The sequence below is a fragment of the Callospermophilus lateralis genome, unplaced genomic scaffold (assembly GCF_048772815.1).
Source record: "Callospermophilus lateralis isolate mCalLat2 unplaced genomic scaffold, mCalLat2.hap1 Scaffold_103, whole genome shotgun sequence".
In the NCBI taxonomy this organism is placed as follows: domain Eukaryota; kingdom Metazoa; phylum Chordata; class Mammalia; order Rodentia; family Sciuridae; genus Callospermophilus; species Callospermophilus lateralis.
Window position 1 is genome coordinate 2,606,558 of NW_027510486.1, and position 72,089 is coordinate 2,678,646.

The window sequence follows — 72,089 nt, forward strand, 5'->3', positions numbered from 1 at the left end:
CCATAGCAGAGCTATTTTGAATTATGTTGCTATAAACTTTGATGTGGCAGTGTCCTGTAGAATGTTGATTTAAAATCCTTTGGATGTATGCACAGGAGTGGGAGAGTCAGGTCAAATGGTAATTTTTTTCCTAGTTTTTTTGAGGAATCTCCATACTGCTTTCCAGAATGGTTGCACCAATTTTCAATTCCACCAACAATATATGAGTATACCATTTTCTCCACATCCTTGCCAATATTTATTGTTATTTGTTTTGTTTATAGTTGCCATTCTAAATGAAGTGAGATGAAATCCCAGTGTAGTTTAATTTGAATTTCTGTAATTGCTAGAGATATTGTTGAATATATATATATATATTACCATCTGTATTTCTTCTTCTGAAAAGTAACTGTTTGGTTCCTTTGTCCATTTATTGATCAGGCTATTATTTTTATTTTCATTTTTTATAGTAAGTTTTATGAGTTCTTTTTTATTCTGGATATTATTGCCCTATCTAAGGAGTAAGTGGCACAGTTTTCTCCCATTATATAGGCTCTATCTTCATGCTCTTGATTGTTTCCTTTGCTGTGCAGAAGCTTTTTAATTTGATGTCATCACAATTATTGATTTTTTTTTAATTTTACTTCTTATACTTTAGGAGTCTTGTCAAAGAAGTCAATTCCTGAGCTCACCTGATGGAAAATTGAGTCTACATTTCCTTTAGCAGTTGCATGATTTCTGGTCCAATTCCTAAGTCTTTGATCCACTTCAAGTTGAGTTTTTTGCAAGGAGAGAGATGGGGTTAAATTTAATTCTACTACCTATGGATTTTCAGTTTTCATTACACGATTTGCTAAGAAGCCTATTTTCTACAATATATGTTTTTACCACCTTTATCAAGCATGAGATAACTCTGTTTATGTGGGTTTGCCTCTGTCTTCTGTTTCATTGGCCTTCATATCTTTTTGATGCCAGTATCATGCTGTGGTTTTTTTTTACTATAGCTCTGTAGTATAATTTGATGTTGTGATGTGTCCTGCTTCACTTTTCTCACCAAGGATTGCTTTGGCTATTTTTGCTATTTCATAATTGCTTTTTCTAGATCTGTGGATAACATTATTGAAAATAGGATAGAATCTGCACTGAATCTGTATGGAACTTTTGGTACTATGGTCTTTTTGATAATAGTAATTCTATTTATTCAAGAACATTGGGGTTCCTTCCATTTTCTAAGTCTTCATTTTTTTTCTTTAGTCATGTACACTTTTTATTTTACAGGTTGTACAGGGCCTTTCCTTCTTTTGTTAGATTTATTCCCAGGTGTTTCCAAGTGTTTTTTCTTCTTTCATTTAAAGCTATTGTGAAGAGGATACTTTTCCTAATTTGTTTTTCACTAGATTTATTATTTTTAGAATATAGAAATGAAATTAATTTATGGGTGTTGATTCTGTATCCTGCAACTTGGCTCAATTCATTTATGAGCTCTTAACATCTTCTGATGAAGTTTTTCTGCATCTTCTAAATGCAAAAATGTTGATCATGTCATCAACACAGATTATTTGAGCTCTTCTTCTCCTATTCATATCACTTTAATTTCCTTCTCTATCCTGATGGGTATGGATACATGAAAAGTTCTATGTTGAATAAAAATGGTGAAAAGTCAACATCACTGTATTGTTCTTGTTTTTAGAGGAAATGCTTTCAGGTTTTTTCCATTTAGAATAATATTGTCCTTGGATTTATCACATATATAACCTTTAAAATGTTGAGGTAGATTCCTTCTATTCCTAGTTTTTCTAGGGTTTTAAACATGAATGGATGCTGCACTTTGTCAAATGCTTTCTGCATCTTTTGAAATAATAATATTATTATTGTCATTAATTTTATTTATGTAGTGAATTACATTCCTTTATTTTCATAGGGTGAACCAAACTTGCATCCTGGGATGAAACCCACTAGATTATGATGCACTATCATTTTCATGTGCCTTCTGCCAATATTTTGATAAGAATTTTTGTATCTATGTTCATCAAGTATATTGTTCTGAAGTTTTCTTTCCTTGATGTGTTCTTTTTTTCTGTTTTTAGTATCAGGGTGATATTACCTTCATATACTGACTTTGGAAGTGGTCCCTTCTTCTCTATTTTATGGAATAAATTGATACAGATTGGTGCTAGCTCTTTTCTAAAAGTCTGGTAGAATTCAACTAAGACTCTGTCCATTCCTGGGCTTTTCTTTGTTAGAAGAAAGGTATTTGGTTGCTGCTGTTATTTTATTATTATAAATTGATCTCTTTAAGTTTTCTATGTCCTTCTCATTAAATTTGGGTAGGTCATATCTCTCTAGAAATTTGTCCATATATTTAAGATTATATAATATTTTAGAGTATAAATTTTCAAAATAGTTTCTTATTATGGTCTATATTTCAATATGTCCATGGGGGGTGATATTTCTTTTTCCATCTTGGATTTTGATAATTTGCATTCTTCCCCTCCTTTTTTCATTAGTGCCTAAGAATATATCCTTTTTTTGTTGTTGTTCTTTCAAAAAATCAACACATAGTTTCATTGATCTTTTTCGTTTTTTTTAAATCTCAAATTCATTGATTTTATCTACAATGTTAATTATTTCTTGTCTCCTCTGTACTGAATTGGGTGTTGATTTGTTCTTTTTTCCATGACCTTGAAATATAATGCTAAGTTATTTATTTGATATCTTTCTATTATTTTAATATGTGAGGTCAATGATAGGATTTTTCTCTTAGAACTCTCTTTATACACTTCTTGAGGTTTTAATGGTGTATCACTATTCTCATTTACTTCTAAGAATTCTTTTTATTTATCCCCTGATTTTTAGTGCTATCCATTCATCATTCGAAATTATATTATTTAATCTCCAAATGTTAGAGTGGTTTCTGCATTTTTATTATTGATTTCTGATTTCATTCACTTATGATCTGGTAGAATGCAATGTATTAACTTTATTAATTAATTTATTTATGTTTCTGTCTTTTATTTATTTATTTTAGGGGGTACTTATGAAGCTTTGCTTTGTAACCTAAAATATGGTCTAGTTTATAAAATGTTCCATGTGCTTTGAGAAGAAAGGGAAATCAGTCATTAATGGATCAAATATTCTATAGCTATCTATTAGGTCTATATTTTTAATTATATGTTTAAGTTTTGTAGAATCTTAAGTTTCAAATATTTTTTGAATGCATTTTGACACATAATACATAAAGTAAGTATAACTTCTCCTTCTTCTAGTTGTACATGATTTAGAATCACACCAGTCATTTAGTCATTTAGGCACATAGGTTAATAATGTCTGATTCATTCTACTAGCCTTCATACCTACTTCTCAATTTCCCTCCGTTTGCTCCCCTCTGCCCAGTTTCTATAGATATAACAGTAGAGAGAGAAGCATGCTAAGTCACCCAATATTATTTTATTGTGGCCTATTTGATTCTTAATATTGAGAAGGGTTTTTTTATGTATGTAGATACTCCATTGTTTGGGTTATGAAGATTTATGATCATTATATTTTGTTGATGTATGATTCCCTTAAACAGTACAAAGTGACCTTCTTTGTCTCTTCTGATAAATCTTGGCTTGAAGCCTGCTTTAATTGATATGAGAATAACATCCCCTATGTGTTTACGAATCGCATGTGAAAGGTGGTGTTTTCTTGGTTATTGTTTTTGTTATTGTTCTGCCTATTCATTGTGAGCCTATAGATTTCTTTGCCTTTAAGGTGAGTCTCTTGCCAAGAACATATAGTTGGGTCTTGTTTTATAATCCAATCTCCCAACCTTTTTATTAAAAAGATTAAATAACTTGCATGCAATGTCATTATTGACAGAAGAATTTATTTATAAATTTATTTCCTGCTATTTTAATTTGTATCTAATGTTTAAACTGAGCTAGATTCTCCTTTGACTATCATTATAGTATATAGTATATCATTCTTCCTATGCTGATTTTCATTTTTTTAAATTTTTTCTTCACAAAATATTTTATTGAGTATGTTTTGTAGTGCAAAGTTTTTAGTTATAAATTCTTTTAGCTTTTGTTTTTCATGGAAGGTTTATATTTCATCTTTAATACTGAAACTTACTTTTGCTGGATATAGTATTCTTGTTTGGCATCCATTTTCTTTCAGAGCTTGGTATATTATTACAAGCTTTTGGGCTTTTTAGGAATGGGTTGAGAAATCAATTGAAGTTCAGATTTGTTGATCTCCAAATGTGAGCAATTATTTTTCTCTTGAAGTTTTTAAAATTCTATTCTTATTCTGTATGTTTTTATTTTATTTTAATTATAATATGTCCTAGACTGGATCTATTGTGCTTTTGTATTTTTGAAATCCTATATGTCTCTTGGATTTAAATTTCTAACTCATTTTTAAAATTTGGAAAAATTTCTAATATTATTTCAATGAAGAGATTGTGTATTACTTCAGTTTTTGTTTAAGAGCCTTTTATTTATTCCAACAAATCTTAAATTTGGCCTATTAATATTATCCCAAATTTGTTGACTATTCTGTTCATGTTTTGTTAATATTTTTGCTTTATATACTACTTTTTTCAAGATTTATACTTTGTCATCAAGGCCTGAACATCTACCTTCAAAGTGGTCTAATATATTAGTGATGCTTTACATTTAATTTTTAATTTGGCTTATTGATTCTTTCATTTAGAGGATTTATATTTGGTTCTGTATAAAAATCTCTTCCTCTTTTTGAAAGTGATCTTTCAATTCCTGTATTTTCTCTATGATTGTGCCCTTTACATCATCTTTTAACTTATAGAACAGTTTGGCTGTGAACTTTCTAAATTCTTTCTCTGATATTTACTCTACTATTGTGTCAACAATGTCTGTTCTTTGACCATTATAGCTCTTTGGGATGGTTTGTTCTCTTGCTTTTTGACATTGTTTGTGTGTTTACCCATCTATTGGTATAGTTCTGCCTTTCTTTTAAGTGAGCTTACTACTTGAGTTCTGACTACTTTGTGAGATTTGTTTTCATAAGAGCTCTGGATTGCATATAGATCTAGAGAATTATATTTTAATTCAAAGTGTGATATCTATTGATCCCAACATCAGCAGGTCTTTAAGAGATGCCACTAAACCTTATTAATAATTACTTCAGAGACAACTGTTATTCTAGTCAAACTTATAAGAAATAAAAACTTGTTGCAATTGATTTCTATTCCTCAAAGTCAGGAATAAAACTATAATAAAGTTCTAGAAAAGGCTATAAATTTAGTTTTCAATATTTTTTCTCCATACATTACATGTACTTAGATAAAGATGTCCATCTCATTTTCCGTCTTTCCTACCCTCATGCTCCCTGCCTTCCCTTCCCTCCCCTTTTACCCTTTGCCCTATCTAGAGTTCATCTAATACTCCCATGCCCTCCACCACCACATAATGAATCAGCATCCTTAAATAAGAGAACTTATTTGGCATTTGGCTAACCTCACATAAGATGATCTTCTCCAGTGCCATCCATCTACCTGAAAATGCCCTGATTTTATTCTCTTTTACTGCTGAATAATATTTCATTGTATATATACATACTACATTTTCTTTACCTATTCATCTCCTGAAGGGCATCTAGTTTGGTTCCAAAGTTTAGCTATTGTGAATTCTTCTGCTATAAATGTTGATGTTGCTGGTCCCTGTAGTATGTTATTGTTAAGTCTTTTGGTATAGACCAAGGAGTGGGAGAGCTGGGTCAAATGGTGGTTACATTCCCAGTTTTCCAAGAATTCTTCATACTGCTTTCCATATTGGCTGGACTAATTTGCAATCCTACTAGCAATGTATAGTGTGCCTTTCTTCCTGCATTCTCTCCAACAGTTAAAATTGTTTGTATTCTTAATAGCTGCCATTCTGACTGGAGTGTGATGAAAGATTAGTTTTGATTTGCATTTCTCTAATTGCTAGAGATGTTGAACATATATTTTTCATATATTTGTTTATTGATTGTATATCTTTTCTGAGAAGTGTCTGTTCAGTTTCTTGATTGAGTTATTTGTTTTATTGGTGTTAAGATGCTGCAGTCTGGCTGGGCACAAATCACGAGCCACTGAATCAGGAACAAACTTTATTTCTGAACTCCACCAGCACACTCCACACACGCTCCCGGGAACGCTCCCGAACGCCACCCATGGTGCTCCTCCAGGAACCACCAACCAGAAATCCCTCCTCCGGCACTTCCCCAACCAATGAGAACTCTTCAGGAATCCCTGCGAGAGCTCAACCCGAACACAATGGGAACTCCGCGAGACCTCAAAAGTCATCATCTTAATGGCTTGCTGGCATCACCTCTCAACCACTACTTCTGGCAAAAATGCCATGCGTCATCCCAACTTGGCTGTGGCCCTCAACATTAAGATTTTTTTAGTTCTTTATACATCTTAGAGATTAATGCTCTATCTTACATGTGTGTGGTAAAATTTGTTTCCAAATAGTAGGCTCTCTATTCATCTCACTGATTGTTTCTTTTGCTGAGAAGAAACTTTTTAGTTTGAATCCATCTCAGCTATTGAACTTGATGTTAATTCTTTTTGTGCTACAGGAGTCTTATTAAGGAAGTTGGAGTCTAATTAAACACGATGGAGATTTGAACCTACTTTTTTTTTCCAATAGCTAGAGTGTGCCTTGTTTAATTTCTAGGTCCTTGATCCACTTTGAGTTGAGTTTTGTGCATGGCGAGAGATAGGGGTTTAATTTTATTTTTATTTTTATTTTTTGGACATTAATGAGCCTTTATTTTGTTCATTTATTTATATGTGGTGCTGAGAATCGAACACAGTGCCTTACACAAGCTAGGCAAGTGTTCTACTACTGAGCTACAACCCCAGCTCCAGGGGTTTAATTCCTTTTCTTTCTTTCTTTCTTTCTTTCTTTCTTTTCTTCTTTCTTTCTTTTTTTCTTTCTTTTGTTTTTCTTTCTTTCTTCTTTTCATATGGATTTCCAGTTTTCCCAGCACCATTTGTTGAAGATAATATTTTCTCCAACATATGTTTTTGGAGCCTTTGCATAATATAAGATAGCTGTAGTTATGTGGGTACTCTGTGTCCTCTATTCTGTACCATTGGTCTACAGGCCTATTCTGGTACCAATACTATGCTGTTTTTGTTACTATGCTCTGTAGTATAATTTAAGTTCTGGCATAGTGATACCACCTGCTTCACTCTTCTTGCTAAAGATTTCTTTAGCTATTCTGGGTCTCTTATTTTTCCAGATGAATTTCATGACTGATTTTTTCATTTCTATGAGGAATGTCATTGGGATTTTGATCAGAAATGCATTAAAGCCGTATAGTATTTTTGGTAGTATGGTCACTTTGATAACATTAATTCTGCCTATTCAAAAGCAAGGTAGATCTTTCTACCTTCTAAGGTCTGGTTTGCTTTCTTTCTTTAGCATTCTGTAGTTTTTGCTGTAGAAGTTGTCCACCTCTTGTTAGGTTCATTCCCAAGTTGCTTTTTTTTTCTTTTTCTTTTTTTCTTTCTTTCTTTTTTTTTTTGAGTCTATTGTAAAGAGTAGTTTTCTTCATTTCCTTTTCAGAAGATTTATCACTAAAATACAGAAATACATTTGACTTATGTGTGTTGATTTTATATCCTGCTACTTTGCTGAATTCATTTATTAGTTCTAGAAGTTTTCTGGTGGAAATTTTTGGGTCTTCTAGGTATTGAATCATATAGTTGGCAAATTGTGCTAATTTGAGTTCTTCTTTCCTATGTGTATTCCTTTAATTTCTTTCATCTGTCTAATTGCTCTGGATAGTGTTTCAAGCACTATGTTAAGTAGAAGTAGTGAAAGAGGACATCTCTATCTTGTTCCAGTTTTTGGAGGAAATGCTTTCAATTTTTCTTCATTTAGAATGACGTTAAGCTGAGGCTAAGAATAGATAGCTTTTACAATGTTGAGGTATGTTTCTGTTATCTCTAGTTTTTCTAGTGTTTTGAACATGAAGGATGCTGTATTATTGTCAAATGTTTTTTCTGCCTCCATTGAGAGGGTCATATGGTTCTTTTCTTTATGTCTATTAATGTGATGAATTAAATTTATTGATGTCTGTATGTTGAACCAATCTTAAATCCCTAGGATAAACCCTACTTGATCATGGTGTAAGTGAGGGCTAATGAGGAAGGAGACTGGGAAAAAATATGAATGGACAAAAAAAAAAGGATGCAGAAAGAAAGAAGGAGGGAGGGAGGGAGGGAGGGAGGGAGAGAGAGAGAGAGAGAGAGAGAGAGAGAGAGAGAGAGAGATTTATCCCAATGTAGAAAGAAGAAATAGACAAATGATTGGCATTTTAAGGAGCAGCAGAAAATGCAAGAGCATGAGTGAGGGGTTAGAGGAGCAGGAATAAAATAAAGCTAGGAAATAAAGATAAAAAATTGATTTTAATTTATGCTTTAAATCATTAGATAAAATATATTTTAATTGGGTTCAAGACTATTGGACTAAAAATTATCATTCAAGTTAAAGGGTTATTTATAGGATTTGACAATAGAGTTGTTTATAGTAATCATTTCAAGGTGAAGAAAATCCTTGAATCTTGGTTTGGATATCATTGGCATTTGGATATTTATCAGATGTCCATTAGCCTTTGGCTATGGATCTCTCCATGTTACATTTTCTAGTTGCTATGAACCTCTTACATCAGCTTCTGATTTCTCAACTCAGGAGCTTGGAGCCACTGTTTGGTTGGTTCAATGCTTTTTTTTTTTTTTGGTGTGTGTGTGTGTGTGTGTGTGTGTGTGTGTGTGTGTGTGTGCAGTAGTTCAGAATGCAGGTTTTGGAGTGAACCTGGGTCACTGTGTACCGGCTCTCCTCTATGATATCGTTTTCCCTGTAGTGAAGATTCTGGTGGCTGTCTTGTAATCTAAAGAACTCTACTTATGAATTTTCTGTGGTTCAAAATTATTCACCTGATCAACCTTTCTCTCTGAGGAAGTTTAGTGAAGTGCCTCGGGTCGTTCACTTGCACTCTTTTCCATTGCCCCACATTGTGAATGTTGGACATTGATTCCCTCCATTTATTAAGTCTGATGTAAGCTTCTTCCCGTTATCCCAACAATGCCCTGTCATTTGCCTGTTCTGATCACAGGTCAAGTTGTGCACCTGTTAAAGCTGGGATTAGCCTCTTCCTGCTGTGCAAACTGTATTAATTTTCTGCTGGGTCTGAATGTCACTGAATATTCACGCTTCTTCCCTCTGGATCCCTGAGATCCCAGGACCATTTCTAGGGGAAGCTTGCTTCCCCCCAGTGTCAATGGTCAGGGCCTGGTGAATCCACTTTCCTTTTTTCAGGGCCAAAGTTGCTTTGTTGCTGTCTTTGTCTGAGTTGAATGAGTAGATACAGTACACAACATAGTAAGGCTAGAGGCAGTTCCCAACACAGGTCCCCACCAGCCCTGTCTGTACCCCTTGTTTGTCAGGAGGAAGAGGGAGAGGGGAGGTGAGCTATTTTTGTCTACCAGTAGTCCTTCAAGAAGTAATTTCTGGCCTGATTCTTAAGAGGTGCCACTGCACTGGACTCCCTCTTGTTTAATTTGCAGCTGACTAAATGTGGAAAGACACTGGGTTGATTTGAGGGGCTGACTACTAGCCTTCTAGCCTGAGTGCTCCACAAGATGGCTGCAACTCCCCCCCACCCCACCCTAGCTCAGGTATCTGTGACTCGATTTTAAGCTGTTTTCTCTGTTTTAAGGACCCTTCAGTTATTGTGAAGTTTTAAATTTTGTCTGCCTTTCTGCAGAGGTCTAGCCCTGGCAGGGATAGTGAAGGTCCAGGGGGTCCTGAAGGAGGAGTGGCATCAGCAAAAGAAGAGGAGTCCAGACTACAGGTTGCAAGTTAGGAGCAACCTCCAGAAGACACCTCATGCTGCCTCTGCAGGGATCTTTCTTTTTATATTTTTTTACAGGTGTTTTTTCAGGTAGTTAATGGATACCTTCAAAACCCCAATCTTTTTTGATTTGCAAAATATTCAAGAATTACAATCTTTTCTGACATACATTGATAGGTAATCAAGATATTGAGTACATTGTTCAAAATATTTTTCTGTAACCTTAGACAACCATGATTAAGCTTTTCCTTTTTCACCTCAATAATTAGGTGCTAGGCGACACAACTAGACTACATGACTCCTGACCTATTATTCACTTTTAACTTTAAAGCATACCTATAATTATTTCATTAACCTTTAACTTTAAAGCATACTTATGATTATTGGTAAACTTTCTTACCTCTAAACTAAACTCGCAGTAAAACACACTTAAAGTAGTGAAAGTCTATTATTTAAAAGCCTACTACTCTGAAGTGCCTCTAAAATAAATCTATGTTAATTTTACATTATTCTATTTTAATTTCCAAAGTAATTTCCTTTTTTATATGATGTATTCAACTGCTTTCTTAAAGAACTTCCTTGATCCTTGGTCAAAGCACACCAATTATTATGTCTCTGTAATCTTTAACTAAAGGGCAGGCTTTACACCTCAACTCATTTGTCATTTATATTACCTCTGTGTTTTCCGTTTTTATCATAAGCTTCTGCATAAACCAAAGTAGGGTCTATTGGTTGGGGAATGTATTTTTATTAGCCTCTTGTCTTCAAGGAGATACAGTAAGCTACATATGGTGGTCCTTGTACTGTTGGCAGAACAATTGTTTTTCTGTAGCTAGCCTATTGTACAGGTTGTGGCTTTAGGATGTAGTTGGGTGGGGCTAGGGTAAATTGTTAACCCTGGGATAAATATTTCTCATTGCTTAGGCTTAAGGAATAACACCATTGTTTGTATCCTGAGAGATACTGAAATGCATCTCATGGCATGTCTTCATTGTATCTTTAGTCTCATTCTGGGAATTTTCCTGCAATCTTAGGCATTATGTACTTTTATTATTAATTGGTGTATTCCCTGTTATCCATATCATCAATATCATAAACAAAACACTTCACATTCCTAATGGTTCCGGTTTCCAGATGGTGTGGCCTTGCCAAAGCATCCCCCAGGATCTGACCCTGTCAGGAACACCTTCACCACCTTTCCAGATGTTTTTAACCGGCTGATCTTCAGAAATTTTCAGCTCCCCATCTCTCTCTTTCTCTCTCTGTTGCCTATCCCCACTTCTAGATCCAGGTATGGGTTTTAAATTAGGGGATTCTCAGTTTGTTTTCTACTTTGTTACCCTATCTTTCAGTCTCTCCAGGTCTCAGACTTTTTAATATGAATTCTTAGAGAATTTATTTCATTATCTGCATTTTAATTCTGCTTTTTATCATTGTCTCTTTGCTGTGTTGCCCCCATATCATTTTTGTTACAGAATTCATAAGATACTAAGACATGAAAGTTATCATTCACCTTCTTACTTCCAATGTAAATTTCTATGCTGATGAAGTCACTTATTTACTCTGAATTTTAATTATAAAGTGTATTTCTTTGAATTCATTAAATCTTCTAAAAGATGTTTTTAATTTTTAAATTTAGCTATTTTTAGGAAGTTGTACTAGTTAGGTCACATAGATTATAATACCTAGGCTTTCTTATATTTTGTAATATCATTTTAAATACCATATAGAGGCCCATTTTATGAATATACTCTAACTAAATTTGCACAATTTTTCATTGTAGTTAAATACATGTAGCATAAAATTTGCCATCTTAACCACATTTTAAGTGTATCATTTATACTGACAAGTGTATCATTATACTGTTAAACACTATATTCATTAAACAACTCTCCATTTTATGCTTTAATGGCAACCACCATTCTACCTTTTTTATAATCCATTTTAAATTGTATTATATTTCTGAACACTTTTCAGATAACTCTTAAATAATTTTGTTTTTTATAAAATAAAGAGTACCTATACTCATGATTGTATTTCTCATGGCAGAAACTCTACTTGACAAATAATTTCCTAGTGAACGAATACTTCCAATATATTTTTGAGTCTCTTTCCATATATTTTTTATATTGAAAAATAAATAAAATGTCTAAGGATTGTCTAGTGGAAGAATTCTCAATAACTGTAAACCATAAGTGGTTAAAGTGCATAGGCTTTCAAACAAAACATCACAAAATGTTCAACATTTATTTGCAAACATAAAAATAGAAGTGTTTTTTAAATAATAAGCTCTCATTTTGTTTATTTAAATAATATAAAATGCATCAAATATAGAAAAATAAATGTTCAACCAATATCCTGCTTTTTTTATTTTGTGATTTTTTTCAAAATGACCCCTTTCATTCTAGTTTGTATATTTAACATTTTTGGATTTTTTTGTAATTTGAATCTAATAATATTTTACAAAAGATAAGAAAACATAGGGCATTTAGAGTCTCCATTGCCCAGTAGAGTTAAAATCACCTGGGCCAGAAATTCAAAATTCATAATTATAATTACTATTAACCAGTTATCAAATGCTAACCTCATGTATTGTAGTCTAATAAAACTTTTTAGACTCTTATCATTTGGTAATATTGTAAAAGCTATAATAATAAAATTTAAAATATTCTATTCACATTTGGGAATGAATATTAAGTGGATAATTTGGCAGTGAAGCAGGATGGGGAATAAAGTGAAGTAGCTCTCCTGGAAGGATTGTCCTGGATTTATGACTCCCACATGGTAACGTCTAATAAGACCTTCTCCTAAAAATACTCTTGTCACTGATTCCTTAACTTTCACTTATACAACAGGGAAAAATGGATGAAAATGAATAAGGATAAATGACAGCTATTCTAATAACCTGTTGGGTACTAAAAACAGACTGAACCTAATTTTCCAAAAATGTCTAATTCGATTATATTTCCCCTAAAAGGGGAAATATTATAATATATTTAACTACATAAATATCTTATATTAAGCTATAATATATTTAACTATATAAATATATTATAATAAGACTGAGAAATTAGTGGGAGGGGAGAGAATAAATGACAGAATATTTAAAAAATTTCTGAATACTTAGAAAATATTGTTTAATAAATATGTACTATATTCAAAATATAGAATATATTTAGAAATTGTGGGTTTTAATATTGATTGTTTATCAGGATCACCTGTGGAATTTTTTCATTCAAGTTTTAGCAAAAGAAGAATAAAATAACTTAGATTCTAAGAATGATTTTATTATTCTTATAGACAAGTTCTTTTTTTTTCCTTAGGCTTTAGAAAATAAACTTGGAAACTCATGTACACAGGCTCATATTAGGAAATTGTTTGGATATTTTTCTCTAAAGAATAAGTTGATCCTTATTGAGAAAATGTTATTTTTCTATTCATGAAAGTAGTTTTGTATTTTATATTTCCACTCAATCAGTTGTAATTAAATTCAGACTAATTAAATTGGGAAATCAAAAACAAATGAATTGACAAGGTGAATCATTCCCATAAGATTAAGGAGAAACTTCAAAGTAATTTTCTCAAGCAAGGAGAAAAATATCATCATTATAGGTCAATTACCTAAGGCATTCTGATTTGTTTTATTGTAAAAAATAATGAACATGGGACTTCACACTGTTAAGATTACAAAAATAAAAAAACTAGTTGGACAAGAAATTAATTTTAATTTTTCATTTCTATAATTATGAGTATAGTACATATTTATTAAATAATAATTTCTCTTTAGAGATATGTGCCAGAAGCAAAGAGCTGATGTTATCAGTTCTTTATAATTATAAAATGTAATTTTAATTTATTGATTTTTAGTTATGTATATATAAGTCATTTTAAGTAAATATGAAGGCATGTTTGCTTGGTTTTCCACTGACCTCAAAAATAAATTCACAGGGTTCTTATTTTTGGTCCTCTAATATGTTGAAAAATAATATGCATGATTTTGGAATAAAATATACTAAATGGAAACTGGTTTTATAAGCTAAAATTGATCAAATATTATTCATTTTGTTTAATTTTACCTATACTATAGAGACAAATTCATCTAATCACCCTGTAAGTAGAAGAGGGGCCCAGAGAGGTTTTGAATTTTTCCTGAGGGTGACAATAATTCAACAACATATGGAAATAAATCAGAACCGATTGACTTTCACAGTGCTATTTTTTTTTATTCCACGAAATATCAAGTAAAAACATGGTCATGAAATTATAGAGTGGAGAGAAGCTCACTATGTTTTTGCACAGAAAACATATCCTGGGAATTTCCATACAGCTAGTCATTTCTATGCCAGAATTAATCTTTCTTAAGACTCAGGAGGCAAATTCAGGTGAGGCCACCAGCCCATTGCTAATCATGATGATTAAAGAAAGGGAACTACATAGGCCCACACACAAGTCCCTTGTCTGGATTCTACATGTCACAGTCCCAGACAAGTCTGTGATTATTTCTTTTCCCTGAGTCAGTGCAAGTCCTCATAACTTTAACATGTCCTTCTCTAGTCTCTTCCATGGGCAGCTCACAGCCTCGATAATATTTCTAAAATACAAATTGGAACATCATTCCCTTACCAAAACAGACACCCTTTGAAGATATTTAGTGATTTCTTTGTGCTGTTAGCAATAATTTCAAATTTGTTGGTTTCTAAATTGCCTTTATTATTTGAACAAATGAATCTCTAGCATTATGATTTATCTTTTTTTATTAGTTGCTCCAGACAATACAATGATCTTGACATATCATATATTTGATTCAAATAGGGTATGATTTATCATTTTATCTTTCCCAAATGCTTCCTGCTGCCTTTCAATTTTTCAAATATACAGCACATAGCAAATTAGATACAGCCATACTGAACTTTTTTCCAGTTTTTCAAAATATGTGATGCTGTGTAAATTCTATGCAGATATCTGCACAATTATTTCTGTTCTTTTTCTATAGCATAGTTATTTAGTTTCCAGCAGAAACTTCAGAGCATTGGATTGTCTGCTAAATTAACACTTTTTTCTCAAATAGCTGCTGTGACTTAGGGACTCTAGGAAATGGTCTGTGTTTGCTTTTGCTACTGTAACTAATCACCACAAATTTAATAGATTGAAGCAATACAAATGTATTGTCTTTAAATTATGTAGGTCAGAAGTACCACTCATTTCCAATCCAGAGTGTCAAAGTTCCTTTCCAGTAATCTATTTCCTTGACTTTTTCAGCTTCTAGGTGTTGCCCGCATTCCTTGGTTCATTGCCCTGTTCCATCTTAAAAGGTAGCAATGGAGAATGCAGATTGTTCACACTTTGCATCCTTCAATAAAATCTGTCTTTCATTTCTCTTTCATCTGTAAGAACCAGCTTCCTTATATTCGGCCTACTAGAGGAAACAAGGATAATATTCCCATTTTAGGTCAACTGATCAACAAAACAATTTCATCTGCAACCTATGTGTCCTTTACTCCATGAAACGTAATATTGTAATATTGTAAAAGCTATAATAATAAGGCATGAGGGCATGGGTATCTCTGAGGTGTTATCCTGCCCATCTCAGATTGTCAACCACACTGTGCCCTCATGGCACCACTTAAAGCATAGGTGTCATACCTCCTCCATACTCTCCTAGACAATTTAACCAGAATCAGATGATTTTACTAATTTTACCCTATTTTCATATCACAGGTGGCTTGCATAAAATAAGACCAAATACAATAATTTAAAACAAGTCATAAATTAAAAGCTGTGGGATATTAGGAATATTCCAGAAGGATGGATGTTTGGGACTGGGAGTATAAAGTGGACTAAATTATTTCCCAGAGATTTTTTTAGAATCAGAATTAAGTTTCAATTTCATTCCTGACTTCCTTTATCAATCCTGGAGTTTACTTCTTGTTATCACTACTGGGCTTCATATAAAATTTTATTAATAAATCACAACCCTCTGAAATATCTTCTCTCTCTCTCTCCTCTCTCTCTCCTCTCTCTCTCTCTCTCTCTCTCTCTCTCTCTCTCTCTCTCTCTCCCCCCCACATCCCTGATTTTCTTCTTTTTCTGTTTCCCATTTTATCTCCATTCTTGGTCATTTTGGTTCATTGAAATTGAATAGAAGCAAAGAATTAGCCATTCTATACCAATGTATTAAGAGCAAACAAAGGATTTAAAAAAGTGAAAAGGAAAGACAATTTGGTATCATTCTTTGGAATTCCATAGTGTATTCAACACTCTACTGGTACCTTCACTTCTTTGAATTTTATTTTATTTTATTTTGTCGGGGTGCCAAATATTGAACTTGAGGCACTCAATCATTGATCTACATCCCCAATCCAGTTATGTATTTTACTTAGAGTCAGGATCTCACTGAGTTGCTTAGCACCTCACTTCTACTGAGATGGGCTTGGAACTTGCAATCTTCCTGCCTCAGACTCCTGAGCCACTGGGATGTAAGGCATACACAACAATGCCTGGCTGATATTTTTTAGTTGTGGTTAAGTTTTCATAGTTTGCCCAGTAATTTTTCTGTTTTGTTTTTATATTTAAAAGTCATACCTATCACTATTATATCTATTATCAAAGGCTTCAAAGTTCTCAAATGATAACAAATACAGAAATTAGATTCATACAGTTCATATACAGTCTGAACAGGATAGTGCCCATTTACACCTCAAGACAATGGCAGCTGTATAAACTTCTTTTATTGCTTCTGTCACTTATTTTAGGCCATCAAATTTGTCATGCTTTGTGAAGTTATCTTTAATTACTCTGAGAAGTGTCATTGGTGTGAAAGATATGGTACATCATATTCTACATTTTGCAAACCACAGGGACTAAGTGTTTATACTAACTAGCATACTAATGTTTGTTCGTTTTATTTGATTTTTCCCAGTAGCTACAGAAATGTTGAGGAAGAACTATGATTATTGTCTTCACTTGGTCAGATTCACCTACATAATACTGCTAATTTTAATACATAAAACCAGTGTTATATTTTCCAAATTGATGAATTATTATTTAAATTTTTACAATATTCTATATGAGATAATAAGACATTAGCTTTTTATGACACTGAATTCTGTGATTTTTTTATATTTAGGGATTTTTACCTTTTATTCCCACAACTGTCACATTATTTTATTCACTTTCAGTCATGTACAATAATAATTCAGACAAAAGCAAGTAGATATTAGGCAATTAATTTCTTCAAAGCATTTTTCCTTACTTATTTTCTACAATAGCTCAAAATTAGCGCTGCTGTTCCTAAGATTTTGAAAATAAAGAAACCAAAGCTTATTGAGGTTAGACTATTGTATGGCATACATTAGTAAGTATCAGATTAAGGATTTAAACTTGGAAATATTGATTCCATTAGTCACAATTATAGTCACAAAGCAATAGGGTGCATTTCCAGGTACAAATAAGAATTGGTTTTAAAACTATTCCATGTGAAACCAGGGACCTGAGATTTTTAATTCCTTTTAAAACAACAACAACAACAAAAAAATCTTCATAGTGTTTTAAGTTTGATTTAACATTTAAAATAATAAGATTTCATCAAATAAATTTAAATTCCCTGATTTCTGGAATTAATATCCTAATGGAACATGTATGTGTGTGTGAGAGAGAGAATGAGAAAGAAGAAAGAGAGAGAAGGAAATTTGTGTGTGTGTATGTATATATCTGTGTGCGTGTGTTTCCTTGTTCAGCATGAATTTTTCTCTTTTGGTAATAATTTATTTTACTTGGACAATCACCCCTCTCTTCTCTCATCATGATATTCAAATGGTACTGAGCCCTGCTCACACTTGCTACAGAGGTGGGTACTTGGCCCTATGCCTATTAGTTAATCGGTTCATTTTATAGCCTAGTCATATTGATTCATTAATGGAAGGATCTGGGGCTGCAGTTAATCCAGTGGGATTCATGCTCATGACATTTGATTGAATTTGAAAGCAATTTTGTTTTCTATTAAGACTGAAGATGTGGATTTCTGTTGCTACAATGCATTGGTAGACCTACAAGTGAACATTATAAAGAAGGAAGTGAATAGAAGAAGAAATTGAAAAAGTGATCCTCTGGATCCAGGCATTTCTGAAGAAAGCTTAAACTTGGTTTTATATTTTCATGTGTCAATATTTTCCTTTATTTCTTGAAGTGAGATAATCTGGATTCCAGAACGGTTTCATTGCATTGCAGACATGTAATATACTTTAGGCAGAACACATGAATTTCTTACAGTTTATTAGTTTTTTCAAATATATGGAATAGAAAACCAAAGCAAAGTAAAGAAAAGAAAACTTTGAGTTCCTTGTCAAGAACTGCTTTTACTGTTGCATTGCCCAGTTGGCAACATCCATAGTCATTGTGCACTACAAACTTGCCTGAAGCATCCCCAGAAGAAACACGTTTCTGCCACTTCACACATAAGGAGGTGGCCTCATCCCAGAGTAATGCTATTTTACATTACTCAACTCTGCAATGACATCTTCTGTACCTACTTACAGAACTAGCTTTGAGAAAATATGGCAAATGTTTTCCCCTTTCTTTCCAGCCTCTACTGCACAAAGAAGGACTCTGGATAATACCAGAGCACCTCCTGACTAAAGCACTATTGAGTATTAACAAAAATAGCAACAGAAGGCATACCGAGTCAGAAATCATAGTCCCAAAATCATTCAGCTCACCAACATCACTTTGATTGCTTATCAGTTCAAAGTTATCCTTGAGAATAAATATATTTCAATTCAGGCCTGGTGCTGAGTATCTTTATATGTATGTATAAGACATTTTTACTTAGTTTTGAGTAACTTGTAAAACATTAGCAATGAAAGAGACTTTTTGATGGCTCATCTAGCACATCTCAGTTTACACACAAGGAAATCAGCTAAAATGCAATCCATTGCAAAGTCTAAGAATTTAGAGCTACTGGAGATGTCATGGTGTTTGAAAGAACTCTGGAGGAGCCATTATGTCTATCTCTTCAATTTATTTCTTCTGACCTAATAATATAGGCCCCAAATCTATATCATGTGAGCACAGACTCATACAGTCATGGTTTGTGTGAATTTCTCATCCCCATACAAATTTCTAGAGTAATGAAGTGTTTTGTGTATCTACTAAAGTTTAAGAAAATTTCAAAATGACAAAGTAAAAGATAGGTCAAATGTAAAAAAAAATGGCCTGTTTCTGTTTTCATAAAAAAATTTAAACAAAATTTCTCATGATAGAAAATATAAATCATCACCTAGAACAAATTACTGCATCAATTTTGATCTGCCATGTTTTCGTTTGTTTAGTTATGTTAGGGAATGATTTAGTGATCTTTTGTATTATTGTAACCAAAAGACCTGACAAGAACAAAACAGAGGAGGAAAATTTTACACTGGCTTTTAGTTTCAGAGGTCTCATTCCATAGATGTCAACTCTATACTCTGGACCCAAGATGAGGCAGAAGATGATGGTGGAAGGGCATGGCAGAGAAAAGCAGTTCAGGGCACAGAAACAGGAAGGATAGATAGATAAATAGGTAGGTAGGTAGGTAGATAGATAGATAGATAGATAGATAGATAGATAGATAGATAGATAGATGTCTGTTTGCCACTGACAAAATGTAAACCTCAATGTCACCACCCCAGTGACCGACCTACTCCAGCCACATTACATCTGCCTGCTGTAACCACCAAGTAAATCTCTATCAGTGGATAATCTAATGATTATGCTACACCTCTGGTCATACACATCTGATCAGTTTACCTCTAAAAATTCTTGCATTGTCTCACAGGTGAGTTTTGACTGATGCCTCATACATAAACCAGGACAAAGAATATGTTTTAACTCATATTCATGTTTACAACAACAGAAGGAAACATAATTATCCATTTGGGCCCTTAAATATTTGAGGTCACTGCTTTCAGAACAAGGCACAGTTTATGTCTTTGTCTTCATCAATCACTATCCATCACTCCCTCACATGTTAAAACCATGCTAGAATTCTGAGTATTACTTCATTATTTTTTTCTCCTGAATTAGGATCTTGTTGGAATGTTTCCTTTGCTTGGAACTTGCTGTGTCCAGTTTACTCCTAGCTAAATCCTTCTTGCTATTGAAATAGTAACTCTAATATCACTCGTGCATCAAAATGTTCCCCAGTCATCCAGTCTGATTTGACTTCTGACCCTCAGAAGTGATTACCCACCTGGATTTTTCTGGTTTTCATCCCCATCTGGAATTAATCAGTTAGTGTATATTTAATTGAATACAGTCTGTCCCTCCATTAGCACCTGAAATCTAGTTAAACACAGGGTGTCATATCTCTTTTTTAATGTAGTGTTCATGCCTAGATTTCATCATGTACGGTAAGAAAACTTTAATGAAAACATAAAATGAATGATAAAATTATTTCAAATTATAAAATTGAAGTTTCAGAGCAACTTTTCAAGAGATCTGATTTACTGATCTAGAAGATTTTTTAAAGATCCAAGCTCTCTTATCATTTCCCTAATATAGGTCCAGGGAACATTCCTATAAAATAAAATCTAAAGTTTCACTTAGATAAGTCATAATTACCTAATAGAATTATGAATATTAAAAAAATAATGACCTCTGTGATGAGAAAGCCATGTATCTCCCTTTAGTGATTCTCTTTTTTGAACAGAGATTGAAATTATAAAAGTAATCACTGAGTATTCAAAGCATCCACCATTATGTTATAATTATAAGTAAAGGACTCATGGCTACAATTAACACGTCTTGCAGGAGATTTTCCTATGAGCTTATTTGTCACTGTTTATAGTGTCTCAAAGAGACTAAATGTAATTTAAGGCAAATTCTAGTATCCCAATTATTAATTAGTATAGTCCTTTCAAGAATTTACAGAGTGAACCTAATTGCTCCTTCATGCCATACATATCAAAACAGTTTTATGTTTCCTTATAAAATGGGTTTCTCTCCCTATTAAATATTACCTCAATGATTACATCTCTATCTTCTTCACATCTTCAACTTTATCTCTCTAAAAAGGTAAATAACCAGCTCATAATAATCCATGTATACATTTTAAATTTTTATAACCCTTAGCAATGTGTTAGAATAAAATTGGGAATTTATGAATTATCTGTTGTATTTATCTTTTCTCCAGATTAATTTATCATAATTTAAGTCAACGTATATTTATTTCATTTTATACTATAACATGACTTTAAAGAGTCCTAATAGAGGTGATATTTTAAGAAATATTTCTCCTTTTGCTGTATTTAAAAGCCGTTTTTAGACATATTTTTTTCCTAAAAATGTTTCATATCCAACAAAATTTTTTTAAAATATTGTTTTATTATTAAAAGTAGAAGAAATATTTCTGATGATTCTTAGGAGATTCAGACTGACAAATGTAGAAAATATTGTCATGTATGAATCTATTATAATGCAACTTGTGTACATTGATACAGCTGGAGTGGGAACCATTTATTGTAGGACAGGAGGGGTATATATACATTCCACACGGCTTATCTTAATTAACATAAACTAGATACAGCAGTCAACCAATAATGAATCTCCACACTTAATGGCTCGCTGGCGTTTCTTCACAAACCACTCCCCCTGGCAAAATGCCAGGCACCATCTTGACTTGTTTACAGACCCTAACATTTCTCCCTTTTGTTTAATTTAAATAATGACCATAGTGGTTTTTACACAAACACCATAAATAATCTGCTACAAGCAGAAGGGGAGGATACAAAATGCCACAATACCAAGCCAATTGATGGCTCCAAGTAAGAAGCCTTTGGAAAAATTATCCCAGCAATGACACCATTACCTAAGATACAGTTTGTTTTCTCAGTCCAGGTAAAGCAGTGTCTCAATAGATTCACTCACAGTCCAGGTGAATCACAGTCCAGGTAAATTCACAGTCCAGGTAAGTTCTGTAGGCAGCTAGCTTAAATCACAGTCCAGGTAAGTTCTGCAGGCAGCTAGCTTAAATCACAGTCCAGGTAAATTTGCAGGCACCTAGCTTGATCCAAAGTCTCGTCCTGTTCTCAGCAACACTGGAAATTCTTCCACCCTCGTCCTCACAGGCACTGGGACGAAGGCAGGAACACCAGCAATGCTGCTAAAGAAAATCCTGTAGTATTCCAGCAGGCACTAAGAAAACAACCTTCAGAACAATTTAATACATTATCTCAAGGTTTTTTTACATTTGAAATAAGCCTTAATAGAGCTTATTACTCATTAGCTTCCAGGTGTGGGAGAACCATTGTAGTTACTGACATTGGAAATGATCAAATTTCAGGGAGACCGGCCCAGTCTTCCATCTGCAGCATCCCAGGCAGCCCCAGATGGCCCCGGGGAGAGTTTGGGGAGTGTTTCGGACTCAAACTGCCAATGGACACAGGGAGCAAGAGCCTGCGAGACTCTGCCTCCAGGTCAGGTTTGGATTTGGGCTCTCACAGTGGCATCCCGCTCCCAGGGCGGGGGGCGGGGGAAAAGCCGGCTGCTGCCACTTGGAAAGCCCTTGCTGCACCATGACTGGCTCATGCATGTGGCAGCCCCTGCACCGATTCACGCACCCTCCAGGAATGAAAAGTATTTAGTAATAGCCTTTTTCTGAAACTTTTTTCCTGATAATCCTTCTGCTTCTGAACTTTCTTTTTCTTTCTGACTAGAGTTCCTGGGCTTCCATCAACACATGCCCTAACTGCTCTTGGTTCCACTGGGGTGCCTTCTTCCCTTAGTAATTTACTTCTCACCCCTTCCATATTTTTGTCACAAAGACAATACAACATTTCAAGACAAAACAAGACACAAACATACTGTATCTATCTTCTCCATTTTTTCAAAAAGGCCATTTTTCCTCTCTAACTATCTGCCTAGGGACGAGCAGATTTGCTCCCATCCTATCTAGGGACGGGCAGCTTTTTTTTCGTCACTTACCCCCGAGTGCCCCGGGGCTCCCAGGACGGGCCACCATCTTCTGCAGCCCAGCTGGCTGGGCAAAAAAACTGGGGGGTGAGGAGCAACTTGTGTACATTGATACAGCTCAAGTGGGAGCCATTTATTGTAGGACAGGAGGGGTATATATACAAATAGGAAATATTTACTACAACTGATTAATTAATAATTATACAATATATTATACTTATAGGATCTATAAAAATCATTAAAATAATTTAATAATTAATTTCAGATTTTTCAACAGACTTGTAATTTTAAATAATATATAATTAACATTCCCATCTTTTCATTGCAAAAGAACATTAAGAGAATCAAAATATAATTACCTAAATGTTTAAAATATGGGCAATTCATGCAAGGATATATTATGCTAATAAAAAGAATAATAAATGACATGCAATTTAAGTAAGCATTTACATTTTAATATTTTATTATTCATTTAATATGAATATTATACATATTTACAAATATAATTTTACACAGTATCATAATTATTTATATATTTTATTTCATTCACTGTAAGCTGAACAGCATATAAATAGCACACATGATGCCTTATTAATAATATGAATAAATGGTGGAAAGGATCTTCTGAAATGGGATATTCTAATATTTCCTCATGTGTCCTGTTTATATAATCCACTGAGGAAATCAAGACAAAAGTCTTAAGTAATTTTATTTTAATAGTATTTTGAAAATATATGTGGAAATAATTTTCTCTTAAAAATTTTCCAGCAATTTCAACCCAGTAAAGGCAAGGTCTTTATTGCTCATATTAAAGCCTTCTTAATTGCCAGGCATCGTGTAATCCAGCAGCTTGGGAGGCTGAGACAGGATAATTTTGAGTTCAAAGCCAGCCTCAGCAACTCTGTGAGACCCTGTTTCTAAATAAACTACAAAATAGGGGATGTGGTTCTTAATTAACTGGAGCTTAGCCTTCAATCTTCTCACAAAATTAAAAATAAACATATAGTATATATCAGTCATTGTTCCTATTGAATTCTACTATGGTACTTGAATATTTTAATTTTAGTCTTTTCTACTATAGATCTGTGTTCAACTCATGGCAATATATTATCTTACAACTTAATATATGTTACCTGTACAATTGAACATTCATTAACAAAACTTCCCCAAAAATATTTATTACAGAATCCCTTAGTTTTGATCCAGATTCTATTCTAGACTATGAATACAATAAAGAGAAAGACAAGAGAATTTGCTTGGTAACAAAATAAAAAGATGATTAAATACGTAATTGCATGAAAATGTGGTAAACATAATATTGTGATTTTCATATGCTTTCTGGAACAAATAGAGATTTATGAAAGGTAAGGACATTTAAGCTGAAACTTAAAATATTTGGACTAAATCTGTGTTAGATTTATGGCAGAGATTTTTGACACCAACTGCAATGGTAAATTACCTGAGGAGATCACAGATTTCATCCAAAGGCTTCTGATTTCATTGGCATGGTGATAGGACCTAATCATCACTGATTTTTAAAGGAGTCTATAATTGACTGTAATATATTTTTTTAAAATCCAGAACCACTTTTATTTCAAAGTGAAATTTACGTCTCCAAAATCCAAATATAAAAAGAAGTAAAATATTTGGAAAAAAAACAAATTTTGATTAGATACCAAACCCATGGTTTCATTTCATTCAGGAGAGTGGTGTCAGGAGAGTGTTGGTAGTAGCCTAGCCTTGTTCTTAGCAATAGAATTGGGACAGAGGCAGTGGAAGCACTAAGGATTTCATTTTCAGGTGTCCCTAAGTGTTTCATACAAAGAAGCCTTAGGCTTATTGAAAGATCCACAGCTACTGAACTCTATTGTTTCTGTGTTCATTATTTTTATCAAAATATTTTCCAGTATTATAAGCAATCAGAAATTGATTAAAGTTGTAAAATTAAATATTAAATGCATACTTTATAAAACTGATACAATTACCTAGTCTAAAATTGCTGTGCTTCATTGGTTGTGTTATATTAAATATGAAAAATAAACCATATTTCTCTGTAAATATTTTGATAGCATTAAACATTTAGATTAAAAGTCAATTTTGAAAAGATTCATGGTTGAAATCACATAGGAATATGCCAACATTTTAAGTAATTGAGACTTTCACCATCACCAAAACATAGTATAATGAGTAAAATAAAGATTTGATGTATTTAAAAATATTAAGTAGAAATTATTCAAGGCACAATTGGATATCATTTATGTGAAATATATAAATATATTGCTTGAATTTGTTTACATATTTTGCTTGAAAGAAAATACGATTGTGGCTCAACATTCAAACTGAAATTTGACTTTTCCATGTTCCCAAACACTGGGCCTCTTTGCTTTAGAATAATGGCATAATATAGCCATCAAATAAAATCTTTAAAAGAAAAAAAATGATCTCTGTTAATGATATGTGAAGAATGGTCACAACATAAAAAAGGAATCAATTACATTTAAAAAAATAACTTCAATTAAAAATAGAGTTATGAACTTTGAGTCCCTTTACTCGTTATAGTGTCTGTTTAGGGATATTGAGCCTTTTAAAATACATGTTCTTCAGATGGAAAATATGATAAAATGTATTAATATCTGGGTATGATTATAAGAATTAAATGAAGTTTAATTTGTGGATAATATTACAATGGTATGCAATATTTCAAGTAACCTCTTAAACAATCATATTTGTAAACAAGCATAATCTACAAGAGGAAGATAATGTCATTGCTATCTGGATGGTGGAAAAATCATGAGAATAATAAATGCTAAGTTTGTTGGTAGATTAGAAGCTGAGTGTGCACTGATAGTATTACAGTGTGACTTTCAGTTAATCTTTCTCTTAGAATTTGGAATTTAACATTTTGATTCTTCACCACAGTGAGAAGAAATAAGCAAATAAAATCTCAGTGGAAACTCCTCTTTGATTTCCTGCTTCAGATCTTTTTCCCTGTGTTTGGGATCTATATTACATATTCTTACTTTGATCTCTGTCTGGAAAGGCCACTGACAACAGATACGACTTTGGTATGAAAAGTGTTAGATGGACATACATGGAAGTTTAAAATTCAATGTAATAAGCATCATTCAAGCATATTATAACCATGTTTATCCAATTAATATATTTTAAGAAGATTAATTGCCCAAATAGCTATAATAGGCCAATTTGTATATCCAATTTGTATATCCATCCCTCCCATTTAACAACACTACTATAACATATTAATAGTGATACAAAACTCTGCCAAAAATGTGGAGGTTAACAGTAAATATAGAAAATTTCTAATAAAGAATAGTGTTTACCAATATGATAAAAAATACCATTCAAAAATGATATAACAAATAAATAGCTGAGCCTAAGATCAATCAAATTTACAAAGAAAAAAATTCATAATGAATTCTCTCTAGACCTATACCCCAAAGGAATAAATTTGATCTAATTATATGAAGGGTGTAGTTTGATCTATTGCTAAGTTAAAGCAATTGAAAATGGGAGATCCTAGGATTATTTATTTACATCCTAATCACCAGTTTAGATCTCTAGTTTCTCCAGATTTTACTATCTCCATTAGTAAAACCCTGGTCTCAGTTGCTATTGTTTCTTGCCTAAATAAGAAATAAACATTATCTACAAAGGTCCATGTAGTAAACATTTTAGGGTTCATGGCTCATCGGTTCTCTGTGGCATTTATTCAAGACTGCATTTACAGTGAGAAAAGAGTCATAGGAAATACAGATGCCAATGAGGATGGCTAAATTTGGATAAACATTATTTACAAAAACAGATATTGGGTCAGATTTAAGCTGCAAGAAGTCATTTGTTGTTCCTCAGCATAAACTAAAATGTCATGTAATCTAAGCTCCACAGAACTACAGAGTTGTATTCACACAATATAAATCTGGTAATGTCCTGCCTTGTTGGAAATACATGAGTGATTATTCAGAAACATCATAGCAGAGAAGACACAGATCTTTTGCTTCAACCCCCTGTGATTGTGTTCCAGTTTGTTGAAGCCAAACTTGTTTATTTGTCATTGCAGACTTTCCTGCCTGCCATTATCTATCCCACATATGCTTTCTTCACCTTGGGAAACTCTTGCGTAAGTTTTACTTTACAGCTAAAACATTGTAATTCAAATTTCATTTGCTTGTTTTTTTTTTTATTCCATCACTGAAAGATAAGGAGTATGACTGAAGAGATGTAGAAATATTTTACTCATTTGATGATTCCAGTGTCAAATATGTGCTCAGTAAATATTTGCTGAATGAATGAGTGAATCGTAAATCTATCAACTGCACAGTAATAACAGGTGACAAGCTGACTGTCATGATACACTACGGATTGACAACTAGGTGAAAGGACATTTCCAGATTTTGACAAATATATCTGATGAGTAAAACTCTCAAAAATATAAGTTCTGAAAACAATTGGTTCACCTCTGTCAAGTAATATGAATTGCTTCAGTTTCAATTTTCCAAGAGAAATAGAGTGGAATAAACTTTTAAACAATGCAATGATGAAAGATTTTGAACATTAATATACATCTTTGTTTTTTTCCCTGTATTTCTTATGTATTAACAATCAGAAAAAAAATACATTTTAAGCATTGGATGTCAGAGCACAATCATAGTGGGGAGCAATCTGTGTGAAGAAGAAAATTTGGCAGGGAAAAGAGATGGCTTACTCAAGAATTGATGAAATAAATAAATAAGTTGAAATAAAAATGAAACAAAGCCAGGGGACAGATTTCTTAATGAAGGAAATTGGCTTATGATTTAGTCAGCTTTTTCCCTGCTATGAATAAAGGATCCAATTAGCACAATTATAAAGAAGAAAAGGATTATTCAGGAACTCATTTTTAGAAGTGTTAGTCAAGAAGATGAACTGCATTTTTGAGACTGGAGGTGAGGCAGGACATCATAGTGGAAGGATGGTAATCAGATAGCAGAGAGAGAAAGAAAGAGAATCCACACACCAGATACAAATATTCACTCTCAAGCTATGCCCCAATTCCCACCTCTTCCAGCCACACAGTAGCACTTCAGTTACCACTTTGTCAATCCCTATCTGGGGATTAATTCATTGATGAGTTAAGACACTTACAACTCATTCATTTCTCCTCTGAATCTTCTTGCATTGTCTCACACACGAATTTGTGGGGAACACTTCACATCCAAACAATAAAAGCTTGCAAATACGGAATTATATGAAAAAGCACTGACTGAGATGAAGAATTGAAATTGGATGAATTGTTAATAAAACCATGTCCATAAAATATATGCATGTATGTATATATATATATATATATATATATATATATATATATATATATATACATGTATGTATGTATATATATATATATATATAAAAATGTAAATATTTTTATATTTTTCTATCTATTTATGCAGAGAAATAGAAAGAGTACCCCTGGGAAAACTGACACACTGTTATCAATGAGCATACTCAACTTCTTGATACCATTGTTCATCAAAAAGAACCATGGCTCATTGAAAATATAGTTGATTCTCTTCCTGGGCTGGAGCAGGAAAATTATGAGATTACCTGGAATATATTTTGCAAAATATGAGTAAATACCTGAAGAAAAATAGGAAATCCTGATCAATTAATTTTTGAGTGCTTAAGCAATAAAATAATTAATGACAAAAATGAATGGCAAGGGCTGTGGATGTGGTTCAAATGGTAGTGCACTCACCTAGCATGTGTGAGGCACTGGGTTCAATTCTCAGCACCACATAAAAATAAAATAAAGATATTGTGTCAACCTAAAGAACTAAAAAATAAATATTAAAAAATGAATGGCAAGCCATTGTATTAAAGAGTAAAATTTGAATGCATATTGTAAAAACTACATGTATGCATTGAAATATTAACCCAGAATGGGAAATAATATAGTTTCATATGGCACCTGAAAAAAAAAAAACACTGAAGAGTACTCAATTGACAGAGAGGATCTTTATAGTAGAGAATCCTGGATGATCACACCTTAATCAATGTTAATATCATCAGCATAAGTTAAAAATGTGCATAGTCTAAGAGCAAGCAACAGAAACACAGAGTTTTGTGATTTTCTCACTAACAACACATTTTTTAAATTTCACATAAGAACATTATCATCAAATTCAAAGTGAGGAATATTCCATAAAATAATTTACTTGTTATTATCCAAGTGTCAAGTTTATATAAGTCAAAGCAAAAGGGAAAAAATGCTTTACCTGAAAGAATATAAAGAAACTTGTGAACTATATGAAATGCTCCTTCATAACTGTATGTTTCTGGCTGGGGATGTGGCTCAAGCGGTAGCACACTCACCTGGCATGCACAGGGTGCTGGGTTCTATTCTCAGCACCACATAAAAATAAAATAAAGATGTGTCTACCGAAAACTAAAAAAATAAACATTAAAAACAATTCTCTCTCTCTCTAAAAAAGATAATAATAATTGTATCATGCTTCTATGAAGAACATTTGGGATAATTTGTGAAACTAGAGTAGGGATGGGGGTTAGAAAATAGTAATGTGTCAATGTTGATTTTCTGGTACTTGTGGTTGCATTGTAGTCATGTATGAAACTATCCTTACTTGTACAAAATATAAAGTAAAATTGGATGATGGGTCCTCATGTTGGAAACCTACTTTGGAATGGTTCCAGGAAAATGTTCTTTGTCTTGTATTTGCCTTTTCATAAATTAGTAATAATATTTAAGGGGAATTTTAAAGAATTTTAAAAAGTCAAAATGTATTTTTAAATGACTAATACATTTGGAAGAAATTCTGTGATCTGATTTCTTTACATTGGCCTCATTTCCAAGTGATGATAATCAGAATGCTGAATGACCTTGACCTGTCTAAGGAAGTAAAATGGTGGGCAGTTCTTTTCATATGTCCAAGATAAGTGAGATGGTGATGGGAAGAAGCTTGTACCAATCAATAATGACAAGTAAATGCCACAGTGTACTCTTTCCATCAAGTTCCATAAAACTGGATTCACCACTCTGTGCTAGTTTCTACTGTTTACAATTTCCAAAATCAGAATTCTTTGCTTGAGATTATTTTATGTATATTTGAATTAATAAAACTGGTATAATAAATCTGTATGCAGAAATCTTACAAAAATGTGCTATGTACTTAAAAAACTATAAGGTGACAATTTTTAGGAATACACATTTATATTGCTCTTCAAAAATTGTTCATGCATTCAAGTTATTATAATTAAGATTAATATTCTATTCATATTTTTACATGTCAGTGTGCATAATATTACTTAACATTTTGATATATGATTGTATTAATCTGTCATACTTGTTAAGGTTGTAATGATTTCAATATATTTAATGACAATTTTATTATTTTTGAAAAAAGTAATTTTATTAGAAGTGATACACTCTAGTATGAATAAATTGCTTAATATATTGTGATTAAAGCAAGTATTTATCTTTTATAATATAATATATATTATTATATTTATAAGGTATAATATATGTATGTATAATGTTAAATTTTGCCTTAAAAATATGTGAGAACAAGTATATAAAGTTAAATTTTTTATTAAATTTATTAATTTTTTATTAAATTTTAATTTAAAAACATTTATTATTTTCATTATTTATTAAATTTATTAAATTTAAATTTAAATTTTTATTAAATTTAAATTTAAAAACATTTATGCAGCAGGGAGTAGGAAAATATAGTAAAATAGACTGATTTAATGTGGGACATATAAAGAAAAATGGATTAAAAAGGAAGAATTATCAATTTTTCTCAGAAAAAGCCTTGGGTTTTAGGTACCTCTTCTAATAATAACAAAACTTAATGATAATGGATAATCTCAAACTTAACTAAGACTCTCAGCCAAACAGACTGTGGCACAAAAGAAGATTCTGCTTTATAAATAATAATAACCTGGAGTCTTATGCAGACATTCATCTTAGGTGATCTGAGCAGTGAAGCATTAGTGTGTGTGTGTGTGTATATATATATATACATTAATTAGTAAATACTAAAGTTCCTTTATTTAGACAGCACTGATCTGGAAAAAACAACTTCTTTGATGAAAAGCCTTCAGAAAAAAGCCAGAAATACTTGCTTTCAGAACATTTTGTAGAAACATGGTTTCAACTGCAGAACCTGGGACATCATATTAGATGGAAGATCAAAAACAGGAGACAGTGGACCCTACAATCAATTCAACTAAAATATCTGTACTTATTTGTGTGTATACAAATATTTTTCCTTCAAAATAATTCTCCTACTAAATACCTTTTAAAATACTAATTTATTTCCACCTGAAAAAAAATCTCAGAGAGACGCAATATCTTGCAAGATCACAGACATAATTTAAGTGGTAAGAATAAATTCTTCTGGGAGTTAGTCATATAGTTATTTTTTTCTATTTGTTTTTCTTGCAAATATGGTAATTATGATGACATCAATATTTTGAATTTTAAAATTAAGGTTTTTAAATAAAAACGATCAAATATTTGAGAATGACTGTGTTGAGTGTGAAAATCATTGTACTTCAAAAAGTTGACCTTCAAGTCAACTTATTAATTTTATATGAAGTCCACTTAACACACAGCAGTCACATGATACCTTGTAAATGGAAAGTCTGAAAATATATAATGTCAGGATTTTAAATTCTCTTTAAAATACACTCCAGTCTTTTCCAATTATATCTTAAGTCATAAAAATAAATTTCAGTGAAATTTCACACCCTAGTAGCAGTAGAACCATACACAAAGACACAGAGCTATTTAAAATCTAGAGCACATGTATGTTTCCTAATGGATAAAAGTGTGTGGTGTTTATAATCCCAGAAATTCCATTTCCCATCAATCCACTGGATAACTGAGAATAATACTGTTGCTAAATTTGTCTGTACATATTCTTTTCAGTAAATTGAGGTATTTGGAAAAATAGATACTCTCATTTTTTTACAATCTTACGTGTGCATTTAATTTTGAGTTAATATCTAAGAGACATGCACTGGCTTTTAAATACAAAAATAACAGTTCTTCAAGCATCAGTATGATTAATTACTCTACATAAAACATTTAAACTTTATATGTAAAAACAATTATATTTGAGATACCATGGGAAAAAATCAGACTGTGTAACACAAAATGTTGTAGATAGGTGGGTGGTATGAATAAGGAGGAACTCAGCCTAGTGCTGTTCTCCCGTCATGAGTTACTTTCATCTTGGGAGCCCAGGGAGATGGCACGTAGTTGCATTTGAACATTGGAAAGATTTTCACATAACCAAACCTGAAATTTGAAACACAATGTAAAGTGTTATACTTAATAATACAAGATTAAAGACATAATTCAGATTAACTTTCAGGATGAGTCAATTCCTCTTTTATTCAATATTCTCTATATTATAATCTTTAAGACAGGTGTAATAATGTCCATCCTCCACATAAATTGGAGAAGATTAAGTAAATTAAATATGTGTAAGTGTCATCCCAATAGATAACATTGTTAATTTTTGTTTGTTTGGTTTTTTGGCACCAGGGTTTGAACCCAGAGGTACTTAATCACTGAGCCACATCTCCAGCCCTTGTTTTACTTTGAGACAGGGTCTCTCTAAGTTCTTTAGGGCCTGCCTTAGTTGCTGAGACTGTTTGCGGACTTGCAATCCTCCTGCCTCAGCCTTCCCAGCTGCTGGAATTACAGGCATGGGCAACCACAAGTGGCCATTGTTAATTTTTGACCTTCATTAGTGATTTAAAAACAAATCTGAGTAAATTCATAACCTAAGAAATCTTTCTTAATCTGATAAACTAAATAGTAAATTGCTTAATACATCTGGACTTTTGTTTGTCTTCCAAACATCTGTGTCTCTTCTTGCACCAATACCTTTCAATCATTTCTTATAACTTTCTTCGGGTAGAGGAAGTCCTCTAACAATATTGTATTCTTCCATATTGTCTTGAATAATCATATAACTTTATATTGCCATGTTAAATTCGGAGTTGGCAATTAAACAAAAGAAAAATATTTTTTTTCAGATTTAGGGTTTTTTTTTTAATTACCTAGATGACTGCATCAGATTATATTGTAGTCTTGACTGATTCATAAAAGTGTAAGCCCTTTGATATTTTATTTATTTTCAATATCTCACAGCATTTTAGTATTTTCTTTGCAGAAATCATTCATACGACCTATAGAAATTTTTTCTCAGGTATTTTTGATGATAAAGCAAAAAGTATCATTTTTGAAATTTTATTTTCAAATGTTTTACTTCTACCATATGAAAACAAAATAAATTGATTTTTATATATTGACCTTGAATTTTGCAACTATGATGAACTCACTTATTAGTGCTAATTTTTATAATTAGAGATACAATTTCATCCATGTTCATAATCATTTGAACATGAATGCTATGTATAGTTACATTTCTTTGCCAGATTATGTATCTTTCATTTCTTTTTATTTCCTTATCATGAAGGTTAACAATTTGTGCTTTAAGTCTAATACTAGTAAAATTTGTATATTCCTGACTTCTGTTTTCTTACCTGATGTAACAGCAACCAAAAAAAGGTATTTCAAACTACTTAGTTTATCAGAATAAAAAAAAATCACTTTGGTCTAAATTTCTACATATTTGTTTTAAAATCACTAAAGAATGGTAAAAGCTGAGTAGCAAAGATATCTGCCTATATTAGGATGACACTTATTTTTAATACTGTTAAATTGGTGAAAATATTTTTGTAGCAAGTCAATCAATTACTATAAAGTTATATTTTTAGTATAATAAAATTGGTCATTATTTATTCACCATTTTCTGTACGATTTGAGTTTGTTAATATTTTCTTTGGGATATATCATGTACCTTCAAGATTAAAATGAATTTTATAAAATTGCATTTTTGTTCTCCATCCTTTCCTTGCATAGTCTCTTGATATTTGCTATTTTATTTATCTCTTTCCAAATATGTGTGTACATATGTTTAATGTTGCATGACTATATACTGAAGTCTGCAAATCTGTTTTGACAGAAATGTACAGAAATATTGATTTGTAAGTGACACATTTTGTATCTTCCACTGCTCTTTAATCCATTCTGCATCATGAAAGTTCCATATTAAATTATTTTTCTTCTACCTAAAAAAATCCTATAAAAACAGTAGTATGAAGCTGAAGATAAAAATTTATTAACTTTTTTCTAAATTTTCAATTTTTTTTCAATTTTGAAAGTTGTTATCAATATGTATAGAATTTTTGATAAAATTTTATTATACTAAAATTTTATTTTAAAATTCTCTATGAGCCAATGGTTTTCTGCTGAGAAATTAGCTGACATACCGATTTTTTATCATTTGCTGAAAAGCAGTCTTGTGTTTCTGTGCAGCTTCATATTTCATGGCTCTCAGTTTTAAGGTGAGGCAAGTAAGGAATGGCAGTTGCAAATCATCAGGGAGCACTTGCTCCTGAGGCCATGCAAGTGGACATGCAAGTGACACTTGTGTATTAGGCATGTATTGCACATACAGACATATGTAGCCTAGATTCATGGCTGTGTTTAGAAGGAGAATTCTTCTGAACTATGTAGTCTACTACTGTCAAATTGAACATGAACACATACTACCTAAGATGTTTCTATCCTCATCATCATTAATGCTATTAAGTATGTTACTGAAGCAATTTTACTATTATTGAATTTATGTTTATATTGCTTAAATTGAAATTCCCAAAAATATGTTCCACAAATTGTTTTACTTTGGGTAAATAGAAAAGAAACATTATTTATAGGCAGCCAGGTAGTACCAAGATAGTCAAACTGTTGTAATGGTGGTTCAGGGCCACCAGACTGACATTCAGAAATCGGATTTTTCTGGCTTCTGCAAAGAGTTAAGAAAAGTAAAGAAGGAAATTGAAAAGATAAAATGAATGACTATTTTAACAGGGATGATTTTGATCCTTGTCAGATGTTTAGGACAAAAAACAAGAACAATGGCATTAAATTTTTCTAAGATAGTATTTTCTGGTTATAGAAATATGGCTCCAAGCTGAATGTACAGACAGATGCACCGATTTACGTATACCAATTGAAAAGTTGTTTTTATGATTAACTTAGATGTTCTTTGTTTAGTATTCCAGCCTAATCTACTGCAGAATAATGTCTTCCCATGTACCACTGGACAGAGGACAGACACCTTCCTACCATTGTTCTCATAATCTGAATCTCCCTGTGTGTGATTTTATGCTGATATGGAATCTCCCATTCTATTAGCAATAGAAAGCCTCTGTGACATTTGACTTCATTATTCGGTCCTAAATCCCAAAATTGGGTTATTTAAATTTTACTAATGCCACTTACCCTTTAGGCAGAGCCCTCAAAGTAAATTCATTAGCCTCCCATCAAATCATGCTTCACAATCCCCTTATGCACCTCCTAGCCAGAGCAGCCAGGAAGGTACAATCATAATTTAATAAAATCCACATTCCAAAAGCATCACAAATACTGATAAGAATACTTTGAAATAAATTTTGTGAAAGACATAGAAAGGAAAATTTAAAAATGAAAAGAATAAACAGTGATCTTGTGTCTCTTTTAAAAATATCTTGAATCCTATTGCATTCCTAGTTCCAAACAGGAAAAACTGAGACAAAGTTTAAAGAGTATTGGTCACTCTTTCAGTTCTGGTCTTGTGCTGAATATTTTGCTTTGTCTCTCCTTCAGCATTATTCTGACACATGCTCTTTTTAGCCATTCCTTTCCCCTGGAAATGTTCTTTTGGTTGGCATTTTAGGATTTCAGAAACGTTAAGTGTTCTGCAGTTTCCTCTAAGGATACATCATTTATTTCTTGGACTCTTTTGTGAAATGAGATCGCCACAGCCATGTACCTGGATTTGCTTTATCATTCAATCAATACTTCTTTCACAGAGAGGTGGCAGGAGGAATCTCAGCAAAAGCAGTAACTGTACAGGAAAATGAGTTTGAATAGAAATGGGGACAGAGGAACACAGAGGAGCATTCTTTCTTGAGTAATAGAGAGGAATAAAGATTTATAAGATGAAAATTATTGCACCTAAAAATTATGTTTCCTACTTCTCACAGCTCCTTTCTTCATCACTTTGTGTACCTTTCCTTATGACACACCTATTCCCAGTGCTTTCTGCCTGCTTGTTCTGTTTTATTTAGTATACACAAATCTGTTGACTTCAACTCCCCTGACCGTTTAGTTCTCCATTACTTTCCAAGTCAACTCTTAAAGGTTAACAGGAGCTAAATATTGAATTAATTTAATTTTCTTAAGACAAATTTATTTATAAGAGAGTTTCAAATGCATGCATGGCTTCACATAATTTTCAATGATTATGATTACATGAAGATATTGTCATTAATTCGTATTATTATTTACAAAAAAACAAAGGCCAAACACTGAGAAAATAACTCACCAAGTTAAATGAAAACTTGTATAAAAAATAATGTGAGTTGTTAATTGAAACACCTAATGCAAATTTTCTAGCGAGAATCATTCATTTCTCCAGTGTAATATTCTTGTGTTTTTTTCCCTAAAAATACAAGGATAATCATAGAAACAAAAGTAGCTGCCAATAGTTATACAGAAAAAAATGACTTTACTTCTCAATGTATGTATGCATTTACTTCTCCCTATGTATAATACACACACACACACACACACAAACACACACACACACGGTTTGTTATCTTCAAAACACTTTAAACATTTGGACATATTAGTATTTGCTTCAAAAACAGCTTATATTCTTAGTATTTTATGTTTTTTAAATTGTTGTTCAAGATATTGACAATAACATTCTACACACAACTTTACCAAGCAAATGAGAAACAACCAAAGTAGAAATTCTTAGTACCTCAAATCTATCCGAATTAATTTAGTAATATGAGTAAATTTGGAACTTCAGCTACTTCCGATATTTTTAATTTGTTCACCAGATGAAATTATGTGGTAATACATAATTTTCAATTCATGGAATTCATTTATAATTAAAATTATAGTTCTGTGAATGTAAACAAAATTCAATTGTGCAATGACTTCATCATTGTTTTATTATTTGCTATTTTAAGGACTTCCAATATCATGCCGTTTGGTATAAATTAATTTTGTTATATGTAATGAAAGTTTGAACTGGCATACATTTGAAGCAAAACCTTTTGTAGTGGTTAATTATATGTACCCACTTTCCTAGATTAAGGAACACCCAGATAGCTGGTAAAACATTTTATCTAAAGGTGTATCTGTGAGGGTGTTTCCATAAGAGATTAGGATTTGAATCAGTAGACTCAATAAGTAAGATCATCCCTCAGCAATGTGGATAGAACAACAACAACAACAACAACAAAAAGGGTGGGGTTTTAGAGTAAATTCTTGCCTTGAAATATCTATCTTCATCATTTCTCAGACATGGGCACCCCTACTTCTTAAGCATTCACAACATGAAGGAGTCATACATCTGAACTTCCTGTTTCTCCAGCTTCAAATGGAAGATCATGGGATTTGTCATCTTCCATAACCACATGAGCCAAAAGCCATTTCTGAAGTCAATCAGTCAATCTGTCTACCTATTAGCTTTTTTTAAATTAGTTGTTCAAAACATTACAAAGTTCTTGACATATCATATTTCATACATTTGATTCAAGCAGATTATGAACTCCCATTTTTACCCTATATACATAATGCAGATTCACATCGGTTACACATCCACTTTTTTACCTACTGCCATACTAGTGTACGTTGTATTCTGCTTCCTTTCCTAACCTCTACTATCCCCCCTCCCCTCCCTTTCCCTCCCCTCCCCTCCCCTCCCCTCCCTTCCCATCTTCTCTCCTTACCCCATCTACTGTAATTCATTTCTCTCTCTTGTTTTTTCCCCCTTTCTCCTCACTTCCACTTATATGTAATTTTGTATAACAATGAGGGTTTATCTTTAATCTATCTACCCACCTATAATCTACCTATCTATCAATCATCTATCTATCCAGCTCTCCTACTGATTCTGTGTCTGGAGAATCTTAGCTACCACTATTTTGTTTTTAAATTCATTTTAACAAGCCCTAAGGTAAATACTACCAAGTGTCAAATGGTTCAATAACTGGAAATGACATACTTGTTTACTGCTAATTTCACTGGTTCCCTATATTTAGCAGTAAAAACAGTTCATTGTAATTTTAGACATTTCTTTACTAGAACAAAGTTTTGCCATAACATTAAAACAAGTTCTATTATTTCAATAAAATAATTATTTGAGGAATATCAACTATATGTGACTTCACTTGGTATGAATGAAGAATGATACAGAATTATAAGTCACATTCTTGGTATACAGGTATTGTGATCAGATAGAAACATATATAAGGATATTTAATGTACATAAAAATGTGTAATTGGGTTTTGGATGGGCAGAACAGCACTATTACAAGCAATTAAGATGAAGGACAAATAACTCTCTGCTTCAGTGACTTGAGAGCATTTTAGCAGACTGGAATGACAGTGGAAACATCACGGTAAGTAGAGTTTAAGTAAAAGGGCACAGAAGAAAGCACAAACTCAAGAGAAATTGGGGGCATGAAGGGTAATCTTGTCCATGTCTTAGTAATCAAGCTAAAGAGCTTGGATTTAAATGCACAGGAAAATCATTTGCAAAGAAAGATCAGCTATAAAATAGTTTCAGAGTCAAAGTTTGGCAAATAGGATTGCCAGCAGGCACCATCCTGACTTGTTTACTGACCCTAACACTGAGAGGAAAAACATATTGAAAAGGGACACACATGTTTAGGTTTTTTGTTTTTTTTTTTTCCATTTTTTCGCTTTTTTGCATAACAAGAGCCTTCCTGATAATCTGATTTACCACTGAAGACCAGTTTTAAAATGTTGCACTAGACCCCTCTTTTTTTTTTACAAAATAAACAAAATAAAAATGTTCTATTTTGTAAAATTCAATCTTATTCAATTTTATTCAGATATGTTATTATGTAAAAATGATTAAAATACTTAATGCATCTCCAAGTAGCTTATATTATTAGATGTATAACAAAGGGTAATATATTACGCTAAGAACAGCTGGACTACACATCTGCATCCCTGGTTATTTATCCCTGTGGGGTGTACACTGCTGGTGCTCTATGCAATACAGTATACAATTCTACCAGTTGCTGAAATTGACATGTGATAAAATCTTAGATTCTCACCTTTCTCCTGAAAATTTACTGTCTTATTAATTTACAATTAAATGGGAGTTTACTTGTCCTACAGCTTAATGATAATTTTGTGTTTGTTTGTATGCGTGTGTTGTGTGTCTGTATTTTACTGAGACATACAGAGTACTGTTATATTTTTCTCTCAGATTTAATTTGTATTATGCAATCACTATAGAGGATCAAGGTGATGTTTTGCAGAGTATCCAGCTGATCTAAGTCTTCTGCTGCTGAGTACCTGATCTGTCTAGTATGAGAGAATGACAGTTCATAATAAAATACAAATAGGACAACAAGTCCTTTGGTGGCACGTCAGTTTTTAAAAAGAACTCCCTGAATCTGGAAAGGGTAATAATTCATTCTGATGGATTTATTATGTTTTCCAGAAATGTCTTTTCTTTTGTTTCTTTTGTGCTGTGGTTCAGACAGCTCCACTGTTTAAATACTTATAATGTTTCTTATCTACCAAAGTGGGAGCTTTAATAACTTGGTCTCAGACCAGGCACTCTTTAAAGGAAAATTGTTACAGTGGTGTGCATTTGCTTATGGCTGAGCCATGAACTGTACTGTATTGAAAATTCTTCTTTGGTAAAGCAGGGAAAAATTATTATTGTGTTTTGATGTTAAAAATCATTCAAAGATAATGAGTTTTCAAAGAAATTCCAAGGTGTTAGCTTGAAGATGAAGCTCTGTGTACCATTCATAATGTGGTACAATTCTTAAACCATGGTCAGGATTCAGTGCTTTCTGTCTAGTAGGTGAAATGCATGCACACCCGAATGAAGGAGTGGAATCACATGCATTCTATAGCTGGGGGCTGCTACACAATGTATGTGCTGACCCTACTCTAGCTGTATCTTACCACTGGCTGAGCATGTGTAGAGCATGTAAGAGATCTTGTACAGTGATTTTACATCATTCTTATTGAATATGGTCTGGACTTCCAGGACATTGAACTTCTTAGCAGAATAACATTGAAATCAAGGCCTATGGTGGATGCTGGATTTATGCTGAATTCTATTGTCTTGATGGATGATCAGACTGTAGGTGTGATTATCCCTATGTCTGAGAACAGACCATGAAGCCATTGTTTACAGGGCAAACAGCGCTTGGATATGTGCATGGTCATATCCTTAAAGATACATGTTATTTGCCTTGCTATGTGGTGCAGAGTCCAGGGCTCTAAGGTTCTGCACAAACTTACAGAACAGTCTCTTAGAGTGGAGATTAGAAATTCATAACTAAGCTTTTAAGTAATTCTAAACATACATATAAGGTTTTAAAAAGTAGAATATTATTTAAGATATTTTAATTGTATATATTTTAATATTTAATAAACTTTATAAGGGTCTCAATATATAAACTTATACAGAACTTGAAATTGTTTGGATTTAGTATTTGTTCATTAATTTAGATCTCAATTTCTTTAAGCTGAGATAATATCTCTATACAAGGCACAGTATAGCAATATGTCCACGGACTCCTCATAAACGGTATTCTTTCCTATTGTTCATCTTCTAACCAAAAATGTTTTTATTTTTGGAAAAACTTACATGTCTGTTTCTTGATATGTGTGTCAACTCATTTATTCTGAAATATATTGCCTTTTGTTCTCTGCTGCCCCTGCTACTAACCTCATTATGTTTATTTTGTATGATTTCTGGTTTTGATATAGTTTGTTACACCTCTCTATTTTGTATAATATAAGAACCCTATTAATATTCCATTTACTTGCTCTACTAAATTCTTAATTAAAATGCTAAACAGGATATTAAATTGGATGGAGGCAAAGAGTGACCTCTGTAACAGACCATAAGACAAGTTCCTCAGTATAATGTATTGTTAGTTGTCATGTTTTTTGATATATGCCTAGTTTTGTGTGACTGTGGAATCAATTTAATATATTCATAAAATAGAGGTTTACTTGAAAACTATACTTTTGGATCTAAAGATCATTATTGCAGATGATAAAAAATAGAAATCTTTCACTACATAAAATTCATAAATTAAATTATTATACAATGTAATATTATCTTAGAATACAATTTAAGAAATACATTGTTTCAATAAAATGTCATAATGAAACATAAATAATATTACAAACATGTTTGTAATTTATCACAGCATAAAATGGGATTGTTTTAGAAACAGGAATGATTCTTAGAATTTTACCTCAGTACACACACATCTATAATATTCATTTTTTTTAGGCACAGAAGTTTTTGCCTGATAGAGACTTAAGATTTTTCAAATTCTTGAATAAAATTCACTTGATAATTCAGAAGAAATTTAGAAGACTATGACCATCTTTCAATTTAGTGTGGAAGTTTCTAATTCCCAAACAGAAAGCAAACAAACACAAAAATCATTTTTTTTTACACATCAATATAAGAATTAACTTGAATTACTGCATTGAAAAGTGTGTGCTGTAAGCACATCATCCTCCTTGTTCAGAAATTGAAGTACTCTGCTTTTAGGGGTTTTTTAATTTTATTTTTTTCTGTTTTTGTTTTGCTAGAACCATAGGAGTTATCATTAGGCATGCATATTTTTGGCAGTTATACTTTTTAAATAAAGTATATTGGGGACATAAGTCATCTACCAATTATTTTTACCCACTCTAATATTTTTACCCACTCTAATAATAATAAAGTTTTTTAGTTGTCAATAGAATTCTTTTTGTTGTTGGTGGTGGTTTTTTTTACTTGTTTATATGTGGTGCTGAGGATCAAACCCAGTCCCTCCAACATGGGAGGTGAGCACTCTGCCACTAAGCTACAGCCCCAGTCCCTCTAATATATATTCACATTGACCTTTTTGTTTTTCTAAAATATACTTTCTAAGCAACTGTATAAACTAACATATATAAAATATTTTAAGTGAATGGAGATGTGAAAAAATATGCCTTTAAGTATCCTATCCATATATAAACACTTATTACAAATATTTAATTAGATACTTGCAAAGCATAAATTTTTGATACCAATGATTTTAAAAGATTGCATTTAAATTAAGTTTTATGTGAAGCACAAAATTTAAGGAATTTGTCTACTGATCTAATAAAGGGACAAATATTCTGCATCACAACATTAGAGAATATGAAAGTCCATCATTCCAAATGATTATTCCTTATATTACACTGTGACAGTTACATATTCCTGAGTTTCAGTGTATGTCACTCTATTACCTGGCAAAGACTTGCTGTAAAGACAGGCAGCCATGGCAGTCCTTTCTCTCTGATTCTTGTGATCACACCAGGAGTAGTTCAGACATGTAGCTCAGAGTAGCAATCATGAGTATATTGAAGGAACAGGAAAAAAGAAAGGGGACACTCTCGAGGGAGAAAGCGGGTCCTCTCAGGAGAGGGAACGTAACAATGGTTCACTTATGTTTGAATATAGCCCTTGCTGCTCTGCCACTGTGACTTATATTTAAAGAAGGTATGTTCCTTTTTCTTTCTCTTTGTTTCCCTCTCTCTACATATAGGAGTATCTTCCCCCCCACCCCATCCTGGGTAGAGTTATCTGTCTAAGCACAACCATCCACCACAGACACAAAATAATTCAGACTTTGAGGATGGTACAAGAAGATCTAAGAAATCACTGTCTTCCAGATTAACAACTGAATTACCCTCTGAACAGAAAATACCTGGATATAGCCTTTGAATCAGCTCTTTAAAAACCCCCTCTCCCCTGGATGGGAATCATAGCCCTGGAACAGGATTCCCTTGTGTTTCTCCTTTGCTAGCAAAGCAATAAAACTTTTTTTTTCTTTCTCTCAAAACCATGTTCTTGTTATTGGATTGGAACTGGAGACATAAGGGCCCAGTTTTCGATAAGAGAATGGTATACCCCTCCTGCAATGAAGTATTATTGGGAGTCCAGGAAAGTTTCCAAAGCATCCAGCCCAGGTGTACTTCTTGGTTACTGACACTGTGCATAGGAACTGTATGACTACCACCAAGAAAGGATGGTGTGGTACTCAAAAGATGAAGTTTTCAAGGACATTGATTCTCTATTAGCCATTAGCCTCAATTCATTGCCCCCTTCATCACTTTATTATCCTTTGAAGAGCCCTCAGCAACTTTTCTTTGTGGGGGTTTTAGTTTTTGCTTTTGTCCTTTTTTGGTTGTTTGTATCTGGGACCCCCTTCCCAACCGTTTTTTTTTTTTTTCTTTATTTTGAGACAAGGTCTTGCTATGTTTCTTAGGGCCTCACTAAGTTGGTGAGGCTGGCATTGAACTTGCACTCCTCCTGCCTCGGCATCCTGAGCCCTTGTGATTATAGGTGTGTACCACTGTGCCAGTAACTGCCTGTATTTTGGATGACAGGTAATTGGATGTTGTAGCAGCTTGGTGATAAGGGAGAGTCCCAGCCACCTGATAGGTTGTGACATGATCTTAAAATAATAGGTGCTTGCCTCTCAGATAAGGTTCCCTATGGTTGTCAGTCACCCTGTATTTTCTTGTCCCTGCTCAATCTTTCATGACTGGTGTTAGGTCGGTGGTGGCGACTTAGAACAAAGCAGCCTGAGGGGAAAAGGAATATCAATCAGGTGCCTGCAGAAATGCCTGTCAATCAGTGAGATCTCCTGACTAATGCCTGTCAATCAGCAGGACCCCCTGGCCAATCCTGGAGTTCAGCCAACTCCCCTGACCAACTCCTATGGGACAAGGGACCCTAAAAACACCTTTTCCTGTCCCAAGCCCTTCCCTTACTGTCGTAAGCCCCATAAAAGTTTAGTCCAGTTGAGCTTCCATGTGGTTTCTCCTCAGACCCTTCTCCTGTCCACTCTGTGGGTCTGATCAGAGTTCTACCCGGAAGTGATATCTCAATAAAGCCTAGTTAGGGGCCCTTTTAAATCTGCCTTCTTTGGTAGCTCCCTGCCTCGCCTGATCTGACAACTGGATAGTTTCCTTACAACTTTGGCAAAATGTGTGTATTGAAAATCTAAGATCAAATGAAAAATTTTAATGAGTAATTAACATTCTATAAATTCTAATAACATTCTAATAAAGATATGATCCTTGCCCTCAATGATTGAGATGGACAAAGATTGGAAAGGTAATGGATCTTATGAGAATTGTAGGGAGAGAGAAGCATTGAAAATACAAGCAGTATAATTGGGAAGGAAGCATTTGAGGAACTGAGGGAAGTTCCTTATGTAAGGGGATCAGGAAACAGATTCCCTGCAATGAATTTCACCAATTATTTGAAATTTACTGGGTTGCAATTGTATATGCTAAAATGGGTGGATAAACCACTTTATGAGAAATTTTCTAAAATGTCCCCATGTTCCCAAAACAAAAAGAAAATTCACAGAAATCTACCGTGATTCATGCTGGAAATAATTCAGCATTTGGAAGATACAAAAGCAACTAATATGAGTTATATTAGAAATTTAAATGTTAGATGGTTATTTTGTGAAATGAACAGGAGGTATTATAATGATTATTATTACCAGTTCTGTGGTAGAGGGTTTGCCTAGCATGCCCAAGGACCTGGGTTCAATCCTCAGAACAAACACACTCCACCAAAAGATAATTATATATGTGTTAAAGTATAGATTAGGAAACTGTCTTCCCTATTTTTTGTCATTATGTGCAATTTAATACTGTATGTGTTGATAATGTGTCTTTCCATGTCCATTAGAAATATAAATAGCATTTTCAATCTTGTCTTTCTGTTTTGTTTTTGTTGTTGTTGTTGTTTGTTTGTTTGTTTGTTTTTACTGGAGACTGAACTCAGGGGCATTTTACCACTGAGGTACATCCTCACATCCTCACCCCTTCTAATTTATTTATTTATTTTTATTTTGAGACAGAGTCTTACTAAGTTGCTTAGGTTGGTCTTGAACTTGAGATCCTCTTGTTTAGCCTCCCAAATCACTGGGATTCTGGGCATGTGCCACCTTGCCATACTCAATATCACCACCTTATTACCACCATAATTCAATGAACAGTACATACAAAAATTATGTGAAAATATAAATATATTGAATCTCAATGTCACCACGAAAAATTCAGAAACAATATAATATATATTTCAATGTAATTTCCAGCTTCCTTTTGTAAAGTTATCTTGACTTCTCCAACTTTCACAAGAATTTATATAATAATTACTTGAAGATTTGTAGGGTTAAAAGTGTAGCTTTAAGAGAAGGAAGCCATCTGTATTTCAAACTTATTGGGTCCAAAATACTTTACCATACTTACTACATCCCTTAAATCAGATAATTAATAAAAGTCACTGATATTTTATGTAGGGCTACAGTCCTCCAGTCACCTCTCCAAATACATGAGTCAATTACATTGTTATAGATTTGTGTTGTGGAAAATTATTATATTAATGACAGTCATATATTTATTGACTTTATGTCCAAATGGAAAAAAGGAGGGCTATTATACATATTAAAACGTGGCAGAAGAAATGATACAGCTTGACCATTCTTTTTTAAAGCCATTCTTATTTTATTTACATTATGTCCTTACTATCTAAGTAAAGCACTCATAGACTGTATCTGCCACGAAAATGTCAATTTAAACTTCAGGCTTCATATTAAACTACGTCTCGTAAGTACTGAATGTCACTGGATCTAAATGCATGCTCTAGATCTTTAGTTATAATCATCCTGCAGTTTGAAAAAAATAACATTATAGTGTTTATATTTTCTACATCTAGGACATAAATAAACTTTATTTCTTAGATGGATTGCTGAAAAATAGCCATGTTCAATAAACACTAGTTTGAATCTGTTAAAAAAAAAAAGAAATAAAAAAATGTGTGATTGGAATGAAAGCAGGGTAGGGAAAGATCAAAATGAAAGTTCACATTAAATGATGCCTCTTTTCATTCAAGTAAATGTCAGATATCAGTTTCAGAACAATGTCTTGATTTTTAAGAAGTGAGCCATGGATATAATGGGGAACATGATGAATATAAAGATTAGAGAATTTGGAAAATTAATAAAATGGTTCATTGCAGAAAGAAGGTGATTGCTTTTTGCACACAGGACACAGGGTCATTTTCATAGGCTGCCTTCGGAAATATAGCCATTTAAGTGACATTTTACTGTACAATATTTAAAAAAAAAACACTTTTTATAGGCCAGTTTTCTTTTAGCTAGAGTCAAGTGAAATACAGAAATAGTTCTACCAAAAAAATTTTTTTTCAGCAAATAATTTTTTTTAAAGAAAGATAGAGAGAAGAGAGAGAGAGAGAGAGAGAATTTTAATATTTTATTTTTTAGTTCTTGGCGGACACAACATCTTTATTTGTATGTGGTGCTGAGGATCGAACCCGGGCCGCACGCATGCCAGGTGAGCGCGCTACCGCTTGATCTACATCCCCAGCCCCTCAGCAAATACTTTTATTCTACTTTTGTTACAGTCACCCAAAGAGTTTTATTGATCTGGACTCCAGGAGCAATTTGATGGTTCCTGATCAGAAAAGCAAAACTGAAACAATTGAACAGTTTTCTTTTAAAAAAGGTACTAAAATACACTTCATTTCCAGCCCACAGCCAGGTGTTCTGGAGGTAATCTCTGTTAAAATCCATCTGTGTTAGTAAATTGCACAGAGTACAGATAGAGAACTAATCTTAGATGCTTTGATTTAATTAGTGAAACCTCCAGAAATATGTTACATCATTTATAATATTCAGGGATTCACTGATATTTAAGATAATTTTAATGGTGAAAGCTTACCACCAAAAATAACAAACAACCTAATCAATAAATATACAAATGAACTGAATTGTCACTTCTCTCAAAAGAGGTTTGGTCAATAATCATACCAAAAAAAAAAAAAATTAACACTTTAGCCTCAGGGAAATACAAATCAAACCACTTTCAGTTTCCATCTCACCCTAGTCAGAATAGTAGTAATCAAGATCCAAAAAAAAGAAAAGAAATGAGATAACAATTAATGCTAGCTAGAGATGATGCAGTGGGAAAAGGAGTACTTTCATACTATGGTGACAATTTATAATAGTATAACCACTATATAAATCAGTATGAAGCTTCCTCAATACAAAATACTTAAATAAAAATAGAAGTATCATATGATCCCACTATGCCACTCCTGGGTATATACCCAAGTGAATTAAAGACTACATACAACAGAGATGTTTGCATATCCATGTTTATGACAGCATAATTCAGAATAGTCAAATTATGGAATTACCCTAGGTGCCTTAACAATGGATGAATCGATAAAGAACATGTGGCATATATATATAATGGAGAATTATTTAGCCACAAAGAAAAAAAACATCATGTCATTTTCAGGAAAATAGATGGAACTGAAGATCATCATGTTAAGTCAAGGCACAAAAAAACAAGTATCACATGTTTTCTCACTTATGTGAAATATCAGAGATGGGGGAGGTGACATGAAAGTAGAAGGGGGGGCTATCATGGGAGAGGACCAAAGTTGGGGACCGAAGGGAGGGTACAAGTTGAAAATGAAGGGTAGATGTAATCCAGTTATGCTCTATACATGTAAAAATATGCCACAAAAATCCCATTATTCTGCATAAATTAAAATGCAGCAATAAAAGTATTTCAATTTATGTCTTATTTTAATTATTATGAATAATAAGCATGTTCTTCCTTATTATTTTAAGCAAATAACAACAAAACAAAGCAAACTTGAATGATGGCATGTACTTAATCACAGAGTATTCCAGGAAACAGGGTAAGTTTATAAATAAAATTCCCAGAGTAATGATATTTTACTAGGAGATATTGTACCTCTGGGGTAGACTCAGCTTAAAAATATGTAAAGATGTCATTACTTTAACCTTCAGTTTAATTTAATATAAAATTTGATATAATTTTAAAGAAAGTAAGGTAATTTTCTATTAGTTACTGTTAAAGAATACAGATCTACATAAACCCAAATGTATACAATAGTTCCTGAGTAATACCATCTGCACATTAGAATTACAATTCAAATGATTAGATAGTAATGGTAAGATATTCATCAGTACACATCAAAATTTGGAAGTGTGGCTCTTTTGAAAATGATTAATACAGAGGCCCAAAAAAAACCTGCATTGTGTATGTTTTTTTTTTTCATTTTCCTACTCTGACTTCATCAACATAAGGTGTGGACAGACAAAGTCCTCTATAGACAAAACAGAACAAGTGTTAAGCAGATCATCAAGTTTTTCTTATACCAAGGATACTAACAGCAGGATTATAGAAGAAAGTTTGTAAATCAATAAACTGATCCTGCACCTCCTTCAAACTTAAGGGTTGGAAAAGAGAGAATCATTCAAAATGAGGAGATTATATATACTTTCCACTGAAGAGATGGCCTAACATTGATTTTTTTAAGCTAGCTAGTCCCAGAAAGTAGGGCAGGGTTTGAAGTTATTTTTAATAATACCCTGTCTGTCATGCATTTGAAATAAACAGTACTAAAATATACTTGAGTGATTTGAACAGTGCTGACATGTCTCATGCTTTTGACATTAAATCATGACTATTATTTTTTAACCTTTGAATTTTAAACCTGTAAGAGAAATACTTTGTATTTACGTAGTGTATTCAATTTAAGGATCAAGAAACAGAACATAAATTGACTTCCTAACTATAGGCTGTGTCCTTTACTTAAGGCTTCAACATTGTATTCCTCTTTAGTTTAAAGACCAAAATAAAAACAAAAAAAAAATGTAATTTTTTCCAATAAAAGAATAAACTCAGTCACCTCTGTTGAGCTATTTGGAAGCTATTCAATCATATAAATTAACACTAACAGCTTAGAATTGCTCTCAAGCATTTTAACTGTGAGAACATATCAAAGTCTCTTGCTTATATAAAATTGAAAGAGAGTAGAAGAGTAGAAGAAAGAAGGAAAGGAGAAAAAGTGAAAAAATAAGTAAGTAGTGTCTTCTATGGAAAAAGTGAATAAAAAAGACTTCATAAAAATCAAAGTTCTGTGAGGTTTAATTAACTGCTTTATTTTGAAAATAATGAAGGACCATTTTTCTTGTTAAATGTATACTCAATTTTGGATTAGAAATATGTAATATTTCTTATTGTAACACCGAAATCTCATATATATTCATGTTAAATCCTATGTGAACAATAAATTCCAATACACCACTGTTTCTGAAACTAAAATACAATCTAGAGTTTTGAATTAATCAGAAACAAAAATCAGATATCATCTCTTAGATTTAACCACATGGTTGTTATTTTAAGAAGATTGATGCAGTGAAAAAGACTTAGAAATTCTCTGGAGGCAAAGCTTGGCTTAACTGTGCTATTGGTATGTATATTAAAAATTTAATTCATTTGAAAAATGAATATTTGATAAAATGTGTATATCATTTACTTATCTAGATAATTATAACAATAAAAGCAAACCTTTTGATGTCTTCTAGAAGTAAATTACATATGTACATGTATGTGTAAGTAGATAAATACATAAATGTAGGTGCATGTGTATGAAAATGAATTAGTTTGCTTTTCTCACAGATACAATATGTATATACACAAACAAAAATATTATTCAATACTATGTGAGTTTATAACTGAAATTGACTGTGTTTCATGGCAATCAGTGCCTTAATATTTTCATTTATCATTCATACCTAATAATTGTATAAATCTTCTACAGAATGTAAACAAAGATTAATAATGCATTTCAGAGTTAATTAGTATTTGAAATTTTCTACATACATCTAGACAGAAAACATTAGCAAAAAAAAGCTGAAAAAGAAGCATTTTAAAATAGTCTATTTTACATAATTTTATTTCAGATAGGCACAAAAATAATCAATTCTTTTTAATCTACTTAGGTTCTAACATGGTTAAGAATACATTTAGAAAAACTAAAGGAGGTTGATATATATTGATCAAATATTCATTACACTTAGTTATAAATTATATTTGAAAATAATAAGGTCAGAATCTATAATGAATGTTTACCATAATGCCTGAGAATTTATAAGAAATCTTTCAATTTAGGTGATGTTAGAATTGATTGAATACTAAATATAAATTTCAGATTATTTGAAAAGTTTCTTTTTCAATGTGAGCTACATAATCCTGATAATTTATCCAAATATCATACAAAGAAATTCATTTTTGAGCATCTTAAACTACTTTTATATATAATTCAAATAACTTAAATGGAAAATGAGTGGTGACTCAGTTTTTTTTTTTTTTTTCACCGTGAGGTTACATATAGTCATCAGAACTGAAGTACGAAATAGTTCATTTCTGCCTGGCTGGTATGCTACAACAATAGTTTCCCTTATTCGTTTTTTTCACTTTCTATCTGCAATTCAAGTTGCCTTTGGTCAACTGTATTCCAAAAACATGAAGTGGAAAATTCCAGAAATAAATAATTCATAAGTTTTAAATTTCTGCCATTTGACCTGTCAAGATCTAAATCTTCCCTTTGCCTGGCTTCTCCACACTGTAGATGCTACCTGCCTACTTGTCACTTATTGTCCATTTGGGAAATCAAATCAACTATCACAGCATCACAAGGCTTATGTTCAGGCAACACTTCTTTTACTACTAATGACAACAAAGCACAAAAATAACAATGTTAGTGATTTGGATATACCAAATAGAAGGTGTCAAGTTCTTCCTTTAACATTTGGACTTAATAACAAAACAAAATTATTGATTCTGAGTTTGCTGTGATCTATAGTAAGGGAATATCTTCTATATGTGTAATTGCCAGGAAGTAAAAAATGTCCTGGTTTTGCTGTCTCATTTTCAGCTGCAAAATTTATAGTCACAAGTGCATGTTAAGTGTTTAGGTAAAATAGAAAAAACATTAAATTTGGGAATAGAAGACATGGACAGAATATGTGTTCTGATAGCTGGCTACATGTTGCACACAAAGCATTGATTCTATACAAAGATGTAAGCATGGAATACCCTGAAAAGAGTGACACCAAGCCACTTACCACTAGTAAGAGACAAGTCCAAATATGTAGGAGTAAACATTGTGTTTATGGGGCTTGCTTGCTGCTGTCAAGCAGTTTTAAACATCCACTTGAAGTTTCAGAACATGTCCCATGTAGATAAAGGGGGCAGGGTGGATACTGTATTTGCAAAGGTCTTTCTCTCAATCTTTTGTTTACTATCTGCTTTACACTTACTGTTGATAAGTGAGATAAATAAATGCAAAAGGTATGAATTTATTTTGAGATAAATAAATGCAAAAGGTATGAATTTATTTTTACCTATAAGCCAATTTGGAGCCTTTGAGTCCTGTAGAACTTCATTCTCATTATTGTACATGTCAAAATAGTCAATCCTGTACATTCAGTAGATGTGGGTAGTTATTCATTTAATCTCAGAAGATCGAACTATCTCCTAGTTTATCTATATATAACTTTGTCCCTGAAATAGAATAGAAACAAAGCAATATAACCTAGACCAAAAATACATAAAATCAATGATGATATTTTTTGCTTGGGAAATTTTTATTAATTTTATGAATTTGGGTTTAAAACCCAAACACAACGTTATTTTACTGGGTTGTGGAACTCCTACCTACAATGTTTTGTTACTCTATTATTTCTGTATTCCTCTCCCTCTTTCTCAGTCTCACCCTTTCTCTGTCACATAGTATGTGTTGAAAACCCCTACTGGACATGAAATTCATGATTAAGGGTTAGTTTTACAGTGTCTAGACAGCCATAGGTCTTTTGATAATCACTGTACAACAGGTTATTTTATTGGCTTATACTGACCCTAACATAATTTAAACAGAGTCAACAGTGATTCTCATTCACACTTTTAAACATCTGTGCATGCTCATCTGTTCTTAAATATTGTTTTTTTTTTTTTTGAAAAGCCAGTTCTGGATTCATGTCAATGCTTTCAGTCTGTACTCATATTTTATTTTATAGCTTCTATTTCATGCTGAATCGACAACTAAGACTTCCTAAGCTAATTTTAAATAGCCTAAATAATTTTTAAATGTTTTTGAGGGATAGGCCTATCGAGGATTAAACTCAGGGGCACTGAACCACTGAGCCACATCCTCAGCCATTTTTTGTTTATTATTTAGAGACAGGGTCTCACTGAATTGCTTAGCACCTCACTTTTACTAAGGCTGGCTTTGAACTCACAATTTTCCTGCCCCAGCCTCCAAGCGGCTAGGATTACAAGCATGCACCACCACGCCTGGCTCTAAATAAATATTTTTATCTCTAAAATTTAAAATTAAAACTTTGGATCACAGGCAATTCTAAAATAAGTTTGCCCAGGTAACCAAATCACTCATGTCTACTAATGAGTTTCCAATATCTAAATATTCGATATTAAAGACTTAAATTAAATTTATATTTACCAAAACAGTGAAATTCTAGACTTGCATAGCTCTTGGTTTGCTAGATTTGTGACTCCAAATATTATAACAAGAAAAAGCTGAGATTATAGTTTTGTCTAGTGTCATAATTAAATGACAGGATAATAAACTCATCTTAATTACATAGATAGAAAACCCTTAGAAAATAATAGCAGATTTAATACAATTAGTCGACAAAGCATATTCTTAGGGAAAAGTAGCTCACATTCATTCATTGATTTGATATATGCATTTTAGTACACAAAGTACAGGTATAATATACTTATGTCCTGTTTCAGGAACACTGTTCATTCAATAAAACCTCAGCAAACATTACTATCATGCAGGCACTTTCTTCAACATGCACAATTTAAATATGGAAGGGTTTTGTTTTATCTGGACTATAACTCATTATTTAAAGTCATTCATTCAAAGTACATGTCAGAAATTATAATTATATGTTACAGTTTATAATAACTATTATTTCATAAATTTATATTTTTGTAATAATATAATTTCATATTATAATACTGAGAAATTATGTGTTATAATAAATTTGGAACAGAAAACTCTTCTGACAAAGACTCTGGTGGGCATCAAATAAACACTTGTTTACATTCTACCTATTTATTGTAGCCCTCTCCCATTTTTCATGTGGTAGACAAACTAAGGCCTCCAAAGAACCTGACAAAATTAAACCTTGGGCTGGGGTTGTGGCTCAGTGGTAAAGCACTCTCCTAGCACATGTGAGGCACTGGATTCTATCCTCAATACCACATGAAATTAAATAAAATAAAGCCATTGTGTCCATCTGCAACTACTATATATATATATATATATATATATATATATATATATATATTTTTTTTTTTTTTTAATTAAACCTAGAAGTCAGTAAAATTCCATAAACATTTATGAAGAATTAAAGCAATACCTAGGAAGCTTCCCATTAAGAAGAATCCAAAATGATGTTAATATCTGCACAGGTAATGTCAGACTCTTAAGCAAATGATGATTGTCATATCGAAACCTATCTGGAATAAGCAATTATTCTTTTAAAAGAGGCTTTAATTGCTACTGAAAAGGAACATTACAATGAAAACACACTATAGAATCATCTAACTTGTGAATTCAAGAGAATCAACTAAACATTGACAAACCACATGAAACATTAATATAGCTTATGAAACCATTAACTCCATGAGGGGAACAACTTTTTAATTATTTTTATGAGCTCAGAGCAATTTTGTGTTATTTTATAATGTATATCTCACGTCTACCTGCCATTATATTTTTCAAACTTATATTTGATAAGTTAATAAATAAAATTAAGAAATTGAGTTTTTGTGAATTTTCTGTGACAAATGGCCATCATTATTTTTAGTGCTCGATGCGTATCAGTTTTTGTGTAGGAATATGTATAATATTGAAATGAGGTAACTTGTATGTGCTCTATACTGTTAGATAATCTGAACTTTTCATATGGAATTTTAATAACAATACATAAAAAAACAACAAATATTCGAATAGCAGCAACAACTACAATCACCAACAACAAAAAGTAAGTAAAGCATAGCCAATTAACAAAAGAAATAAAATTGCACCTATTTTAAAGAGTTATTGTTCACACATCAAGAGACTAACATTATAAATGCATACAACACGTATGTATACATTATAATTCAAGTTCCAAAATCACTCTTTTCCTCCCATGGTTTAAGGAATTGGAATGTTCTTTGTGTTCTTTCTTCCTCCCTCCTCCTCCCCAACTCCTTTTCTTTCTTTTCTTTGTTCCATTGAGTCTAAATAGTGCTTATCAAAAGTTTAAGAATTTGTGAGATTTGAAAACTCTGTGATGTTCATAGGTCTTTAGGGTGCTTATTTACACATGGACAATGTAATGTGCTATTCAACAATGACTCCATTATGTGGGAAAGGCCCCAACTAAAGACAAGTTTGGTTCAAGGAAACAAAAGGAACAAGTAGTTGACAAAGGCATGATTCTAAGCTACTGTGTATCTAGTTTTCAGATCGGACTAAGGGATAAGTTTAAAATTAGTTCTTTGAATAGATTTTGACCAACAGTGTGGTCATAAACAACCCGGGCCAAATGTATGCCAGGTGAGCAAGCTACCATTTGAGCCAAATCCCCAGCCCTCAGTTGAAATTCTTTTAAGACAGTAGTTCTCAAACATTTCCAATTCAGAACTCATTTGTATTTTTAAAGAAAAATCAATTACAAATATGTATTTTTTGTGCTATATATATTTATTGTATAAAATATTTAGGAGAAAAATTTTACATATTATTTAAATTTTATTTTATTAACTAATTTAAAAATTCCAATCAAATAATTACCTGTTAACACAATGACACATTTTTAAAAAATGTTTCTAAAAAAACAGAAAAACTTTATCAAATATATTAATTTTCCACATGTTTTAAAAACATTAGTTGCTTTAGTAGAATTTAGCGAAAGTTTTATATCTACTTCAGCATTTGATCTGTTATAAAATATTGTTTTAGTTGGAATATAATACAGAAATTTGGGAAGGGGATGAGCTAGTTAATAGCTTTAAAATAAATATAAATATTTATTTAGATACAAGGTAAAACCAAAGAAGTAGAATCTGAAAAATACCACTGAAGTTGTCATATCTGTTATAATGAAATGAATATATCTATCTTGCTCTATAAATGGATTTATTACTACTTTTAACACGTTCATTGGTCATTTTGGAAAATACTGTTCCATAAAGTTATACAGTTATTCCAAAAGTCAATACCATTTCTTTAAAAATCACCATTGGATCTGAAAGAAATTAATCAAAAATAAATGGTTATTTTATAAAGATATTTTTGAGAAATTCCTTCAATATTGAGAATTCATCAGCCCACACTTTTTAAAATACTAAAATTTGGTTAAAAGATATATTTTGTCTATAACAATAAGTACTGACAGTTGTTTTCCTTGAACAAAGTGACTCACTTTATATTTTCAAGAAAGTATTTATAAACTTTTAATCTGATTTACCATTATTTGTCTTTCATTCATCCTTTCAGTAGAATTCATCTTCCCTAGAGTGGGAGGGAGACAAGTTTCTTACTCAGGTTTCAACTTGAACATTAAGACATACACTTTCCTCATAGACAAGGAATAAATCTACAATGTGGACTTCCAAATTCTTCACACAGAAAATTAAAAAGATGTACTGTATTCAAAGCCAAGACAGAAATGAAACACTAGTATGTTGCTTCCATGGGTTTTTTCACTTCTCATTTGAAAAGATACAACACAATTTGGATTTTAAAGAGAATACCAGATCTATATTTAATAAGAGAACACTGAAGTGTTGATTTAATATTCTCTAAGCCCACTGAGTCTTGTACAGCCGTAGGTTAAGAAATATATATATTTATAACTATAAAAATATATTGAAACTGATATTCTAAAATAACAGTTCTAGACAAATGAAAGCTCTCAAAAAGTTCTTAAAGTATTTTAGGACAAGAAAGTTATATTTTTGTGTTTTTTGTACAAGTAGTTGGAAAACTTTGGGATACCAAAAAAGATTTATTTGAAATAATGAATTTAAAGAGATAACAGTGGTTATAATTTAATTACAAAGTAAAAACTATGAAAGGCAATTGAATTGATCCATGGAAATTATTTATCATAATCAATTGACTCTCTATTTAGATTTTTTCAGGATGTTCTAGGAGACATAACAGTGTGCATAAGAAATAAAAGTAAATAATTCCATGTTCTACCTAAGTTGTAAGAACACTTGTGCCATTCACTATGAAGCCTTTAGAGATCTGCATTCTACAATTATGAGAGAATAAAAGTGACTGTACCCAAAAAAAGTGACCCCAGGCAACAACCAAAGTGCATGAAGACAGCACACAAGGTTCAGGTGCATTTGTATTTACTGCAGCACTATTCATAAAAGCCGAGGTATTGAATCAGCCTAAGTGCCTGTAAGCAAATTTTTGGACAAAAAAAGCACGATTATATACATAATGAAACATTATTTAGCTATAAAGAATAAAGACAGCCCCCAACTAAAAAAAAATAAATATTAAAAAGTTCTCTCTCTCTCTTAAAAAAAAAGAATAAAGTCATATCATTTGAAGAAAAATGAATGTAACAGTCATTTATCATTTGAGAAAAATTAAACATAGAAACAATATAAGTGTGGCATGTTTTCTCTTATATATGGAAGATTTTAAAAATATGTGAAAATAGAAGTGGGACTAGGAAAAGGAGAAGAGGGAGGGAAACAAGGCAGAGAGAGGAGGGCAAGAGAGAAGAGTGCATACAGTCAATGCACAATATATGAACGTATAGGAATTTGAAAGTGAAACACATTCTTTTGTACAATTATTATGACTGAAATAATTAAAAATGGTGTTTATCATTACGAAAATGCATTTGTCTTTGTGGGTTCCTGATTGAATTCCATTTCATATTTTGAGAACTGATAGTTTATAGAATAATTTATGTTCTGAGAACATTATCTTTATTTATTTTGTAGGAATTAGCTCACTTTGTAAGCCTCTTTTTCCCTTCAATGATACACCCATCTGTGAATCAGTATATCGAAAGAAAAAGATAAGTATTCAAAACAGTTTCAAACTTAGGGAGTCAACAAGCATAATATTTTCTGTGTTGATGCCAAGTCATTAGGTTTCTGTTTCATATTTCAAATAAATAGTAAAATTGTACATTAGACATTTCAAGTTTGATGCATTTTAAATAACATACCCCTCATCTTTTTTTATTATTATTATGAAATGAATGAGTTCATTCAATTCATTGTAAAAAAACCTAAAAACTAACTATAGAGAAAAACATTAAACTTACCTGAAGATAAGCTCAACATACATTAACTGTAAATTATCTTATTTTGTAAATTGTTTCAATATTATTAGATTCTATTTTTATTTATATAAAAAGAATAATATTATTAGTTTTAAAATGCTGTAGTAGTCTGGGTATACCTATGTCAAATTCTATTTACATGTATATATATATATATATATATATATATATATATATATATATATATATATTCTCTTGGATTTGCATTTAACGAATGACATATTATGTATGCCACATTCCATTGTTAAATTGATCTAACATACTTTTTTTCTATTCCAATATAACATTATTTTACTTTTTGTAAGGCCATGGTATTTTTAAGCATTTTCTGCATTTTTTTCAAATTTTTTTGGTTTCTCATGGATTTTTTCGCTTGTATTAAAACTTTTGAATACTTCATAGAATTAAATATGTATTAGGTTTATGGTAATATAATAGAGTTAAAAAATGGATTAAAAATATTCACAGTATTATTTTGAACATAATCATATTATTTTATTTTTTTATTTTGATCAGTACTACATATTCACATTAGGTTTAACTTCTTGGAAAACATTATTATTTAGGACATATCAGTGTGTAGACAATCTATTCCACTTTAGTTTCTACCTTGTTCTAAACACACATATCTATCTGGTGACTGATGGTATAAATGAAAGTTTTGACTGTTGTAATTTTACATCATAAGACAGTTGTGTTAGTGCTTACAATACTGTGTATGCTATAATCATATTTTTGCTATATGTATAATTTCCAAGTAGACAATCATACCACTTCTGAAATAAAACAACTAGCTAATAACAATAAATCCTATTCATTGTTCTTCCAGGACATCAATGAATAATTGCAATGAGAATTACCTTCTTCTATTCAACAGTAGGCTGCTGCTAGTAATTTGTCATTAAGCATGATTCTGTTTAAGACATTGATTTAGTCATTATTACATTCAAGATTCTCTTATCTCAAATTCGGATAGCTTACTTTTCTCTGAAATAATCCACTACTTTTTGCTCAAATGTATCCTGTCAGTAATTTTCTTTGTATGTGTGTGCGTGTGGTGATAGATGGACAGAATGCCTTTATTTACTTTTATGTGCTGCTAATGATTGAACCCAGTACCTCACACATGCCAGGCAAGCACTCTGCCACTGAGCTACAATCTCAGCCCTCATGTCAGTAATATCCTGATAAAGTGAGGTCATAACATTGTGTTTCTCAAAGAAGTGCATGTCCCAGGCTTAGGTTTAACTTCTAGTATCACACTGCATTTTCTTATTAAATCATAAATGTTGGGCATGTTTAGATTCTGCCTACTGAATTTCCATGTTGACTCTTAATGCTCAGACATGGACTGCCAAGATGGGAAATCCCTACAACTACTGCCATACTTTCTAATTCTATGAATTTATGAAATAAATGACAAAAAAATGCAATCCATTGATACATTGTTTGGGGGAATGTTTCTCCCTGTGCTTCTACCTGTCAGTTTAATTAAGGGTTCTATAAATTTCACTGTCCCCCATCTCTGCTGTGCATTGCTTACCTTGGATATTCTCATTTCTGAATAAGTTGATTCAAAGGGACTTCAGCCACTATCCATTAGGTGATATTATTTAATAATTTTCAAGGAAGAAATCAGAGTGATTGAAAATCAACTTCCATTGTAACACAATGACCACTCAAATTTTTGATGAGTTAGTTCTGATCCTATGAATTAGCAGAAAGAAACTGAGGTATAAACTGTGACACTTTTCCTGTATTTCAGTTGAATTCCATGTCCTGAAATTCATATGCCATCAAGTTAAATGCAGATCATTTATTTTTTTTCCTTGAGCTCTGTAGTAAATTGTTTACAAAACTAGCTCCATTTCCCACTCTTTCTAAATGTGTCCTTTGCAATTTAATTTTACAGTGGTTTCCACTAATAAAAGTAGTCTCATCCATCCTTTGAATCTAAACTGGATTTATGATTCATTTTAGTTTATATAATATGAAGTAGCAGGGTTCCAGTTCCTAACCATAGTCCCCAGATATCAGTGCTCCAACTCTCCCTATGTGCTTCTTCCACTATCATTGAAAAAATTCTGGAGGAGACCTCAGATTTCCAAGCATGTCCTTTCTAAATCAGCATTCAGCAGAGCAGCCTTCAGGAAACTACAGACACAAAGGAGAGAGCAGAATTGAAATCTGAAAGAAACAATCACGCAACTTACCATTGTAATAAAGAGACATCAGTATTTTTTTTTAATGCACAGTGTCTACTTTTAATCTCAACCCTCCCTATTCCTCTTCTGTAGAAATCTAACAAATATGAGATTGTCTGTGTGCTCTCTCCTGTGTGCTGGTAGGGCTTCAAATGTTATAAGCCTGTGCCTATGCCTGATGTCCCACCAAGTACCACTCCCTGACCACCCTAAAGACCCCAAGCAAGTCTCCTTTTTATACACACTTGTTAGAGTCTGTAAACAAGTCTGGATGGCGCCTGGCAAAATGCCAGAGGGAGTGGTTTGTGAAGTGAGGCCAGCGAGCCATTAAGTGTGGAGATTCCTTATTGGTTGACTGCTGTATATAGTTTATGTTAATTAAGATAAGCTATGTGTAATTTATATATACCCCTCTGGTCCTACAATAAACGGCTCCCACTCCTGCTGTATCAATGTACACAAGTTGATCGTCACCCCCCCACCCCCGTTATTTTGCTGCAGCCGGACTGCGGCACACACTCATAGCATTTTTAGATAAGCTTTGGAATCCTTCTCTGACAAGCTTTTCTACAGACAATCTCACTGTAGAAGTATTAATACTTTAATATCTTGTTGATGTCTGTGCTGCGTCTTGGATGGGGTCTAGAGTCTATGGTGAGAGCCTCACAGTGCATCATATCATGGTGGAAAAGTGGAAGCACAAGCAGATTGAACACAGGGCCTGTACATGCTTTGCAAGTGCTCTACCACTTATCTACATCCCCAGTCCTTTTTCGTTTTCAGTTTTGAGACAGGGTCTTGCTAAAATGCCCAGACTCACCTTGAACTTGTGATCCTTCTGCCTCATCCTCCTGAGTACCTGGGATTACAAATATGTGCCACTCGGCTAGTGGTCTCAGAGCTATTTTAATCTTTGTTAATCATCTACTTGATACTGCCACAATTATAATCAAATTTCAACATGATTTTCAGTAGGGATAAATCACACTTAAACTATAGCATTTTTTAAATAGCATAGCCTGATGCAACATAAATAAGACTTGTTTTAAACCACCAAATTTTATGGATATCATGAATTATATTTAGGAAAGATCCTACCAGAAGCTTATAAAATGTTTATTTTTTGTTTGTATTCTATGATATATTTTATATGAATAAAAGTGCAGTTTTCAGTGCCTTTTAAACTTTTTAAAAATATTTTCTTTAGTTGTAGATGGATACAATATACTTATCCATTTTTATGTGGTGCTGAGGATCAAACCCAGTGCCTCACATGCAAGGGCAAGTGCTCTACCACTGAGCTACAGTCCCAGCCCTCTTTTAAACATTTTTAATGACAAGAGGAGCATTTCATCAGTGACTATCAGCAAGAGGTCATAATTAATCTTTTTTAAAAAAATATGAGAAATGGAATTATCTACTGCTTCAACAGATATCTATTATCACAAAATTAGCAGCTCAAAAAATGTATTTAAACTATCTCACAGTGCTTCTGAAGCAGGATTCAGGATTGTTTTTTGTGGGTCTTTTGCTTAGAATCTAACAAGGTTTTGATCAAGATATAGGCTACGATTGGAGTGCTTTGTCACCCATGGATGGACAGGGGAGGGATCTACTTTTAAGAATACTTAAATTATTGAAATACGTTTTTGTATCCTAGGATGGAGGGCCTTACACTTGGATTGGTGTGTCTTATTCCTTCAAGATGCAAATATGAATTTTTTTTATTTCTCCTATCATTTCTTTTTCTTTTTTATTTATATATGACTGTGGAATGCATTACAATTCTTATTACACATATAGAGCACAATTTTTCATATCTCTGGTTGTATACAGAGTATATTCACACCAATTCATGTCTTCAAACGTATATTTTGGATAATAATGATCATCACATTCCACCATCATTAATAACCCTATGCCCCCTCCCTTCCTCTCCAACCTCTCTACCCTGTCTAGAGTTCATCTATTCCTCCCATGTTTCCACTCCCTATCCCACTACAAATCAGCCTCCTCTATTAAAGAAAATATTTGGCTTTTTTTTTGGGGGGGGGGTATTGGCTAACTTCACTTAGCATTATCTTCTCTAACTCCATCTGCCAAAGTCTGTCTGCAGCAAAATAACCGGGGGGTGACGAACAACTTGTGTACATTGATACAGCAGGAGTGGAAGCCGTTTATTGTAGGACAACAGAGGTATTTATAAATTTTGCACAGCTTATCTTAATTAGCATAAACTAGATACATCAGTCAACCAATAAGGAATCTCCACACTTAATGGCTCCCTGGCGTTACTTCACAAACCACTCCCTCTGGCATTTTGCCAGGCACCATCCAGACTTGTTTACAGACTCTAACATCCATCCATTTATCTGCAAATGCCATGATTTCTTTATTGCTGAGTAATATTTCATTGTGTATATATGCCACATTTTTTTTATCCGTTTCATAATATGGCTATTGTTAATTGTGCTGCTATGAACAATGATGTGTCTGTGTCCCTGTAGTATGTTCTTTTTAAGGCCTTTGGGTGTGGACTGAGGAGAGGGATAGCTGGGTCCAATGGTGGTTCCATTCCCAATTTTCCAAGAAATCTCCATACAGCTTTCCATATTGGCTGCACAAATTTACAGTCCCACCAGCAGTGTATAAGTATAGTTTTTCCCCACATCCTTGACAACACAAATTGTTGTTTTTATGGCATAATGGCTTCCATTCTGACTAGAATGAGATGAAATCTTAGAGTGGTTATGATTTGTATTTTTCTAATTGCTAGTGATGGTGAACATTTTCATTCCTCATAGAAATAGAAAACTTTATCATGAAATTCTTCTGGAAAAATAAGAGACCCATAATCACTAAAGCAATCCTTAGCAGAAAGACTGAAGCAGGTGGCATCACTCTACCAGATAACAAACTATACTACATAGAAATAGTAACAAAAACAGCATGATATTGGCACCAAACAGACTCACAGACCAATAGTACAGAGGACACAGAGACTAACCCACAAAACTACAATTATATTAGACAAAGGTGCCAAGAACATGCATTGGAGAAAAGATAGCCTCTTCCACAAATGGTTCTGGGAAAACTGAAATCCATATGCAACAAAATGAAATTAATTCCCTATCTCTCACCATGTAGAAAACTCAACTCAAAATGGATAAAGAACTTAGGAATACAACCAGACACTCTGCGTCTAATAGAAGAAGAAGTAGGCCCTAATCTCCATCTTGTAGAATTAGACCCCAATCAAGAATCAATAAATGGGATGGACTCAAATTAAAAAGTTTCTTCTCAGCAAAAGAAACAATCTTTGAGGTAAATAGACAGCCTACATCTTGGGAGCAAATCTTTACTCCTCACACATCAGATAGAGCACTAATCTCAAGAGTATATAAGGAACTCAAAAAGTTAACACCAAAAAAACCCCACAAATAACCCAATCAATAAATTGGCCAAGGATCTGAAGAAACATGTCTCTCATTTCTTTATTGATCCCTTCCTCATTTAAAAGAATATTGCTCAAACTCCATGTTTATGTGAGTTTCCTTACTGTTGATTTCTAATTTTCATCCATTATTCAAAAGAACTAAAATCAGCATTGTATAATAATGATACATGCCTACTAATGTTTATAACAGAGCAATCCACCATAGTCAAGTTATACAATCAGCCCCAGTGCCCACTGAAAGACAAATGGATAAAGAGAATGTGGTATGTATGTACAATGGGGTTTTACTCAGCCATCAATGAAAATGAAGTTACACATTTACTGGTAAATGGATAGAACTGGAGAACATTTTGCCAAGTGAAAAATGCCACACTTAAAAAGTCAATTGTCAAATATTTTCTCTCATATGAAAAGCTAGAGAGAAAAATGAAGTATTAAAAGGGGATCTCACAAAAATACAAGGCAGATCAATAAGTAGAAAGGGAAACAAATGGGAGAGAGGAAAGGAGTAAAAGGGAAAGAATTAGGGAATTAAGTTGACCAAATTATCCTAGGTTCATATATTAATATAACACAATGCATTCCAGTTTTAAATATAACTATAATTGTCAACTAAAACTAATAAATAAATAAATAAATAAATAAATAAATAAAATGAAGACCAATAGATTAAAAAAGGGGATCAGGGTGAGGGAGGAAGGAAGCAAAGTGGGTAGTTTTGGGATTGAAATGGAGATGACTGTTTTATGCATTTATGTTTTAAAAATCTCAATATTATATATAAATATAATGCAATAAAATAAAAATGTTAAAATGTAAAAAAAATATTTAATGTAAATTTGATCAAAATATACATTTTGAAGAAGCAAATATATATATATATATATATATATATATATATATATATATATATATATATATATTCTTTGATAAGAGATGTGAAGATGTAATTTATGCCTTTCCTTTCCACTAGAATCTTTCTTGATTCCAAACACTTTCATAATGAGATTACACATTTCCTGAGTGATTGAAAAGATGAAGAGCAAGGGAGAAGAATAAACCTAGTGGTTTGAAATAACTCACTCTCTAGAAACAGGTGTAGTTTTCTTTCATGAGGTAAAACATGTAAGAAGCATGACATGGTGACATGGTGTCAACAAAAGAAAAAAACAGCTCAAGAAAATCAGCATGGGAGACACGCATTTTCCCACTGCGAGATAGGAGCATGCCAAGTGACTTCAGCTCCACTGGGCTCTCTAAGGCTTTTGGACCTTGCTTCACAATCTCTCATGAACTATTCTGCATTCCTTTCATCACCCAGAAACATTCAATGCTTGTATGTCCTTTGCTCTCCTGAAGTCATGTTGCATTTCTTTCTATACAATTATTCCAATCCACAAGTCCCCTAACCAGTTTCCAGAGGAGGCAAAAGGATAAGTGAACACATTTTTAAAATATTTTTTATTTTTTCTAAAAATTATGGATGAGTGGATAGATAACCAAGAGCATGATGGTGAGGAAAGAGACATGTTACATAAATATAGCCTATGTTCAAAATGAGTTTGATGATGAATAAGCAATAGGTAATGGAAATCAACTCTTCCTGGGTAGTCTTCTTTACTTTAATAGAATTAAAACAACTTCACTCTTTTATGGATTATTGTCAAAAGTTTTAGGAATATATATTTTTCATGAGATTCCCCTATACAATTGAAGTTTTGATGTTTATCTATTTGTGCTCATACTTAAAATATCTCATTTTATTAGGTGACTTGCTCAAAATTACATGTAAATGGGAAGGGGGGAAATCTGATCTGAAATCAGAGAACTTTTTATTTCACTGGGCTTTTCACTGCTGCAGGCGATTACATTTAGCTATGTCTGAAGTACAGTTACTTAAACAGAAATAGGGGACACAATACTTTTATTTAGAATCAAAGGCATAAATAGAGGTATGTTCTGAACATAATATAAAACACTTTATGGTTGTAGTTTTTGATTTATTTCATATGTTCTCTACTGACATTTGAATAGATGAGTATTTGTAAAGGTAATTACTTTTCTAAAATCAACCTATTTTATTGGGTTATTTTACCTAATAGGTTTGCAATGCTTTTCTTTCCTATAGTTCAAATTACACTGCTTTCATTATTGAATATATCAAAGTATACTTTCTTCAGTTACAAAGTACATGATTGCACACTTTTTTATAGTTATTTTATGTTTTTATAACAGAATTTGTGTAAAATAAAATCTCTAATAATTATGAAATTTACAATGACTAATTTCCATTAGATACTTGCTACTACTTTAAAAAAAGAAAGAATTTGCATAATTTATACTTATATGATTCACTTCTGTATATAATGTGATACACAGCACCAAGTTAATTAATTTTTCCTTGGTTTACTATCCAGAGTGTGGTCAAAGTTTTAGTGAATTAATTGGACCACCATTATGTGTAATGGTCTGAAGTTAGATTAATCTGCTAAGTGAATTTCCCATCAAAGCTTATGAAGAACTAATTCATCTGAACGGGAACTGACAAAATTGATTGTATTTTCAACACAAGGGAAGAACATCATGCATGGCTTTACAACTTAAAATTAAACTTTAGAATACACACACACACACACACACACACACACACTCAAAATTTTAAACACCAGTTAATATTTTATCAGGTGATGGGAGTTGGAGGACTGTGGTGGGTAGCATTTATTAACATAATTATATTAACTCAAGTGTAACAAATGTCTAAAATGTACTATTATTAATTTTAATGCATAAGAAAATATAAATTACAAGTCCATGCAGAGAATATAAAAGATAATTTTAGATTCAATTTTGTAACCCTTTCAGATTCATTAATAATCCTCTGAGTGAGTAATCAAAAGCACTGAGGATACATCCTTCACCAGAAAAATCTCTTAAATTTTCTACTTAGTTCTTAACCTATTTAACAAAATTGCTTCTACACACACACACACACACACACACACACACACACACACACACACATTCTTTACTGAAGATGAATAAGTTTTTTAAGATGTGGTAGTTACTGAAGATAGAACTCAGGGGGACTTAACTACTGAACCACATCCCCAGATCTTTTTTTTTTTTTTTTTAATAATTCTTTTTAGACAGAGTCTCACTATGTTGCTTAGGGCCTGGATAACATGCTAAGGTTGGCTTTGAACTGGAATCCTTGTGCCTCTGCCCCTCAAGTTGCTGAGATTACAGACCAGCAGCACTAGTCCTGGTAGAGAATGATTGTTTTTGTAAATGTTTAAATTACATACAAAATGATTTCTGATACTATAAAAATTGCCTCTCATAAGATTATGCACTGTTTAAATTTCAATGGTTATTTAAATTCTTTCAACATTTAAATCTGTGGTATATATTGAGGAAAATACAGTCAGTAGGAGATGTAGTGTTTAAGTTTGAAAGTGGGTTTATTATGAAAAGACATCTATAATAATGTCACTGGAATTCAAAGTGTACAGATATAATACAATTGTTTTTAGTCAAATAATAGGTACTTGTCTTTAGTTATGCCAAAACAAATTCAGTTGTAAAACACTCATGCTTGAAATAACTTGAAGACATTAAAAAGAAAATCTAAGATGAGAATAAAGTTTGTCAGATTTACTATAGTCAACTTGAAATATTCTGTATTAAAAAGACCATGAATAAAGTTAAAAAATAATAAAAATAGGGAAGGTAACTGATTTTTCACACTTCACCTAATTGTATTAAAATTTCAGAAACCAAATATTATTAATTTGGACTAGAAAATCTGTTTACATACACCTTAGAAACAAGTTGTTGGGTTTCTTCTCCTTTCTCACTGAAAAAAAAATCAACTTCAGGGAAAAATTTATTTTGTCACACGTTTATTTCTCTTTTTCTTTTCTCTCCATATTATAATTTTGCAAAAACTTAATTATATATATCAAGTGTCATTGTCTTTGGTTTCGCCACTGACAGAAACTATCATACACATTTGCTTCTGTCAATGGAGATGACTAAACATTGGTGTCTATTGCTGCATCATTATCCACATGTGATAATGTTATAGACAAATTATTATCTAAAGCTGCATGGTCCTCCATACACTGTAATTTATTTGAATATTGTCTAGTTAAATCCCATTCAAACTTTTTCTAGTTAAATATGATATTATTACTTATGAGACCTTATGATTCTCGTAATTGCCTTGTTTCCTAAAAAGAACTTCTTTTTTTAAATTTTTATTAGTTATTTATGGACCTTTATTTATTTATTTGTTTATATGTGATGCTGAGAATCGAACCCAGTGCCTCACACATGCTAGCAAGCATGCTACCAATGAGCCACAACCTCAGCCCTAAAAAGAGCTTCTGTATATGCAACTGATCTATGGTTTATTTCCATTGGCAAAAAATCTATGAAATCATTGACATTGCTCCACTTTTGCTCTGTGTCTGTCATATATCTCCCTAAGAATTCTAGTGTAAGGAATAAATGTGCTTCCTAGAGGCCTATCATTTTTTTAATTACATAGCAAGTTTTTTAAATTTAAATATTTTATATTTGCTCTAATTAGCTATACATGACAGTAGAATGCATTTTGACACATTATACGTAAATAGATTATAAATTCTCATCTGTCTGCATGTATATAATTCAGAGTTACATAGGTCATGTAATCATATATGTACATAAAGTAATAATGTCCGATTCATTCTACTATCATTCCTACCCCTATACCCTTCCTGCACTTTCTTCGGTCTAATCCAAAATACCTTTATTCTTCCCCACCCTTATTGTAAATTAGCATATGCGTGTCAAGAGATTCAGAGAAAATATTTGGCCTTTGGTTCTTTGGGATTTGCTTATTTCTCTTAGCATAATTATCTCTACTTTCATCCATAATTAGGCAAATACCATTATTTTTTTCTTCTTTAAGTCTGAATAATTTTCCATTATGTATCTATACAGTAATTTCTTTATTCATTCATTTGTTGAAGGTCACTTAGGTTGGTTCATTGTTTAGCTATTGTGAATTAAGCTGCTACAAACATTGATGCAGTTGTGTCACCATAGTATGCTGATTTTAAGTCCTTTGGGTATAAACCTAGGGGTGGGATGACTGGGTCAAATGGTGGTTTCATTCCAAGTTTTCTTAGAAATCTCCATACAGCTCTCCATATTGGTTGCTCATAGAGGCCTACCGATCTTCCTGGCGATCATCTGATCACCTCTCAATTAATTTCTTGTTTTCGGAACACAAAAATTCTTGTAAATTTTTGTTATTGTATTTGAGAATCTTTGCATTATGCTAACCACTAATATACCCTGTTTATCCTGACTGTGGAGTTCTGACCCTTTATTGTCTGCAAAATAAACTGTAATAATGCATATAACAAATAAGAAAAATTGAAACCTTATACTGCAGAATTAATGTTCTCTTAATTAGTCCCCCTACTATCTTCTGTTCCCCCTTTCTTATATACCCATAAAGAGTAAGAATGACTCCGACCCACATACCCAGGCCTAGACACAGGGAAATATTTATAGCAATTTAAAATTAAGCGATCTAGTATGAAAGGAATGGCAGAGTAAGAATTCAATTCTTATATTAAATCTGTATATGTAGCTGGGATGTAGTGCAGACTTGTAATCCCAGTACCTTGGGAGGTTGAGGCAGGAGAATTTCAAGTTAAAAGCAAGCATCATCTTTTAAAAGCAACCTAGTGAGGTCCTAAGCAACTCTGAATGATCCTGTCCCAAAATAAACAAATTAAAAAGGACTGGCAATGTGGCTTATTGGCCAAGTGCTTCTTGGTTTAATACTTGGCACCAAATGAAAACCAACAAATAAAGAGAAAACAAAAGCAAAACAAGCAAACAAACTAACAAACAAAAAAAACTCTAAACATGCAAAAGAAGTACCCTATAGTAATTTGGATCATACATGACAAAATAACTGACAAGCAGCAGCATTTTTCAAATATGAATTTTATAAGACTGAAAAATAAATCAATGGTCTACATCAGAAATAATTACTTGAAATTACATTAACTTGAAAGTCAACAAAGTAATGACGTTCAACCTGGCTTGATCACATGAAGTTATGAAATAAAAATATTATATGGTTCTTGCTTTAAAATGCAAAGTTGACTATAAATTTTAAAGGTATGGATCGTCTTCTATGGTTGGAAAAATAGCAATAAGATGTTAACTCCTTTAATATCTTAGCTATGATAGCAATATTCCTCATACAATTCTGAGCACTACTGCTCCTCATATATCGCACCTATTTAAGAAAAAGGAATGAACATGAAGAAGTACACATTAAAACAGGCTTTTGGAGTTCAGATTTTAAGCTTCAAGCAATAGACAATTTAAAGCATAGGTCTCCTTGAGAAATTTCTAATTTTGTACAAATTCATAATAAGCCACACCAAAATGATACTGAAGAGATTCACAGAAGAATTGGCTGCTGTGGATGTAGTTCAAGATCTCTAGGAAAATGTAGCAATTTTTCTGCCTATTTACATCCCAATAGTTTGCTCTATTCTGCATTATCAAAGCTTTTACTAATTATGTCTCCTGAGAAGCTATTAGACAAACAAAAAAGGTCATTCTTATTTCAACTGGTTTGATTCTTGATTGCAGGATAGTTTCCCAACTGAATAGCTGAGCAGGGAGGGCTCTGTATTATCAGCAGCCTCATTTAATTTATTTGAGAAGACAGAACAAGTGGAGAAACACTAAAAGAAGCTCTAGCTGCTCTGCTAGACCAGCAGAGGCTCTTTGGGATGTTGGGTTTCCTATGTAGACCTCACAGTGGCAGATCACTATTATTAAGGAACCTAAGAGAGGTGGCTGCCTGATCAGGTTAAGGATTTAAATAAAAAATCAGGTTGTGCAGGCAAATGAGAAGAAGAAAAATACAAGGGGGAAGTGAGGATTTTAAAAACATACATGGAGAAATTGTTTTGAAACTCAAGACAGAGGAACATGTACTCATCGCTGTAGAGAAGGAAGATTGTGTCTCTGAAGGATATGGGGACACGGCTGCCATGCCCCACGTGACTTATAACATAAACACATATCCATGTGAAACAAGGCCAAGTGAGTGCTAGATGGTCGCTTAACCTATCAGAAATGACATCAGCTAGGCAGCTATGTGAAAAAGGAATACATAAGTGAATGGAATTCTTTGGGCACTTCAAGAATTGTCTGTGTACACTCTACCTTCAATTTCACTATTCTGTAATGATAGAGCAAAAATTCGGGTTTACCAGAGGTATTTTGCAGAAAAACCAGAGATGAGAATTAAAATCACAAAGATAGTCATTAAAACTCACTCTACCAAGTACTAAGTCCACTATTAGCTTCATTCACTGGCCTATGCACACAATTCTATCATATTCATAATTTCACTCATTCACTGAAAGTGTTTTTATTGTTGATCAGGTAAGCAAAAATCCTTTGAAGTATTTAACTATAACTATTCTTAGATGAAATATTGGAAGTCCAATGAATGAGGCTGAGTATGTAGCTCAGAAATACAGCAATTGCCTAGTGTGTGACAGAGGATGAGTTCAATCTCCTCAATACAGGGGAAAAAAAAACTTGCAAAGAATGCCAGTGTTAGTATTTGCACAGTATAAATGTGAACTCAGGTTCAGAGCACTGACACGTAGGGTTTGTTGTTGTTGTTGTTTGGGGAGGGCAGGGAACTGAATTCAGAGCCCCTTAACCACATCCCTAGCACTTTTTATATTTTATTCAGAGATAGGGTCTAGCTGATTTGCTTAGGGACTCACTAATTTTTTGAGGCTGGCTTTGAATTCACGATCTTCTTGTCTCTTGGCCATCCTAGCCACTGGGATTACAAGTGTGTCTTCCGCATTTTGCAACACCAACATTTTTAGTGACAAATGATAATATGAGACATGGTAATTATAAATAGTTGTAAACCTCTCATATTTTCACAAATCTTTACAATATCAATATGCAATCATGTTGTAATAGATATTTTATTTTAATACATGTGATGTATTAAAGTAAAAGGTTTGTAGGTTACTTAAAATTTCACAGAGATGCACATACTTCCATAAATCAGGGAAGACTGCTTTAACTTATGTTCTCTTTTATCTTCTTTCAGACTATCCTCTCACTATTCTCTTTCTTCTGATTTAGAAAAAAATATTTCTTTACTTCAGAAAAACACAATCACCAAAAATGGCCACTTTTAATGTAAATTCAAAGCAAGTACAGGTTTATTGGTTTAGAAGGAGCACAAGTTATCTTTAATGTAAATATTAATATTTCTGTTACTGCTTTGTAATAGTAATATTGATATTTGTCAGATTATGTTCTAAGTCTGATTATGGTATTTTAATTTCAAAAAATAATTGTCTTGGGTGAATATTAGGAGACAAAAACAAATATATAGAAAGAACCTAGATGTTCATAGTTTCTGGCTTAGTTAGCAAATTAACCTTTCTTATATTTTTTAATTTTTCTTTTGGAAGGGGAGTATTTTCAGTTTGTTTTTTCTTAGTTGACACTATACTCAAAGATTCAAAACAAAAACTCCAAAGCTTTGCTAACCCTGATTTGGGAGGCAAAGAAAATAAGCCTTGTTCCTTAGAAACCTAAGTGACAATTTGTCACAAGGAGCTGTGGATAGGTCTATCTAGTGGCACCGCGTGCAGGCTAGCACCCTCTGTCACCTGAGCATGTCAGCTATGAGAATGTTTAGAAGGTGCACCTTGTGATGGGACTGGAATTTCACAGGGGACACCATTAGTAGTGATTTCTCATAAGTACCTTCAGGCAGCCTCTGAGGGGTAATCATGTCACAGAAAGTCTGAGCTAGCAAATGTGTTATGGCAGCAATTTCAGGGTTATTGTAGTGGACAAGCTGGTTGGAAACTAGAGTCAGCCCAGAGGATGTCCCAAAGCCCTAGGGATTGTTTTTAAAGAGTGGTAGTTCCAAGGAAATTATGCTAATTAGAATAACATTTTATTTAACTTTAAATTAAAATGTAGTAATTAAATTGAACATTTAAAGGCCCAACTACTTGGGACACTCAAAGGGGACAATCACTTGATCCTGTGTGTTTGTGGGCAGCCTGGACAACTTATTGAGAGCCATGTTAAGTAAAATT